The sequence below is a fragment of the Oncorhynchus mykiss genome, chromosome 29 (genome assembly GCF_057628025.1).
Source record: "Oncorhynchus mykiss isolate SJ-2025 chromosome 29, ASM5762802v1, whole genome shotgun sequence".
Taxonomy (NCBI): Eukaryota; Metazoa; Chordata; class Actinopteri; order Salmoniformes; family Salmonidae; genus Oncorhynchus; species Oncorhynchus mykiss.
Genome location: NC_143050.1, coordinates 28,740,122 through 28,812,210, shown reverse-complemented (window position 1 = coordinate 28,812,210; position 72,089 = coordinate 28,740,122). Strand labels below are relative to the sequence as shown.

Below are 72,089 nucleotides of genomic sequence, written 5' to 3'. Positions count from 1 at the left end.
CTTCTTAGAAAAGAAAGCGCAGGGACGGAGCTTCGGTGGCGTGCCCGAGCGCTGAGACAGCACGGCTCCAACCCCAGCCTCGGACGCATCCACCTCCACTATGAATGCTAACGAAGGGTCCGGATGCGCCAACACGGGAGCTTCAGTGAACAGCGCCTTCAACTGGTTGAAGGCTCCATCAGCCTCTGCCGACCACCGCAGACGCACCGGCCCCCCCTTCAGCAGTGAGGTAATGGGCGCCGCTACTTGGTCAAAACCCCGGATAAACCTCCGGTAGTAATTGGCAAACCCTAAAAACCGCTGCACCTCCTTTACCGTGGTCGGAGTCGGCCAATTACGCACGGCGTTAACGCGGTCACACTCCATCACCACCCCCGAGCTGGAAATGCGATAACCCAGGAAGGAAACGGCTTGTTTGGAGAACACACATTTCTCAGCCTTGACGTATAGGTCACGCTCCAGCAGTCGCCCAAGGACCTTGCGCACCTGGGAGACATGCGCGGCGCGTGTGGCAGAATAAATCAAGATGTCATCAATATAGACTACCACACCCTGCCCGTGCAAGTCCCTGAGAATCTCATCTACGAATGATTGGAAGACGGCTGGAGCATTCTTCAACCCATACGGCATGACGAGGTACTCATTGTGGCCTGATGTGGTACTAAACGCTGTTTTCCACTCGTCTCCTCCCCGAATATGCACCAGATTATACACGCTCCTGAGGTCCAGTTTTGTGAAGAAACGCGCTCCGTGGAATGATTCCACCGCCGTAGCGATGAGAAGTAGCAGATAACTAAATCCCAATAGCCAAATCGGCATATTCTGGGGGAATGCGCACGGTGGAAACCTGGTCTGGACTCTCCACCGTCGTGGCACCGATGGAAACTCCTATACACCTACCCGAACACTCGTCTGACCACCCCTGAAGAGCCCCCTGTTTCCAGGAAATGAGGGGATTGTGAATAGCCAGCCAGGGAACCCCCAACACCACTGGAAACCCAGGTGAATCAATAAGGTAGAAACTGATCTGCTCCCTATGATCCCCCTGCGTTACCATGTCCAGCGGAATCGTGGCCTCCCTGACCAGCCCTGACCCTAACGGTCGGCTATCTAAGGAGTGCACGGGGACAGGTGGGTTTATCTGCACTAACGGAATACCCAACTTACGGGCGAGTCCGCGATCCATAAAACCCAGCTGCTTCTGAATCGACTAGCGCCTTATGCTGAAGAGAGGGAAAAAACACAGGGAAAAAAATAAACAAAAACATGTGACCAACAGGGAGCTCTGGGTGAGTTTGGTGCCTACTCACCTGGGTTGGCCGAGAAGTGTTCCGCCTGCCAGCTCGACTCCCAGAGTGACTCCTCCAGCACCGGTCCGAAGTGTGTCCTCTCCGGCCACAATAGGCGCAGGAGAAGCCTCCTCCTCCGGTCTCCTTAGATGCAGCTCCTCCCAACTCCATCGGAGTTGGAGCGGGAGGGCTGGAAGGTGGAATTGACAGGACCCCTTCTGAACGCCCGCGGGCAGCTAGCAGGTTGTCCAGACGAATCGACATGTCTATCAGTTCATCCAGGGAGAGTGTTGTGTCCCGACAAGCTAGCTCCCGGCGGACGTCCTCCCGGAGACTGCAACGGTAATGGTCCATCAGGGCCCTGTCATTCCACCCAGCACCAGCAGCCAGGGTCCTGTCATTCCACCCAGCACCAGCAGCCAGGGCCCTGTCATTCCACCCAGCACCAGCAGCCAGGGTCCTGTCATTCCACCCAGCACCAGCAGCCAGGGTCCTGAACTCCAACGCGAAGTACTGCCCACTCCTCGTCTCCTGTCTGAGGTGGAACAGTCGCTCACCTGCCGTTTTGCCCTCTGGTGGGTGGTCGAACACAGCTCGAAAACGGCGGGTGAACTCCGGGTAGTGGTCCCGAGCCGAGTCTGGGCTGTTCCAGACAGCGTTGGCAAAGTCCAGGTCCCTACCCGTCAAACAGGAGACGAGGAGGCTCACACTCTCCTCACCCGAGGGAGTCGGACGCACAGTAGCCAGGTAGAGCTCGAGCTGGAGCAAAAATCCCTGGCACCCAGCCGCCGCTCCATCGTACTCCCTCGGGGGGGAGAGACGCAATGTGCTGGATCCAGAGGACGACATAGGTGGAGTAGGTAGCGTCGTCTGTGGGGGAGCTAGGGAAGACGTCGGTAGACCACTCCTCTCCCATCGCTCCATCCTCTCCATCATCTGGTCCATCGCTGAACCGATCCGATGGAGGACAGCTGTATGATGATGTACACGCTCTTCCATAGTTGGGAGAGGGGTGGTCGCTGCTCCTGCTGACTCCATAGGTGGTGCAGGCTTCTGTTACGCCTTCTATAAATGGTGCGGTGGAGGAGTCAAACGCAGAGAGCAGGTAATGTCGTACGTGAATCTATTTATTCCAACGACAGCAGAGACATGGACATGCCAACACTAGGGCGCATGAAACAACCCATCCAAAATACACAGGACTAAAACTGTCCGGAAAATAATGAGATAACACTTATACACCAACACCAAAATAACAGAGAACAAGCCCGCACAATACCCAGCGGGCCTAGTGCCCTTAAATAGCCTACAAACAACACTAACTCAAAACAGGTGTACCCAATTAAACCCAATAAACAGAAACAAAAGGAAAGGGAATCGATGGCAGCTAATAGGCCGGCGCCGAGCGCCGCCCGAACAAGAAGATGCACCATCTTCGGCGGGATTCGTGACAGATTGAAATGTATTTTCTTACAGTGCTGTGAATTCTGAAAGGGCATCAAAAATAGACTGTTTCCCCACTTGTACTGTAATATAACAGAAAACTAGATGTAAACATGCCTCTGTCTTAGTCATCATTCCTGTGGAAAACCTAAGGGATAGATTGAAATTGACATAATGGATACCTGGAGGAAAATGGGGGAGGGTCATGTTTTTTTAAGAGGGAAGGTTTCGTGTTTTTTTAATCTAGACCAGGGGAGGGTCATGTAATTGATGACATTTCTATGTTTCTCAGTGTTTTAGAATGAGTTGCTTATTAGGCTATATATCATGTGTGCCCAATGCCGCCCCTCATCTCTGATTCTCTGCTGGGGCTGACAATATAATTTGTGCCTATAGGCTATTTAGTGTGGTCTCAATCAAATGATCCATAGCCTATAGGCTATAGGCTATGAAGTGCATGCTTGGAGAAGCACAGAGAAAAGTTATATTTCTAAGATAGCTGCTGGGAAAGTGTAAATAAAACTAGGCTGCAATACACACTGCAATGGATATTCCAACCCTGAGCCCCGGCCTGCTCTGCACTTGCTGATCAAACCTATTTTGTGCGCTGCCTAACCAATGGCTGTGCTGTGTAGGCATATGATGGCAGTTCAGTTAGAGAGTCTAAGGCTTCTTCTTATTATTTTTTGATTAGGCCTAGTCCAAAGAAATCTTGCATGTGGACTAGCCTATAGCCTATGTTCTGTTCAGTTTGAGAAGGAGAGTGCGAAGATGAGGAGGACCAGAGGTCAACTTTGATATCTTGCTACTACTATAACTTATTTAATTTAAAACAAAATGTCTCTTACCCATGATGTAAGCCTACGTATCAGAGTTATTGACCTAACAAACAATAAGCCAGATTTGAGTAATTTACATTGTGCTGATGAAACTTGAAGCAGCAGCTGAGGCACAATCAATCAGAAATGGACAGCTCATGGTGCTGAAAGTCTAGGCATATTCCAGTAGGTATAATTAATTTAAACCGTCTTCATTTTAATTAGGATTTACTAACAACAGAGGGCTTTGTGTTGGAGCCTATTTCTTCCTATTTAAGAAATAATAGGTAGACCTACCTGTTTAACAGAAAAGGTTAGACTATAAGCTGTTGTATCCAAAGATTTGTTGGTCAATTCCTCCACCCACCATGCACTCTTTAAATAGCCTACCCGAGTGAACGTGAAGGGTTGTTAAATTACAATTAAAAGATTAGAATTGAGGGGGTATGAGAGAGAATGCCATGGGCCTAGTTTTTATTAAGGAAAATGGCAAAAGGCACAGGCCTACCTCTTGTTAGCTTAAGATTTTGAAGAAAATAAAAACAGAGCTGATTATATAGTGATTTATAACAGCGTTTTGGTCTGTTATGCATTATACTAGAAACAAGCTAAAATACCCGGGAAAGACGTGACTCCGATACAATTGGGGATATATTTTTTTATTTTCTTTGACATTCAGAATCTGAGCTACAACCTTCTATAGGAGACAAACAATTGACTTTGCTTGGAAAGTAATCTAATTCTGTCACTATCCATTGATTAAGCTATTCACTTTCTGTACAACAGATGTTTAAACCCAGGCATCTTTTAGGGAAAGAGGGGAGCCTTTATCTAGCCTACTATCTATCCAAAATATTTATTTTAGTTTATTAGGTGCACCATGAAAATGGTTCGCTCCCACAGACAGGGAGTCACTTGGCTTGCTATATAAAGCAGGCATTGTGTAACATAGATGCAGAGTTAGGAGAAGTTTAACTTCTTCGATATAGGGGGCGCTCTTTTAATTTTTGGATAAAAAAACGTTCCCGTTTTAAACAAGATATTTTGTCACGAAAAGATGCTCGACAATGCATATAATTGACAGACAATGCATATAATTGATGAGCCTACACTTTCTGTCGTTTCCCCAAGGTGTCTGCAGCATTGTGACGTATTTGTAGGCATACTGTACCTAACACAATATCTGCCAATTAATTTTCAGCAATATTGCCCGTCTGTCTGTGTGGTGCACACTTTGTCTATCACACATGTTTAGCCAGTTAATGTGATAACAATCTTGTGGGTTGACAGAAATAATTTCCCCAAAACCTTCTCAATTAAATGTTAACTGCAAAGCTTACCTGGCAGAAGTACATGAGTAAGTATATTGTTTGTATCTATTATTTGTCATTTGCAAACTGTGCCATGAAAGGAGCAGCAGCAGTACAGAACCATCCTAAACTGGCACATTAGAAGGCACATTCCTCACTGGCTAGATGCGCAATTAATGGGGAATTACACTCAAATCAAAATTTGTAAGTTTTCTTCCTGACCTAAAAAGTTGTCTTCTGATGTGGTTTAAGTATTGACATGGGCTCAGAACATCCAATTTTGTTGTTTCACTATGAACAATTGTAATTTTGAGAGAGAAAAAACAATAAAATGTATTGGGAAAATATAAAACAAAATTTTGGGGAACAAATCACAGATTTTTTATGGCCCCCCTCAGTTGTTTATTAACCATTAGTTTACCAGGTATAGTTTACCAGGTATAGTTTACCAGGTATAGTTTACCAGGTATAGTTTACCAGGTATAGTTTACCAGGTATAGTTTACCAGGTATATTGCCAGAAAAAAATGGTGCACTGCTTTCTCTTGTACACTAAGGACCCAGGGAAGAGTTGCAGATGAGAAGAGAAGAATGTGTAGCTAGCGAAAAGTTTCATTTGTTTAAAGTAAATGTCCTGGAAAGGTTGGAGACCCCTGGTCTAGGGTTTACTTGTTGATGAGAGGTCGAATGCGGATGGCAAGAACCAGGGCGGGCCACAAACAGACAAATAACGGCGCAGTACAACAGTGGTGAGCAGAACGGCATCTCGGAACGCACAACTCGTCGGTTCTGGTCACGGATGGGCTATTGCAGCAGACGACCACTCCTATCAGCTAAAAACAAGAAGAAACAATTGAGGATTAGAAAACCATTGCCTTGTCCGACAAATCCCGGTTCCTGTAGCGTCCTGCTGATGACAGAGTCAGGATAAGCAACACGAGCAGAAAGCATGATCACCCATGGAGCAAATCTTGGTCCTGGGGATGTGGAGGAACAGGCTATCGCTTGATAAGAGGTTGCAGGTTGGGATATGAGATATGAGCTGGTCTTTGAGGTATGGAGGGGCATTGCCATGGATGCACTGGAATGTCAGCAGGAGGGTTTTGAATTCGATTCGGGAAGCCAGTGGAGAGATGATGAAAGTGTTTACTCACTTTCATCAGGATCCTGGCAGCGCTGATCTGAATGTACTGGAGCTTCTGGAGACTCCTGCCAGGGATCAGGAGACAAAATAAATGGACGAGTTTCTCTGCATCAGACTGGGACAAGGGGACATTTCCAACAATACCGCAGAACTCTGATATGCCTTGTTATTCTTACACATGCCTAATTCCTCTCTGACACATTTGAAGCAAAGAAATATTCACTTTTACTCGCCTGAGTAAAGCTTAGATTGTTGAGGCGGTTTTGACAGCGTATAGAGAAAGCGATGGCAGACAGAAAGCGTATGCTGTGTGTACATGGCTTAAACCCAGCTGAGGGATCTTGTAGAACTAGACTTGGCCTATATTCCAGGCAAAACTACCATTGTGTGTCTACTCAGTGTGAACACCTTGGTTTCTTCATTTTTTCCTTTCCTCCTCTCCTCCTTTTTAGAAACTGTTTTTATAAACGGCAACGTTAGTGGTCTGTGTGAAGAACCGTTACTATCTCTTGTTGGACCCCCAGGAAGACTAGCTGTCATCATGGCGTCAGCTAATGGGGATCCAAATTAAATTAAATAATCCCACTTTGGCACAGTAGTTCCCTCAGTAGCAACTCTCCCTTATTTTCACATCTAGTTGGCTGTGTCCATCACTGCTCCTGGCAAGCACTGGGAGTTGTGCCAGTGAGTGGCAGTGTGTGAGTAATGGTAAGTCATCCATCAAACCCTATAGCATCTGTCTGCTAGCCACGAAACCCTACTGATCCCCAGTCTGAACCCCAGCTCATATGAAAACTCCTCTGCCACTTCTAGGCAAGTGTCACCAAACTGTAAAGCCAAGCTAATTACCCGAACAATAAAATAATTTACCCTAATTAACAAAGAACATGCCTATAAAAGGAAGGAATGTCAAACATCGGGAGGTCACTCGAATCCTTGCACATAGAGGAAGGAATGTCAAACACCGGGAGGTCACTCGAATCCTTGCACATAGAGGAAGGAATGTCAAACACCGGGAGGTCACTCGAATCCTTGCACATAGAGGAAGGAATGTCAAACACCGGGAGGTCACTCGAATCCTTGCACATAGAGGAAGGAATGTCAAACACCGGGAGGTCACTCGAATCCTTGCACATAGAGGAAGGAATGTCAAACACCGGGAGGTCACTCGAATCCTTGCACATAGAGGAAGGAATGTCAAACACCGGGAGGTCACTCGAATCCTTGCACATAGAGGAAGGAATGTCAAACACTGGGAGGTCACTCGAATCCTTGCACATAGAGGAAGGAATGTCAAACACCGGGAGGTCACTCGAATCCTTGCACATAGAGGAAGGAATGTCAAACACCGGGAGGTCGCTCGAATCCTTGCACATAGAGGAAGGAATGTCAAACACCGGGAGGTCACTCGAATCCTTGCACATAGAGGAAGGAATGTCAAACACCGGGAGGTCACTCGAATCCTTGCACATAGAGGAAGGAATGTCAAACACCGGGAGGTCACTCGAATCCTTGCACATAGAGGAAGGAATGTCAAACACCGGGAGGTCGCTCAAATCCTTGCACATAGAGGAAGGAATGTCAAACACCGGGAGGTCACTCGAATCCTTGCACATAGAGGAAGGAATGCAAAGTGTGTGTGTGTATCTGTGTGTGTATCTGTGTGTGTATCTGTGTGTGCGCGCGTGCGACCCCGGCATATTATCATTGCGAGTGATATAGACATAATATTTACCCCGTAACAAGACATTATAATCTGTCGTCTAATTACACTTACGGTCTAGTCTTCCTGTGTGGCTCAGTTGGTAGAGCATGGCGCTTGCAATGTCAGAGTTGTGTGTTTGATTCCCACGCGGGAGCAATATAAAAAGGTACCCGAAATGTAGTGCTGTAAGCTGCTCTAGATAAGAGCCTTCTGTTTGTCTCTTTTCTCACACAGACACAAACACTGCAGACAGGCTCCCGTACTCAAACTCTGTCTGACGCATGCCACTGACTGTCCCATTTACCTTTGTACTAATTCTGTACAATTCGTACCTTATACGAAGAGCAGAGACTGTGGCTGTTACTTCAGTGAACGAGTGTGTCGTCGAGCTGTCCTGTCCTCTCTGAGAGCTGGCTCCTGGGACGTGTGTGTGACTGTGTAGTGGGTCAGGTGGCTCCTCGGAGCCCGAGGCTGCTGGGAACACCTGCTGCTGTAGCCAGGAGGACTCTACTATCCCACATGCCCCGGCTTGTGTAAAGCATATTGTTTGTTGTTCTTGTTATGTTATTATCTCACAATTCAACGCAAAAGTAGAATCAGTCCGGAACAGCAACTCCTCAGGACCTATCGCATTGTAGGATGACTTTGACAATGTAATACATGTGATGTTATTACAGATATCTCTCCTGTTCAAGTGAGAACTTCCTGTGATAAAAAACTTTTGCACACCTGAAGTAATGCCTTGTCACAGGTATGCACCATACTAGTATCCATTTTACACACAGACTGAAATCCCACTAATTTACCATGGCTGCCTCATTTGGCCTACTCTGTTGTATCTGAAAGGTGTAAGTGGTAAAAAACAACAACATGGGAATCCCCACCTAAAGGCCTAGTCATGATTCCTGCATTTGTACAGACCCTGTAACCAAAATACAGGTATCAGGTCTGTGTGAATTGTTTTCTGCTTGTTTGCAGGTAAATTCATTAACACTATTATTGTTCAACACCTCCCTAATTTGAAATGCAAACAGCCCCCGTGGTTTAACAAGACCCCCCTGCCACCACCCCTCCCAATTCGCCAGTCACCCACTGATATGTATAAAAGGGGTATAATGTACCTTCAAGAAAGTGGTAAATAAGGGGCTGTTTGAAAGGGGCTCATACAAAGATTGCCTTGTATTTTTTTACAGGTAATATACCACATATTCTGTCTGAAATGGGTATAGGAGAATCATCCATTTTTCTTCAAAGTGAGAAACTGGCAGCAATGCTCATTGATCAGACATAGAGGCCAGTCTTCGCTTGGTCAATAATCTTTCTTGTCCAGACCTACATGTTGTCCGTCTGGATTATAGATTTAGAACTTGTCAATCTGAGAGCCAGATTCTCCGTTTCCTCTGGCTCCATCTCTCTCTCCTCAGAAACCCCTTTCAGCTCGAGGCCATCTCTGCCATAGAGAGACGAGAGAGAGGGACGAATACGCTCAACTCCACTCCATCTTATTTATAGAGTTTTGAGTAGAGTTACAGATGGCCTATATAAACTGAATAGGGCTTCATTTCAGTAATAGGGCCTAAAATTGGCCACTGAGCCATTGTGAGGTCTATTATCTGACGTCCAGTAAGTTGTCCCTAGCCAAGTTCCGTACAGTGCGGCGGTATGATTTCTCATGATGATTTTAAAAGAGGCTTTCTCATCATGAGGATTTCCTATCACTCGGCAAAGTCTTTGGACAAGATGATACCGTCTTTTGGGTGCTAATACCTCATCTCATTCCTGGACCATTCTTTTTCCTGTGTCAGTCAGCGAGAAACCCATCTGCTCAAACCATCAGCTAAACGACGAGGACAGAAAGTTTGAATTAAAGCAGATATTAAAAGCTTTCCCGGTGAGATCAAATGAAGTCGCTGCGTGAGGTGTGACAGTGATGCGAAGGAGAAAAACAGGATCAGGAATTAGAACACGTCAAATGTAAATCATACCACTCCGCTAATTATGTTTCACAAACAAAGTTTGAATTTGATCATCAAATCCCATTTTGCCCTCAGGGCACACTGTGTGTGGATCCCTCAGGCGACGTACTTCAGTCAGAACATCCAGCTCCTAACCAATGAGAACATGCTCCTATGTGCATGCTTGTTGCCTACTTTCCACAATTCTCTCCTTCATCTATGCAGGATGCAGATCTCTAGTCTTAAGCAGCTGACCTTACATTGCTGGGTGTGTAGCCCCAACAAGGCTATAATATCATGATGTCCCACAGTTATCTGCCAGACTAAACACACAGTACGCTTCCTGTTGTTGACATTTCTCAAGGTGGCAGGTTTTCCTTGCGACTGAGTTAATGAACGTGATGCGCTCATACCTCCCGCTAATGCATCTGCTGGGTGAGACTCACCACAGATGGAGAAACAGACAGAAAACAGCTTCTAGGCTTACATTTCAAAGGAAGATGATCCAGCTATACCTCCTCTCATCTATTTAACCCCCCGCCTATATTTCTCTCTCCCTGTCTGTCTGCGAGGTGGTTCATATTTAATGACACATTCATAGTAATCCAATCTAACACAGATCATGTAAAATGAGGCATGTACCACACACTCCCAGGGGTGGAAACATATCCTTCGTATTAATCACCGGTGCTTCATTGTCAGAAGTTGATCCACAGAACAGCCAGACATAAATCTCTCTGCCTAATCCCATTAAAGAGAACAAGGCTGTGGATTTAACCATCTTAATCATCTCAACATGAGAGTTTATGGAAATGGAAGGTGATTAAACTTCACCTGATTCTCTTTCAAGGTAACCCCCCCCCCCCCGCGACGCAATACTGGGCTATTCCGAGGTTATTCCTGTACGCACTGTACAGACATTCCTGAGCGAGGATAACGCTCATTCATGGTTTACTAAAAGTAAATTATATTCTGTCTGTCTTTCAGTTAGCATACCACACCACAGTGCTGGTTGAGAATAGCAGTGTGTGTGGTCCCCTCAGGACTATGACGTAGAGTGGCGGTGGGTTTAGGTGTCACTGAATAAGGAGAGGAAGGAAGGTCAAAGAATGCAAGCAGAATCACAGGTCGTCTGCCTTGAATGAGACCCAGCTCTTTTTCTCCACCAATCCTGTAAAGAGTGGCTCATCTGTGTCTTGTTGTTGAAGATAAAACACATGACTGTTATAGTGATTCTCTCTTGAATGAGAACTCTGTTCTTGACCTTTAGTTGTTGTTTGGTTCCCAGGGTCTCTGTGAGGTTGTAACATAAATGTCTGATAAGGCCTCTAAAGCTCTCCCTTACATTGTAATTGCACTGCTGTTTGGCAAAGGGCTTCGGTGTCAAAATCACTGTCTGCTCCCATGAGAGAGAGAGAGGGAGAGAGAGAGAGAGAGAGAGAGAGAGAGAGAGAGAGAGAGAGAGAGAGAGAGAGAGACACAGGGAGAGAGACAGGGAGAGAGCGAGAGAGAGAGAGAGAGAGAGAGGGAGAGGGAGAGGGAGAGGGAGAGAGAGAGAACAATTACAACACAGTCAACACAACTATATTGCTTATTGGGAAACACAAGCACTAACACAAAGCAAAATGCAGTGCTATCTGGCCCTAAATCGACAGCACACTGTGGCTAAATATTTGACCATGGTTACTGATCCTGCAGAGGAAAGGCTGTTCAACCACTGCACAACAGCAGAACCTGAGACGGAGCTGCATTTCCTGACAAAATGTTTAAAAATATATATAAAACAATTAGAGAGTGTCATTTCCCCAAATTTGAAACTCTTATTCAAGGTTTCAAAGGTCTCTCTGATGAGAGTAGGCTACCCGTCCTGTTGCGGGAGGACGCAGAGAGCTGTGGGTTGGCAGCGCACTACATTGCTGAAAGAGGTGAGAGCGAGTGAGAGAGCGAAAGAGGTGAGAGAGCGTGAGAGAAAGAAAGAGGTGAGAGAGAGTGAGAGAAAGAGGACAGAGAGAGTGAGAGAGAGAAAGAGAGGGAGAGAGGAAAGAGAGGTCAGAGAAAGAGAGGAAAGAGAGAGGAAGGACCGAGAAAGAGAGAGAGAGAGGGATAGACACACAGAGAGAAAACAAGGATAATGAGAGAGAAGCCTAGCAGCTTTTGGCAGAGATCCTAAGAAATCACTCAACACATTGCAGGTTCAAGTATGATTGTTTGAAGTTGTGTAGTTTTTCTATTTGGGATTTAACTTCAGATAATAGAATGACAGCTGTTCAGCAGTAAGGAGTGTAAATAAACAACTTTGGATGCCTAACACGTACTGCTTATTGACAGTTATCTTCCATTTTTGTCAAAGAGCAGTAGCTTGTCTCTATTTAATTTTCCATCCATTATTTGACCTTTATTTAACTAGACAAGTCAGTTAAGAACAAATTCTTATTTACAATGACATCCTACTGGGGAACAGTGGGTTAACTGCCTTGTTCAGGGGCAGAACAACAGACTTTTACCTTGTCAGCTCGGGGATTCGATCCAGCAACCTTTCTGTTACTGGCCCAACACGCTAACCAGGAGGCCATCTGCTGCCCCATTAGACAAAGCAGTTCAATTTACGTAAAAAAGAAAAGACATTACAAATTTGAGAGACAATGACAAACAACTTTTATTAAATCATTTTTTTGTTGTAGTTAGTCATAGCTGCTCCAACACGTGTATTTACAAATAATGGCCTTCGTATGAAATACATTTGCAGAAAAATCTGGTAAAGCGAGTTAGACCAGGAAGAGAGGGAAGAGTTACAACAGTCTGGGGAGGTGAGGACAATAGGTCTGGGACAAGAGGACAGGGACAGAGGCCAGGGGAAAGTGGACATGTACAAAGGCCAGGGGACAGTGGACATGGACAGAGGCCAGGGACAGGGGACATGGACAGAGTACAGAAGACAGGGACAGAGGACAGGGGACAGATACATACAGTAGGACAGGGTACATAGGAGGGCACAGTGACATTAGGTTCAGGCTAAATGGCTACAGTAACAGGTACCAAATTCAGGTGAAGAGCTCCTCTAATCAGACTCACTGTTCACCCTGTAACAAAACTGCATCTAATACTCTACATCAACGGTTGAATAGAAAATTACAGTTAACTGATTTAGGACATTGTGATATGCACAGAGAACCAGCACTCAACAAGCTTTACAAAAAAATGGACATTCCATCTCCTGAATTCAGGTACAACAACATGGTGCTACTGACTACTGAAGCTTCATCTGAAACCATTGGAGAGACCACAGACAAACTAAGCAGGTACAAGAACTCAAAACATCAGGCACCTAAACCACATTCCAGATGAAAATACTACTAAGTAAAGGTCTGGTCAAAAGGGGAGAGCGATAGGAGTGTGGTCTGGTTCTTGGAATGGGCATGGATGGATATAGTGCACTTCCAATAGCAGAGACCTTAACTTCAACCTCCACACACACACACACGCACGCACGCACACACACACACACACACACACACACACACACACACTGCACAGCTGATATTTGAGACGCTTACACATAATGCTAACTGCACGGTGGATTCAGAATTGACAGATATAGACTGTAACATTGATCATGTTTCTCATACAAAAAGACATTTAGAAATGAAATCAACCGTTTTTTTTAAATATCAAACATTTACATTTTTCTCACTAACAACATTAACAATGTCTCCCTTAAATCTGGTTGCCCTTCAAAGAAGTGTGAGAATCACTGCTCTAACACTGTACGTTCTATTAGACTATGGCTGGATACACAGTACCCATAAGACAAGGTGATCCGTATTTCCCAATGTTGCCCGAAGTGAATGTCGGTGACAATGAATTTGTACTTTTCCTATCTACAGATTTGGTCAAACTAAATGTATTTCTCACTGATAGTCCATTCAACCCTTTACAAAGGAGGTGAGTGAGTGTCAGTACACTAAATAGACTGTGTATAAGTAAGTGAAGGGACTGAGGAAAATATTTACTGAGTGTTCCTGGGTTTGAGAAGCCGAATTCTATTGATCTCAGCTGGGGCCTCTCTCTCACCTCATCACTCACTCCGGTCCTCTGGGCTGAACAGGACACCTCTCTCGCCCCTGCTAGTGAACCTATCCTGAGGCTGAACAGGACACCTCTCTCGTCCCTGCTAGTGAACCTATCCAAAGACTGAACAGGACACCTCTCTCGCCCCTGCTAGTGAACCTATCCTGAGACTGAACAGGACACCTCTCTCGCCCCTGCTAGTGAACCTATCCTGAGACTGAACAGGACACCTCTCTCACCTCTGCTAGTGAACCTATCCTGAGACTGAACAGGACACCTCTCTCACCCCTGCTAGTGAACCTATCCTGAGACTGAACAGGACACCTCTCTCGCCCCTGCTAGTAAACCTATCCAGAGACTGAACAGGACACCTCTCTCACCCCTGCTAGTGAACCTATCCTGAGACTGAACAGGACACCTCTCTCACCTCTGCTAGTGAACCTATCCTGAGACTGAACAGGACACCTCTCTCACCCCTGCTAGTGAACCTATCCTGAGACTGAACAGGACACCTCTCTCGCCCCTGCTAGTAAACCTATCCAGAGACTGAACAGGACACCTCTCTCACCCCTGCTAGTGAACCTATCCTGAGACTGAACAGGACACCTCTCTCGCCCCTGCTAGTAAACCTATCCAGAGACTGAACAGGACACCTCTCTCGCCCCTGCTAGTGAACCTATCCAGAGACTGAACAGGACACCTCTCTCGCCCCTGCTAGTGAACCTATCCTGAGGCTGAACATGACACCTCTCTCGCCCCTGCTAGTGAACCTATCCAGAGACTGAACAGGACACCTCTCTCGCCCCTGCTAGTGAACCTATCCAGAGACTGAACAGGACACCTCTCTCGCCCCTGCTAGTGAACCTATCCAGAGACTGAACAGGACACCTCTCTCGCCCCTGCTAGTGAACCTATCCAGAGACTGAACAGGACACCTCTCTCGCCCCTGGTAGTGAACCTATCCTGAGGCTGAACAGGACACCTCTCTCGCCCCTGCTAGTGAACCTATCCAGAGACTGAACAGGACAACTCTCTCGCCCCTGCTAGTGAACCTATCCAGAGACTGAACAGGACACCTCTCTCGCCCCTGATGTGAACCTATCCTGAGGCTGAACAGGACACCTCTCTCGCCCCTGCTAGTGAACCTATCCAGAGACTGAACAGGACACCTCTCTCGCCCCTGCTAGTGAACCTATCCAGAGACTGAACAGGATACGTCTCTCGCCCCTGCTAGGGAACCTATCCAGAGACTGAACAGGACACCTCTCTCGCCCCTGCTAGTGAACCTATCCTGAGACTGAACAGGACACCTCTCTCGCCCCTGCTAGTGAACCTATCCAGAGACTGAACAGGATACGTCTCTCGCCCCTGCTAGGGAACCTATCCAGAGACTGAACAGGACACCTCTCTCGCCCCTGCTAGTGAACCTATCCTGAGACTGAACAGGACACCTCTCTCGCCCCTGCTAGTGAACCTATCCTGAGACTGAACAGGACACCTCTCTCGCCCCTGCTAGTGAACCTATCCTGAGACTGAACAGGACACCTCTCTCCCTCTCTCTCCTGGTGGTCTTTTCTTTTTCCATTCCAGAAATAACCAACGCATGGCCACCCAGCATGTGGTCTGCAAGGACGCTGCTCCACACGACATCAAAGACACGGCTAAATCATACCAGAGCTGCAGCTGCTATAGAGGAACCTTATGTCCACAATGTTACCACAACCTTCCTGCAAAGTTAGGAGAACTGCGGGGACGTGTGGGCGGATCATCACTGCATGGTCGCTAACCTATCAATATCAATATCAATGCAAGTGTGTGCTGTTTGCCTGGAAGAACCCAAGAATACTACTAAAAACATAATTGAAACTAATCGTGTTAGCTACAGAATGGGGTCATCCCTGTACCTTGTGTTTATAAACGTAAATGTAGTTTGGTAAAGGTTATGACAATGTTTCCAAATGAAGTAGTGGATTGTAATATGGGCTGACTTGTTAGCACGCATATCGTTTGTGTTTACTGTTACAGAGAAGATCACAGTTATAACTCACATTCCTACACCCTGATACAACAAGCGACTCTCTGTCCTCTTCCCTGAACTCAGCTGGATAAAAACAATCCAATTCAATTACATTTTGAGTCCAAGCCCAGATATTTAATGTGTACGAGTAATGAAATACCTGTCTTAAACAAAAAGAGAGACTGATGCTTTTTAGTGGTGGGATGTTTTGGGCTTCTCTCTGCTGTAGTTACAGTGACAGAACCAGGACAGTAATCAGAAAAGGGACAGAGCACGAGGACTCAAGAATAAATAGGAAAATACATTTGCCTGACAAAATACCATATCAGCTCCCACGCTCCTCGCAAATATACACCCGTGTTGGCTGCTAAACTTGAATTATGTGATTTATTTCAAAAATACATTAATCAATCACTAATTCCCCTAAAAGGACAGAAAGTACTAAACATGGGGGCTTATTTTTTCCGGTTAATCTCAAACATCCTCTCCCAGTCTCTGAGTCATTGAATCCAACCCCCATCACCTGAGAGGAACTTCTAAAGGACTCTTCAAAGGAAAGAAAACAACAGACAACCCTCCGCTTGGCAACAGGATTTCTCCAAGCTACAACCATGGCTTTGGATCCTTGTTTCACCGTTGATTGGCCAGCATGCCTTGTCCTCATTTTATTGGCCAGTATACCTTGGCCTCATTGCCATTGGCTGATCTGATCAGTCACGAGCCTTCTTCAAACGATCAATTGTCATTTGCCACAAGACTTCATCATATTCTCAATCAAAGTCATTTGGGGGTTTGGAAAATGTTTTTGTTCCGTAGTTTAATCTTGCAAAATGTTTGGTGTGGCAACAGAGGGGGGGGAGAGAGAGAGAGAGAGAGAGAGAGAGAGAGAGAGAGAGAGAGAGAGAGAGAGAGAGAGAGAGAGAGAATGTGTGTGTGTTAGTGTGTGAGAGGGTGTGGGGAGAGCAAATTCAACGGCATACCATGGCCTTCAAATATCAAAATTCACAGGAAAGTAAAATGACAAAAAGGCTTTTGGCATCTTAACTCCCCAAAGCAATGTTTATAAAAAGGACTTCCACTTATAAGTCTCTCCTCTCCCTTGCACTGAGAGAGACTGTCTGTTAAAAAGTGCTCCTTGGGGGTTGTGGGGGGCCTGTGGTCCAGTCAGGGCGGTCCACTCCGCTCTGTCTAAAACCCTCAGGCTGGGCGCTATGAAGACAAGATGGCCGCCAGGAGAAGCAGGGAGGAGGTCACCAGCAGGCCGGCGGTCTGAACCCGGCCCACGGAGTTGACGTCACCTCGGGATGGCTCAGCTGACTCGTGGCTGGTGTCATCTAGATGAAGGGTGGAAAAGATGGAGAGAGGAAAGAGAAGGAGATAAGAATCATTGGAGAAGAGACATCATTCACATGCAAGACTGAAACATGAATGTGTGAAATTAAGTAGTGGCTTTGTCATTCCATAAATTGTCTTTGTGACTGACATATTGGACCATTGGAAGAATGGGAAAATAAGAGCCTCTTCGGGATTCTGTATCAGGAAATACAATTTGTCATTCCTGGATAAACGCACGCACAGGCAGGCAGGCAGGCACACACCCAAAGACACACACACACACTTTATAGAGTCAAACAAACCTCTTGGTTCTAGGGAATTGTCCACTCTCTCATTGACGTCAAAGACCCGATCGTGAACACTGACAGTTTTCACACAATTGTCTGCAACAAAAGGAGTTGGGATGTGAACATTCATAGCGAGCCCAAGATTGATATCAGACTTTCAGATAATGCAATAAAAGTTGTCCACAGATTGAAAGAATAGAGAATGGCATGTTCTTTCAGAAATACATTTACTTGCTGGTCTGACGAACACCTTCAGTCGTAGGCAACTTCTCCTTCCATTGTCAGCAATGGTGGATGCTGTGAAAACATTTCAGATATGTTAAGAACAATGCCTACGTACTTCAACGTTAACAGCAAAGACCTGAGAGCTATTCTGTACAGACATACACTACTGGTCAAAAGTTTTAGAACACCGACTCATTCAAGGGTTTTTCTTTATTTTTACTATTTTCTACATTGTATAATAATAGTGAAGACCTCAAAACTATGAAATAACACATATGGAATCATGTAGTAACCAAAAAAGTGTTAAACATCAAAATATATTTTATATTTGATATTCTTCAAATAGCCACCCATTGCCTTGATGACAGCTTTGCACACTCTTGGCATTCTCTCAACCAGCTTCATGATGTAGTCACCTGGAATGCAATTGAATTAACAGGTGAGCCTTGTTAAAAGTTCAAATGGAATTTATTTCCTTCTTATTGCGTTTGAGCCAATCAGTTGTGTTGTGACAAGGTAGCCCTATTTGGTAAAAGGCCAAGTCCATATTAGGGCAACAGCTCAAATAAGCAAAGAAACCACCACTAAAGGACACCAATAATAAGATGAAACTTGTTTGGGCCAAGAAACATGAGCAATGGACATCTTTGTGAGACGTGGTGTGGGTGAACGGATGATCTCCGCATGTGTGGTTCCCACCATAAGGCATGGGGGAGGTGTTATGGTGTGGGGGTGCTTTTCTGGTGACACTGTCTATAATTGACTTAGAATTCAAGGCACACTTAACCAGCATGGCTACCACAGCATTCTGCAGCGATACTCCATCCCATCTAGTTTGCGCTTAGTGGGACTATCATTTGTTTTCAACAGGACAATGACTCAACATACCTCCAGGCTGTGTAAGGGCTATTTTACCAATAAGGAGAGTGATGGATTGCTGCATCAGATGACCTGGCCACCACAATCCCCCGACCTCAAACCAATTGAGATGGTTTGGGATGAGTTTGACAGCAGAGTGAAGGAAAAACAGTCAACAAGTGCTCAGCAGATGTGGGAACTCCTTCAAGACTGTTGGAAAAGCATTATAGGTGAAGCTGGTTGAGAGAATTTCAAGAGCGTGCAAAACTGTCATCAATGCAAAGGGTGGCTATTTGAAGAATCTCAAATATAAAATATATTTTGATTTGTTTAACACTTTTTTGGTTACTAAATGATTCCGTTGTGTTATTTCATAGTTTTGATGTCTTCACTATTATTCTAGGTTCTCAAAGGATGCAACTTGTGATGAATGTAGCATATTGTATGCCACTTTTACGAATTAGCAATGTTGATCAACACCTGAAACACATTTCAATTGGCTACTGAGTGAGGGCAACATCTGCGACTTAGACTTCCATTAGCTTTAAACAACACAAACACCTGCCCCCTTCAATTTTGATTGGCTTTCAAGAGACATCCACACCGGCTACTCAAACGTCTATTGGCTGAAAGAACTGTCTGCACCTGCTACTCAAACTTCTATTGGCTCCAAATGTTGTCCACATCTGCAACACAGAATTTGATTGGCTCAGAGTAACATCACCATCTGCTATGAATGATTTGATTGGCTGCAGAGGCCGTCAACACCTGCCACTTGGTTCTATTAGCAGTAAAGTAGCACAACCCTGCAACACAGACGTCTACTCTGGATAACTGAAATATGACAGCTGCTTCACTAAATCCCTATGGTGGCAGGTCACTTCAACTCAGGCCGCTTCACCTTCTGACCTGTCAACAACTAGACAATGTCACCTAGGACGTAGTCACCAAAGTGACAAACTAGACTGTGGGTGTTTAACAAGCAATAGTTCTGAAGTCCCTATCTCACTTCTATTCTGAAAGTAGGTTGTGACTGAGATCTTGTTCTTGTTGCTAGTTCGACAGACCCTGACCGTGACTATATTCATCCCCTCTATAGAATGCCTCTCTTATTCTCCCACCCAGCAACCCCCAACTCTATGGGCCCCTATGTTCTGACCCCGTCATTTCCTGGCCTGCCTGGGGTCTCAAGCTGCTCTTAATCTAGACATAAACCCCCACCCCTCAGGGCACCATCATGCTGTTTGTGTGTGGGTGTGTGTGTATGTGCATGTGTGTGTGTGTGTGTGTGTGTGTTTGAGATAGAGAGAGAGCAATACAGTTTGTCTATAGAGTGTCCTATAGCCTATCATCTATCTTGATACACTCTTCTTCCCCGTGAATGATACTGGCAGTCAATTCCTGATAAAAACGAGCCATGTCAGTATTTCCATGACTGAAGACTGAGGTTACGATTTTAAAGCACTTAGCGTGGCTATGAAATATGATAAAAATTGTCTTTAGAACTTGATGTGGAGAGTTATATTGGCAATGTGGCGTCAATCATGGCTCTTCTGTCTGTGTCAGCGAGTATCGTGTAACTTACCTCACACCCCTACAGTGGCAGGCACTCAGGCCAGACTGTACTAGCTCCCTCTATATTCCCAGTCAGTCAATCAGACAGACAGAGACAGAGCCTGGACTCCACAATACCCCACACAGCCGTGAGCTGCTTTTCTACGACCCCGTCTCACGCGCTGCGACACTAGATCCCAGGTTAGTCATGCCATGCGGCCCAGTGGAGGAGATTAGCATCCTCTCGTGAACACACACCATCCCATAAACGTCTCACACGTCCACGCACACTATACACATGCAGACACTCCCGAACACACACACACACACACCACCAGACACACACACACAGACACACACACCACCACACACACACACACACATGACCAGACACAAGCTAGGGGCTCATATGCCGTGTAACTTAAGTCTGGGGTATAGACCGGAGATGAATTGGAGATCTGATATAAATACGATGGGATCAGATGATTCCCTTGTGATCAGTTTGTATCTGTCGGAACAAAGCAAAACCCAAGACAGTGGAACAAACACACTGTTGAACAGGGTTTATCTCATTATCTATGCAGATCTTCAGACTGTGTACGGAGTAGGACCTGGGCTTTTGAAGCTTTACAGCATACAGTCAGCCCCAGTCACACAGAGAGAGACAGACTCTCCACTGTCTCCCCAGATAATTGGATTTCTATCCCCTGAGATTTGGATCACACTTCCCCATTGGCTATTTTAGAAAAACATGCAGCTGCAGCCTGGGAGAAGCCCGGGTTCACATCCAGCCATCAGGACATGCTGAACTTTGACCCCCCCCCCCCCCCCCCCCCCCCTCAGGACGCCCCTTCTGATCCCCCTGATAGCTTCCTGCAGACATCTGTCTGCCAGACGGACGGACAGACCCAGGGCCAACCGCAGGTGTCAGCCATTTGATTTAACCCACCCCATGTCCCACCACACCCGTTCCTTTCCTCTCGTCGCCTGGGGGGTTAACTATCCACGGGGGGGACAAAGGGTTGTCTGTCTGTCCTCTGCGCTGAGTCGTTGTCACCGGCACATGTCAACCCCCAAACACTTGACTTACTTGCTCTAAGTTCTCAGCTCTATTGTCCAGTAGTGTTACAACATGTGCTAGTATCATCTGACAATGTAACTCTTTAGTCATACTTGACAGATCAGACACATGCAATGTGATACTGAAACTGATATCACATGGTTTATTGTGAGATATCCAGCTTTTCTGGAACTACATAGAGGGACATGATGTTGGAGCAGGTTAGTGTACACCTCGGTATGTTCCCCGGGGTGTGATTACGTACACGCCTTAATGTTATTTCATCCTCCTCGCAGGCGACGTGTTCTTGGTGAAAAACAGCCTCTTTTCTGAGTGAATCTTTAACTGTTGAATAATAATTCTGAGGCAAGGAAGGAAATGCCTTCAGGCCATGTGGCCAGTCTCTCTTTCTCATTCTCTCTCCCCCAGTTTCACTGTAAAAGCCAGTATGGAAATATATACTTGATGGCTATTTTGACTCCATCTTGGCTCTCCTATTAGCACATTAAACAGAGCCTGAGAGACATCCTAACGTAAAGTCCATAACCTGCCCCACACCATCCTTTATTTAATCTACCCAATCCAGTAGAATAACATCCTAGGAGATTGGGCAGGTCATCATATCATGTGCCTTTAAGGACTGCCGATTCGTCAGGCAGATTTCTCCTAAATCACATGACGGGGGTCTGAGGCGTGCAGCTGAGGCCGAGGCTGAGGCTACTGAGGAGTAGGCCTAAGTGAAGCCATCTCTGTAAGAGGAATCAGAAATACTGTAGCCTAGCAGGCCGCCCGGTGCTATCTCTTATTTAGTCTCAGATCTCTGCCTTGTAGGGCTCCGATTCGAATTGTAAAAACATGGCTTCAGATGCTTGTGTTCCAGGGGCCTTCTCAAGAGCAGCAGAAAGTTGAGCCTGGCGAGTTTGTAACAAAGTCTCTTCATATGGAGACCATGGGAATGGAGATGTTTTCCCTCCGGGCAAATGTTGGGTTTTGAACCTCTTTGCCAGGACTAACAAAACAAAGTTCTACTTTGCTATTGTTTTTCCCCCCCGCAGTCAGTTCCATGCTTCAACTCAAAATGTTTGGCCTCACATCACACCCTTGAATCGTCTAAGTATGTTGTGTTTTTCGATAGTAGCCTGAGCCCACAACATAATAACTCTTCACTGATATCATAAATGCCCATGCCATGCAGGAGGACTGTGGCAGCTCTCTCTCTGCCTTTAAGCAAAGCATTCCTGTATTCCTGTACTGTGGTACCAACTGTGTTTTTCTATGATATGTAAATGAGTGGTATTCAGGCATACATGGCCCGGATAACTCAATTTGTTGGGGCATGGCGCTTGCACCAGCAGAGTTGTGGGTTTGATTCCCGTACTTTATACTGAATGCTTTTGTTAACTTTAAGCTTATTTGACTATAAGCATGTGCTAAATTACCATAAAGATTACCATTACTCACAGATGTAGTAGTACTCTCTGCCAGGGCGGAACTCGAAGCCCAGAGAGAAGGGGGTGAAGAGCTGAAACTTCTCGGAGAACTTCAGGGGTCCGTTTGGGGAGTGGGGCCTGTTACACTCCCAGCGTTTGAAGCCCTTGGCCGTGTGGTCACAGGAGCTGTAGCCGTCGTAGTTGACCATGTAGAGGACGTAGTGCTCTGTCCGCTCCTCTGGGACAGAGTCCAGGTAGTGGGGACAGAAGACGTCCAGGTAGTCGTTTATACACACGTCGATGTGGTAGTCACCTCGGTAGAACCTGGGAAGGAAAGCAGAAGGGTTATGGAGAAGGAGTCTTCAAGACTACACGGTCTAATAGTATTGATACTATCCCACATTTCCATGACTCTACCGGTCTTGATGTCATCACTGATCTAACACTGTTGGATAGGTAAAGTATACGCAAGAGCTTCATTATGTAGCTCTCACCTAGTGTGTCATGTCAGGTCGGTGATGACTTCGAAAAGGGGAATAACATAAGATACACTAAATGTTTGTGAACTAAAGCCCTAAACTAAAGAAAATGCAACCAGATGTGCTGTGAAAGACAGAGACACTTCAGACTGCCAGGTATGCCAGGTATTCATTCCTGTGGAGTGATGGGAAACACAAATTCCCGTAGGCTCCATATACGGTTGCATTTCTGATGCTTTTAGTGGACACTGATTGGGATAGGATGGCCGGCACGTCTCAAGAGTCGCTAATGGCCTGAGCTCGGTATCACTGACATACTGCGGATGTCTTCAATACTCCACCTCTGTTCATTGACACATTGGGGCCGGGGAGAACAGGCTGGAGACCACGTCTGTGCATGCTGAGCACTGATGATCCCATACGGGTGAACTCACTCTGGCTCTGTGGGAGGTTTCTCAAGTAAGGACTGAGACTCACAGGCCAAGGAGCAGATGTTACACCCACCTAACAACCTTTCCAGGGGGGAAAGGACCACTCAGAACTGATTCAGGGTCAGGTGAGAGAGGAGCCTGCGTTGGACAGCAGTGCAGCTGTTCTCACTGACACGTACATTTCCAGGCTTTAAGAGATGTGTGTGTGTGTGTGTGTGGGTGTGTGTGTGTGTGTGTGTGTGGGTGTGTGTGTGTGTGTGTGTGTGTGTGTGTGTGTGTGCATTCCATGTGTGTCCTATATTATGTGTGAGAGTGTGTCAATGTGTGTGATTCTCATCATTTTTCTCTCAAGTTAGAGTCTGGGCAAACACAAAACCAAAGCCTTGTTTTCTCTCTAGTTATAGCCTGGTCAAACATGAAACCAAAGCCTTGTTTTCTCTCCACTTTTCTCATGCTCCAGCTGAGTGCTGTGGCTCCAGGCAGACACAGCAGGGCTTCAATCAGCCTCAGTTTCAGAGGCTTTCACTGATACCATAACTGACAGAGGGCAACCAAACCACAGAAATCCACCAGTGAGTATCACTTCCTCAGCCAGAGGCACTGTGGGATAGCCAGCATGGTCTGTCCATCTCCTTAAGCTTTTAATGCTACCTTTCAAGTCAACCTGTGTGTACATGTAGATGCTCTCACCTAACTGTCACTCAAATCTGGCCTGAGACCTGCCATAAAGATTAACACGGATTAGAGAAGAGAGTTCGGCTCGATTTTCGTCTGACCGAGAGGTGAGGGGTGGTCACTTTTCTGAACATGACGATCGGAAGATTTACGTCAGATGAGCTAACAGGGACAGCAGAGAGGATTACTCTGGCCCTCCTAGAGAGTATGCTCACCACAGATACACTGAGAGAGCCTTCCTTGTGAGTGATAGTGCCCAATATCGATCCACACTGAGCCATATTCTTGAACCATAATGCCGAGACATATGTCTCAGTCTGAAACTCATTAGCACCACGGGTGTGAGTTTTCAATCTTTTTGTGAATGTCTTCAGGCTAGAGTAATGCTTCACAACGCACAGACAGAGCTCAACTGGGACATCGGCGTCCTTTTGGGAGTTTGCACAAAAACAATGACGAATGAGGATACGTTCAAAGTCTCTTACAACGAACATAAATGTAGCAGACAAGGAAGTAAATAACGCAGGCTTTAAAACTGACGACAACGTGATTAAGAAATCAACACCTTCATTTTGTTAATTCAGTTGTTCAATGTAACGCGATGAGCCAATAGAGTTTAAAAAAACAAGACACCCAAATCCTAGCACTGTCGTGTTTGGGATTAATTACGCTTGATTGGCTGAATTACTCACAGCCACTTAGACAGGCTCATGTCTGATTCAGGGGCAAGTACTCTTAACAAAGCACACTCATAACGATAATCCTTCTTTTTACCCCTCTAATCCGATCTTTGCTCCTCTTTCTCCTGCTCTCTTTCGCTCAGGTGACCAAGCACGGGTAATGAATGGTTTGCACCCTGGTTCAGAGGAGGAGAGGAGGAGGGAGAGAGAGAGAAAGCCTTCCTGGTGTTTTCTATAATACACGATTACAGTGAGGTCAGAGCAAGGTCAGATTCCAATGGTTTTATAACAATGGGAGAAAAGAGGAGACACTTTCCCTGCCCAGACCACATGAAACTGCTGACCTGTCCCGAACCACATAATGGGACTATAACAACTGTCTAAATACAAACTAAATGGTCATGGGAGCAAACATTTCAAGGTTCAACTGCACTGTCTCTCACATAATTACATTGTTTTCCATTGAAAACCTATGAGTCAACAATCATAGCTTAAAGCAATGTGTATTACAGACCACAGTCTCTGTGCTTGGGTTTTAAAATATTTCCTTGATATCTATTCTCCTGACATTTGTTGTGTGTTCTACACACTCGCACAAGCACACACCCCACACGGTATGTAGTTCATATCCTTGACCTCTAGGGGGAGCTCTTTAGGTAGGTCATTTCACTACTGTGGCCCCACAGGGTATAGGCTAATACATCTGGTCATTTGACCCTGGGCTCTGATGTCAGCATATGGAGTCTATCTTTCCCTCTGCCTGGTGTTCCCCCTCTCCCTCAGGGCAGGAGGACCTGACCCCCATCCACCCGGCCGATCATTCATAGCACTGGGAAACTGTGCCACCAACCCCACCACCAGCCATGGTTCAGACATCATTACCTCCACTGATCAGTGATCACACACATCTGTGCAGACACACACACACACACACACACACACACACACACACACACACACACACACACACACACACACACACACACAAAGAGGGAGTTCTGTCTGCCAGGGTTCAGAGGCAGACTGGGTGTTGACAGCAAAAATGGATGAGAAAAGAGAAACTATTTAAAAAAAATACACTTCTCTCTTTTCTTTGTGGTCAATTTCCCTGGGAACAAAAGGATTTGTCTGAGCTTGTCAGACAAGGGCGAGAGTAACTGAATTTTAGATTGTAAACCCATTGCTGTTTGTGGGAGGTAGGTCCTACATGGCAGGAATATTACAATGAGAGCAACAGAGAGAGAATATAGACAGAATATAGAGTAGGAGAGTGAGAACTAGAGTGCTAAGGAGAGAAACAAAAACAGAAAGAGAAGTTTACAGTAATACTAAGCTGTTTTCCCTGAATGACATCAGAAGTTAAGTCACAGTACAGGACAGGTTAATGAATGATGATGCTATTCTGGTGGTCAAAGGGTCAAATAGGCAGCATGGAGTGAGTGTCACTCAACACACACATACACAACAGGCACTCACACACACACACACACACACACACACACACACACACACACACACACACACACAACAGGCACTCACACACACACACACACACACACAAAGACACAGCAGGGCTCCATCACTCACTCAGTGCTTAACCCCAGGGGCTGACAGCTCATACCATAAACCCCTGGTCTCGAGGCAGACCCTCACACAGGTTGCCATCATACTGACTTATGACAGAGCTGTTCTCTATCTCTTTTACATGCACAGGGTGCTCAAATTCAAGGATACACACACACACACAGAGAGATCTCAGGGTGTTCTCCGCCTAGCTCAGAAGCCACTTAACTGGAGAACCCCAAGCCTTGTTAAAATAACCCTACTAAATATGGCACACTCAGCACCTTGGACTGAACAGGTGTAACATATAGCCCTAGATCATAGAAACAGACGCCTAGATCTACAGAAAACAGAAACATCAATGATGGAGCATGAGCTTGGATCCCAAATAGATTGCCTGTCTAGATGGCTAGATGCTCCCTATCACTATCAGACATTCCACTCAGGAGGATATCAATCTGACACATAAGAGCCTGGCCAGGGGTGAGAGGTCACTGACAGACCATTATTCATCTAGGGCCTCAGTATTTGGCCAATGTCTGAGCCCGGTGACGGGGATGACTCCAGGGTCGTCCATCTTAGGAGCTGCTGTGTAGGTGGCGGGGCTGCTAAGGGACGGAAGGGGAAGTTTAAAATGGTGGATCCATGAGGCTTGGCGCAAACAGAGTGGCCCAGCCCTCTCATTAAACACACACACACACACACACACAAATGAATACATACATACACAGACACAAAGTAATGGTATAAGCATCTGTGAGTTATACAGGAAGTGTCTACCTCAGTCCGTGTTTGACTAACATGACCCTGATCCCCCTCACCGGGCTGGAGTTTTGACATTTGACCCGTCACTCCGGGGGCGATTTGAACCCCCCGTGCCGCCCTATCACTTTACTGCACCCCAGGGAACTCCAACCCGCCCTGCCCTGGACCCAAACCAACCCTGTATAGTGGTGAGAGAAGAAAAACACAACGTCTGGACTCAATCACCCACCCATGACAAGGCTCCACAGCGTTCACACACACCACCAGTCATCCACTAGTGAGGTCTTACCCATATCACCGTGGGGTAACATTGATTAAGTTGAGTAATAGTGTTCTGTTGGAAGATGGTAAAAAAACAAAATGACGCTGTTGGATATTTGTTGTGTTCAAGGTTGGGAAAAGTCAGAAAGGCGAAAGACGAGGAGAACAGAAAAGAGAGCAAGGCGAAAAAGAGGGCGAAAAGGAGGGATGAGAAAAGGGGGAAGAAGGAGCAAAGTGGGAATAGGAGAGGGAAGGAAAGAGGGATGTGCTCAGGTCAGATGTAACATGGGTAACGTAGAAGCAGAGAGGGGTCGGTAGATGCCTGTTAGAGTGTAAGAGGGGGTGGTCCGGCCGCCACTGAGGGGGAACCATTCTGTTCTGTCAACAAACAGCAGCAGGCCCAGAAAAAACAGCACATGTAAAATCATGTAAGGGCTAAACATAGAGCGCCCCTCAGAGTGCCAGGCATGCCAGCGCCAAGTCACAACACCTGCCCCCCTCAATCGCACCCCTCTAGGCCCCATAACCCACCTTTCTTCACCCTACCACTCCAGGAGGACATCATCTCATCCAGGAGGACATCATCTCAAACTCGGCCATTGTGACTTTTCAAAGGGCAAGTTTTATATCCAAATTGAACATTTATATAAAACGGCAACCCACAGCTAATATTCACACCATGGTCCCATTAAAGAGTTTCATAGCCAAACGCTCACGCACAGAAAGTTTAGCGATGCAGCTCATATTGTTCTGATATCAAGACCAAAGGACAGCAGTAACAAAAGCCGGTCCTGAATCACAGGCCAAGATCCAGCAGACAAAAGCAGCCCACCCCCAAAGTCATGGATGGGCCAGCCCAGACAAAAGCAGCCCACCCCCGATGTCATGGATGGACCAGCCCAGACATTCCCTTTACCAGCTGGTCACATGCCCCTACAGCACCTGCTCAGGCCTCGCTGAAGCCAACACTGACTCATCCTCCTCCTCTCTGTCCTTCAAAACGGATTCCAGATCAGCTCTCCCAATCCCAGCCCTAACACTAACCATTAAAAGAAAAGAAACAAATCTGATCCTGGGCCAGCTGTCTAAGGGGTAATACAAGCCACATGTCACTGGCTGTTTATATATTTGTCCAGGGATGTACAGTGTCTTTCTGGTGATAGAGTAGGTAATAACAGAGCAAGAGAGGTTCTTTTGATAGATCACCTCATGACAGGCCAGTTTCCATCCCAAAGAACATTGAGTCAGACACTTCTCTGTCTGAGGTACGACGCCAAAGGAATAGAGACGTAGAGTAAGACAGATGCTCTGTCTCCCTCAGACCATCCATCCACTCAGTGTTGGATCAGTGTACGTGTGTTATTAAGCCTGACCCAGCAGTTTGGATCTCATCTCAGTATCGTCATGGACGGCAGAGCTGAGCACATGTTCAGGTTAAAGAGCCTTCATTTCATCTGGGCATGGTTCCGTCTATATCCATCCCATCCACACAAAAGGCTGTGTGAAAATGTGCAGGCTATGTGTGCTATGTACTGCTGCCAGTGCAGAAGGAGGGCTGTGTGCTGAATCATTATCACTGGGTTTTAGTGAACCGACTGTAGTGATTAGCCCCAGACACTGAACCATGGGCCACCTCATTTACCACACCACTTGATGTGATTGTTATTGGAGTGGAGATACTACCCTGCTGTGCAAACGCCACCTATCCTCTCCTCTCACTTCTGCACAGTCACTAAGTGTCCTCGCCTCAGAGAGAGAGGGAGGGAAAACGAGAGAGAGAGAGATAGGCGAGTTAGTGATAAAGCGTGAGGCAGAGAGAGATAGAGGAAGGAGAAAGGAGAGAAGAACAAGTGTGCGAGAGGGAGAGAGACAAGAGAGAAAAAGAGAGACACGAGGAAAGAGAGGTGTGCAGTTCCAGCAGGCCTGGAGCACAGTGGTGTGTACATAAATACACCCCCCTTGTGAATGACAGGCATGCTAGTCCCTCACCTACCCCATGTGGAGAGAGGAGCAGGGAGGCTGCAGCCATCTTAACCCTTACTGTCAGCTCACTTTACAGCCCTACAGAACAGAACACTCTGCTGCAGGCGCTCACTGTCATGGCTATTGGCTAACCTCTACACCATCTTAAAACCCTAACTGCCAAGTAACCATAGTGATCCTGAAACAGTAAATGCATTAAGCCTGTATGTCATCATCTCTACACATAAATATTTGTGCCTTCTATATGTTCTGCATGTTCTATATGTTCTTCATGTTCTATATGTTCTATATATTCTATATGTTCTTCATGTTCTGCATGTTCTATAGATTCTGCATATTCTATATGTCCTGCATGTTCTATATGTTCTGCATGTTCTATATGTTCTGCATGTTCATCATGTTCTATATGTGTTGCATGTTCTATATGTTCTATATGTTCTGCATGTTCTATATGTTCTTCATGTTCTATATGTTCTGCATGTTCTATATGTTCTTCATGTTCTATATGTTCTTCATGTTCTATATGTTCTGCATGTTCTGCATGTTCTATATGTTCCTCATGTTCTGCATGTTCTATATGTTCTGCATGTTCTATATGTCCTGCATGTTCTATATGTTCTGCATATTCTATATGTTCTGCATATTCTATATGTGCTGCATGTTCTATATGTGCTGCATGTTCTATATGTTCTTAATGTTCTATATGTTCCACATGTTCTATATGTTCCGCATGTTCTATATGTTCTGCATGTTCTACATGTTCTGCATGTTCTACATGTTATGCATGTTCTATATGTTCTGCATGTTCTATATGTCCTGCATGTTCTATATGTTCTGCATATTCTATATGTTCTGCATATTCTATATGTGCTGCATGTTCTATATGTGCTGCATGTTCTATATGTTCTGCATATTCTATATGTTCTGCATGTTCTATATGTTCTGCATATTCTATATGTTCTGCATATTCTATATGTTCCTCATGTTCTGCATGTTCTATATGTTCTTCATGTTATATACGTTCTGCATATTCTATATGTTCCTCATGTTCTACATGTTCTGCATGTTCTATATTTTCTGCATATTCTATACGTTCCTCATGTTCTATATGTTCTACATGTTCTACTTGTACCCCATGTTCTGCATGTTCTATATGTTCTACATGTTCTATATGTTCCATGTGTTCTGCATGTTGTATATGTTCCTCGTGTTCTATATGTTCTGCATGTTCTATATGTTCCACATGTTCTATATGTTCTGCATGTTCTATATGTTCTGCATGTTCTACATGTTCTGCATGTTCTACATGTTCTGCATGTTCTACATGTTATGCATGTTCTATATGTTCTGCATGTTCTATATGTTCTGTATGTTCTGCATGTTCTATATGTTCTATGTGTTCTGCATGTTCTATATGTTCTATATGTCCTATATGTTCTGCAAGTCCTATATGTTCTATATGTTCCGCATGTTCTATATGTTCTGCATGTTCTGCATGTTCTATATGTTCCATATGTTCTATATGTTCTGCATGTGCTATATGTTCTATATTTTCTATGTGTCCTGCATGTTCTATATGTTCTGCATATTCTATATGTTCTGCATGTTCTATATGTTCTGCATGTTCTATATGTGCTGCATGTTCTATATGTTCTGCATATTCTATATGTTCTGCATGTTCTATATGTTCCTCATGTTCTATATGTTCTGCATGTTCTATATGTTTGTCATGTTATATACGTTCTGCATATTCTATATGTTTCTCATGTTCTGCATGTTCTATATGTTCTGCATGTTCTACATGTTCTACTTGTACCCCATGTTCTGCATGTTCTGTATGTTCTACATGTTCTATATGTTCTGCATGTTGTATATGTTCCTCATGTTCTATATGTTCTGCATGTTCTATATGTTCTGCATGTTCTATATGTTCCTCATGTTCTATATGTTCTGCATGTTCTATATGTTCCACATGTTCTATATGTTCCACATGTTCTATATGTTCTGCATGTTCTATATGTTCTATATGTTCTGCATGTTCTATATGTTCTATATGTTCTGCATGTTCTATATGTTCTGCATGTTCTATATGTTCTGCATGGTCTATATGTTCTATATGTTCTGCATGTTCTATATGTTCTGCATGGTCTATATGTTCTGCATGTTCTGCATATTCTATATGTTCTACATGTTATATTAGTTATATTTGTTCTGCATGTTCCATGTGTTCTTCATGTTCTATATGTTCTTCATGTTCTATATGTTCTGCATATTCTATATGTTCTATTTGTTCTGCATGTTCTATATGTTCCTCATGTTCTATATGTTCTATAAGTTCGATAAGTTCTATTTGTTCTGCATGTTCCATTTGTTCTTCATGTTCTATATGTTCTAAATGTTCTATATGTTCTGCATATTCTATATGTTCTGCATGTTCTATATGTTCTGCATATTCTATATGTTCTATTTGTTCTTCATGTTCTATATGTTCATGTTCTATATATTCTTCATGTTCTATATGTTCTATACAGTGCCTTGCGAAAGTATTCGGCCCCCTTGAACTTTGCGACCTTTTGCCACATTTCAGGCTTCAAACATAAAGATTTAAACTGTATTTTTTTGTGAAGAATCAACAACAAGTGGGACACAATCATGAAGTGGAACAACATTTACTGGATATTTCAAACTTTTTTAACAAATCAAAAACTGAAAAATTGGGCGTGCAAAATTATTCAGCCCCTTTACTTTCAGTGCAGCAAACTCTCTCCAGAAGTTCAGTGAGGATCTCTGAATGATCCAATGTTGACCTAAATGACTAATGATGATAAATACAATCCACCTGTGTGTAATCAAGTCTCCGTATAAATGCACCTGCACTGTGATAGTCTCAGAGGTCCGTTAAAAGCGCAGAGAGCATCATGAAGAACAAGGAACACACCAGGCAGGTCCGAGATACTGTTGTGAAGAAGTTTAAAGCCGGATTTGGATACAAAAAGATTTCCCAAGCTTTAAGCATCCCAAGGAGCACTGTGCAAGCGATAATATTGAAATGGAAGGAGTATCAGACCACTGCAAATCTACCAAGACCTGGCCGTCCCTCTAAACTTTCAGCTCATACAAGGAGAAGACTGATCAGAGATGCAGCCAAGAGGCCCATGATCACTCTGGATGAACTGCAGAGATCTACAGCTGAGGTGGTAGACTCTGTCCATAGGACAACAATCAGTCGTATATTGCACAAATCTGGCCTTTATGGAAGAGTGGCAAGAAGAAAGCCATTTCTTAAAGATATCCATAAAAAGTGTTGTTTAAAGTTTGCCACAAGCCACCTGGGAGACACACCAAACATGTGGAAGAAGGTGCTCTGGTCAGATGAAACCAAAATTGAACTTTTTGGCAACAATGCAAAACGTTATGTTTGGCGTAAAAGCAACACAGCTGAACACACCATCCCCACTGTCAAACATGGTGGTGGCAGCATCATGGTTTGGGCCTGCTTTTCTTCAGCAGGGACAGGGAAGATGGTTAAAATTGATGGGAAGATGGATGGAGCCAAATACAGGACCATTCTGGAAGAAAACCTGATGGAGTCTGCAAAAGACCTGAGACTGGGACGGAGATTTGTCTTCCAACAAGACAATGATCCAAAACATAAAGCAAAATCTACAATGGAATGGTTCAAAAATAAACATATCCAGGTGTTAGAATGGCCAAGTCAAATCCAGACCTGAATCCAATCGAGAATCTGTGGAAAGAACTGAAAACTGCTGTTCACAAATGCTCTCCATCCAACCTCACTGAGCTCGAGCTGTTTTGCAAGGAGGAATGGGGAAAATGTTCAGTCTCTCGATGTGCAAAACTGATAGAGACATACCCCAAGCGACTTACAGCTGTAATCGCAGCAAAAGGTGGCGCTACAAAGTATTAACTAAAGGGGGCTGAATAATTTTGCACGCCCAATTTTTCAGTTTTTGATTTGTTAAAAAATGTAGAAATATCCAGTAAATGTCGTTCCACTTCATGATTGTGTCCCACGTGTTGTTGATTCTTCACGAAAAAATACAGTTTTATATCTTTATGTTTGAAGCCTGAAATGTGGCAAAAGGTCGCAAAGTTCAAGGGGGCCGAATACTTTCGCAAGGCACTGTATATTATATATGTTCTTCATGCTCTATATGTTCTTCACATAATGGAATATAGACTAACACAGGTAAAATCATGGAACCCACTGGACAAAATAGTTGGACCAAAAAGTCAAATTTTGGTTGAGGTAAATTTGACTGAAAATAAAACAAGCTTTTAAACTCTAGCATCGATTTGTTGTTTGAAAATAGACATGTTTCATCCAGGAGAGAAGGGCCTTGGAGTGTCTCTTGGATTGTTCTGTGAGTCAGAGAGGGCGAAGGAGTATATTTTAGGTTTGCGTGTTTCCGTGTAAAGCTGTCACTTTATTAGCAGAGACATCTATCCTTCCTTTCAGGAGCACAAGGTAGTCGTCAATGCGTTAAAAACTGTAGCAGAACGCTTCAGAACAAGGGTCTCAAAGACCAACGTACAGTATCCATGACCACCAATGAAATAGAGTGTGTTCACATGCGTGTGTGTGTGGAAGGGGGAGTGGGTAGGGTTTAAAAACACTGTGAACCCACGTCAGTCAACATACACATTAAAAACACATGGCTGAACACACACGGCACCCATTGCACACACAGGAACACACAGTGCACACACAGGAACACACAGTGCACACTTAAAGTGTTCAACACGTCGTAGATAGTGTGTTCATCCTTATAACAACACCCAAGTATGTTATACTGATGCATAGGGCGTGTCAAAGGGTGGCTACTGTGTCATCTATAATGATTGTTTCAAAAGAGGAAGATCAATCAATAGACCCCAATATCTCATTTGAAGGCCAATGAGTTTTTCCTGATCATGTGACCTGACCATGAAGATCTCTGGCTCAAAGCTATAGCAGTTTTGTACATTTGATACCCCAGAAGAAGAACGGACTCTACAGCCACAGGTCAAGAGGTCATCATTAATGTCTAATCCAGCCTAACCCTGTTAGTAACCCTAACCCAGCATAATCCTCCCTCACAAAGCTCCTCTCTCTCAGACAGCAGTGAGTGATGATCTGCCAGGTAGAATAGACTCTGCTGGTCCACTCTATACACAGGAGGGATTACTCACCAGCAGGCCAATTTCGGCCCGCGGCCGCCAGTTGGGGACCCCTGAGGTATGGTTATAGTTTTACAACGCCAGCAGACCATACCCTGGGACTGTGTCAGGGCTGTCACAGGTAGACTGATGATGTTGCCTTTTCTCACCACCGGTAAAGACACTAATCCCCATAATTCCCTCAGTGATCCCACCCAGGTCAGGAGTGATACCACACACACACACACAACAATGAGGAATAGAGAATTTGTCATACAGAGTAAATGATGAGGGACCAGTCTGCTGAACGCAAACAAGCAGTACTGCAAACCAAACAATCAGTCAGTACAATTCCATTTAAACACCACACTCAGAAAGAGACGAACACACACACAACCACACACAAAGTGGAGTCTGCACTGCATTCCTCTGTGCCTGCTGGCTCTTGTCCCTCCACACTTGTCACAAGGCAATTCTGGCCCTCGAGCGTGTTGGAGTTGTGTGAAGAGCCTCTCACAGGCCTGTTAGCATGCGGGGGGCGTCGGCTGAGAACTCTTGCCTTGAGGACACACAGGAGGGGACCCTATAGCAGCCTCAGCCCCTCCCAGTACACTCACACGCATATACAGGTAACTGCCAAAATGAAGGAAACACTTGAGTAAATCAGGGATACCAAGTACATTGATAGCAGGTGCTTCCACACAGGTGTGGTTTTCTGAGTTAATTAAGCAATTAACATCCCATCATGCTTAGAGTCATGTATACAAATGTACGTGTGTGTGTGTGTGTCAGGCAGCAGATCTCAACCCAATTGATTCTGGAGCTGTACCTGAGACAGTGTTTTCCATCACTATCAACATAACACCCAATTATTGAATTTCTCATGGAAGAATGGTTTCACATCCCTCTAACAGTTTCAGACATTTGCAGAATCTATGCAAAGGCGCATTGAAGCTGTTTGGCGGCACGTGGCCCAAAACCCTATGAAAATATTTTATGCTGGTGTTTCCTTTATTTTGGCAGTTACCTATACACACTGGTTGGACACACACACCCTGCAGGCAAAGACAGTCGGACTCTTTAGCTATATACAAAGTTCTGTGAATCCTACACCAAATGAATTCCGATTTGGGCCCATCTGGCAGTGTGTATACAGCATACAGGCCTCTGGTGCATCTTCCTACATACCTGTGTCTTCCTGTCCAGGGCCGAAGCTGTCAGAATTAAGACAGATGGTTGGATGGGGGGACAGAGACGGACGCAGGCACTGAAACTGAGACGGCATGTTTGGTTTGGGGCTTAATTGGAAGAATAACAGTGCCCTTTCCAACTCCTAACATATCTGGAGTAAGGCTCTCCACTCAGGCAGGCAGGCAGAACGTGAAGAGAGTGCAAATGACCACAGTAGTGGGATTTTACCTTATCCCTCCTCACCCCTTTCTCACCTTCTAAAACACATGAACATCTGCCTCTGTGTCTCTTCTCTGTCTCTTCTCTCTTGTAACATTGCCTCAACTGTTCTTCCTTCTCTTTTTATTATCCCTTTCTTCTACCTACATCCATTTCCCTGTCTCACTCAGTCTGTTCCTTACATCTACATTCCTCTCAATTCCTTCTACCTACATCAATTTCCCTGTCTCACTCAGTCTGTTCCTTACATCTACATTCCTCTCAATTCCTTTTGCCTCCATCCTTCTTTTTGCTCTCTTTGTCTCTGTCAGTCTCTGAAGCCATTATGTGTCTCATTGATTGAGGCAGTCCTTATTGAATCCTGTGTGTGTGTGTGTGTGTGTGTGTGTGTGTGTGTGTGTGTGTGTGTGTGTGTGTGTGTGTGTGTGTGCGTGCGCGTGTGTGTGCCTGTGTGTCTGTGTGTGTGTGTCTGCGTGTGTGTGTCTGCGTGCGTGTGTCTGCGTGTGTGTGTCTGCGTGTGCGTGTAGGGATTCTATGGATGGGCTTGTTTTCTCAGCAGAGCTTGGTACAAATAGAGGAGGAATGGAGAGGGGTTTAGGGGATTCCAGGAGCAAAGAGAGACCCTGGTGAAGGGTTACAAAACAGCTGTGTCCACTCTGCCCAATATCACTCTGGAAGAGAGGGAGACCACGAGGGAGTGGACAAAGGGAGAGACAGATAGGGAGGTAGAGGTTGGGGAAGCAACGTTGACAGACGTTGCAAAATGAAGAGATCTTACCCAAAACAACTAATCATCCCAAAAACGTGACAAGGGACTTGATTCAAATATGCGATTGCAGTGGCAAAGAGATAGAAAACAAGAAAAAAAGAGCAAGCGAGACTGATCCTATATAAGCCTTTGCACAATCACGTCTCTCTATTATGCGTGGGAATACTATGAGTAGGAATAATAAATTAAAATCACTTGGAGCTGATTTCCTCTTGTTTTTGCAGTCTTTTATGTCCAACGCTAATGTTTTTTTGCCCCCCAAATAAATCCACCGTAAGCCAAATGTGTTCAGCGGGCCACCAGTCTGTGAGCCCCAACTGTACAGTATATCCACTGTATCCTGAGCTATGCTGATGAATATTTGTGTCCAAGTTGCGTCTGTAATTTAGACATTGAGTGGTGTTTCCTCCCAGATTTCTCTTTATGAAGGGGATGGATGTCCCTGTAAATGAGAGCCTTGTTTGGAGTAAACATGCAGCTGTCTGTTTACATTTAGCAGACACTCTTATCCCGAGCGTCTTGCAGCTAGAGCATTCACCTTGTGGGACAACCACATATCACAGTCATAGTGAGTACATTTTTCCTCAATAAAGTACAGTAGCTGTCAGCAAAGTCAGAGCTAGCTGGGAAAAAGTAACGAGCAAGTGTTAGTTCACGAAAGCCCCCCCCCCCCCCCCCCCCCCCCCCACCGCCATCATCTCCCTCTCCTATTTCTCTCTCTCTCTCTCTCTCTCTCTCCTGCAGGATCTGACACCGGAGATGAAAAGCAGAGACACCGTTAGGCTGGCACCACATCTCATTAACACACTGGTAAAACGCTGCCACATCCACACGCATGCCCGAAAGGTACGTACACGCGCACTGCCACACCCACAGCCACTGCAATCCAAGAGTAACTGTAAACCCAAGCAGAGACCAGAGACACCATGACTATACTGTAACTGACTGACAGTTTACCAAAGTCAGGACGGGGTTGCTGGTCAGTGTTACCGTAGGAATGAGGATTAGATATGTGTGTGTTGTCATAACACAGAGTAGATTAGACCAGGAGGCTGTGGATACTCTGCCCAGGTCCCCCCCCAGGGATGGAAGACAGAGGAAAGAGAAAGAACAAAGCTTCACTGTAACAGATCCAGGTGTGAATATTTCCCAAACAAACTCGTGGGCTCCCGCCCGCGGTGCCGGGGCTACATTATGGGGAGGTGTCGGGCTGTGGTGAGATAACTGGGGTGAGATAACTATGGTGAGTGGATGGTGTTGACAGTTTACAGTATACTCGGGGATGATATTACATTCAATGAGATCTTAAACGCCCTCAAGTGGTTTCTGAAACACACAGGGCGTCACTGTTTGGGCTCAGGTTGCCATGACACTGCAGATGGACACTGTTAAGGGCACACATGGTGTGGTCAGAGGACAGAGGAATAAAGGTTTAAAGGAATGGAGAGATGGATAAACGAGTGAGAGCAATGGAGTTGACGGCGTCCTAATCAAAACCAAGTCTATTGGTCACACAGTTTAACGTTATAAAGCGGCCGAGCAAAAAACTTTCTATTACTAGTTCACAAATAATCAAAACCTGAATTCAAGAAATGTCCGAACAAATCCAATTAACAACTCAAATAACACTGTATCAGTAAAAACCTGCCCAGGGACTGTGGTTGAAAATGTGCCAACAGGCTAAATCTGGCACTTTTACTGAAACATCGATTCATGTGCTGTAAAAAAATACAAATAAACTCAAACTCAATCCAAATGCAATCTTTGCATATATACACCAAAAAGATATACTAAGAATGATATGTACAGCAGTAGATACACTGAACAAAAAAATATAAACGCAACAATTTCAAAGATTTTAGTTACAGATACAGTTCATATAAGGAAATCAGTCAATTGCAATATTTTATATTGGGCCCTAATTCAAATAGGCCCTAATCTATGGACTTCACATGACTGTGAATACAGATATGCATCTGTTGGTCACAGATACCTTTAAAAAAAGTAAGGGCGTGGAAACCATTCAGTATCTGGTGTGACCACCACTTGCCTTGTGCAGTGCAACACATCTCCTTTGAATTGAGTTGATGAGGCTGTTTATTGTGGCCTGTGGAATGTTGTCCCACTTCTCTTCAATGGCTGTGCGAAGTTGCTGGATATTGGCGGGTACACGCTGTCATACACGTCGATCCAGAGCATCCCACACATGCTCAATGGGTGACATGTCTGGTGACATGACTGGTGAGTAATGCAGGCCTTGGAAGAACTGGGACATTTTCAGCTTCCGGGAATTGTGTACAGATCCTTGCGACATGGGGCGATGGCGGTGGATGAATGGCACGACAATGGACCTCAATGCAGAACTGCAGTCAGGTCAAGATCCTGGTGAGGACATGGTTACACATAGTCTGCGGTTGTGAGGCTGGTTGGACGTACTGCAGAATTCTCCAAAGCAGGGCCTCCGGGGTGATGCAGTGGTTAAGTGTGCTGTACTGCAGCGCCAGCTGTGCCATCAGAGACTCTGGGCTCGCGCCCAGGCTCTGTCGTAACCGACCGCGACCTGGGAGGTCCGTGGGGCGACGCACAATTGGCCTAGCGTCGTCCGGGTTAGGGAGGGCTTGGCCGGTAGGGATGACCTTGTCTCATCGCGCACCAGCGACTCCTGTGGCGGGCCGGGCGCAGTGCGCGCTAACCAAGGTTGCCAGGTGCATGGTGTTTCCTCCGACACATTGGTGTGGCTGGCTTCCGGGTTGGATGCGCGCTGTGTTAAGAAGCAGTGCGGCTTGGTTGGGTTGTGTATCGGAGGACGCATGACTTTCAACCTTCGTCTCTCCCGAGCCCGTATGGGAGTTGTAGCGATGAGACAAGATAGTAGCTACTAAAACAATTGGATACCATGAAATTGGGGAGAAAAAGGGGTAAAATTTAAAAAATAATAATAATATCCAAAGCAACATTGGAGGCGGCTTATGATAGAGAAATGAACATTATATTCTCTGGCAACAGCTCTGTTAAACATTCTTGCAGTATGCAAATCAATTGCACGCTACTTTAAAACTTGAGACATCTTTAGCATTGTGTTGTGTGAGTGGTCTTTAATTGTCCCCAGAACAAGGTGCACCTGTGTAATGATCATGCTGTTTAATCAGTTTCTTGATATGCCACACTTTTCAGGTGGATGAACTATCTTGGCAAAGGATAAATTCTCACTAACAGGGATGTAAACAAATTTGTGGCCAACATTTTTGAGAGATAAGCTTTTTGTACGTAGGGAACATTTCTGGGTCACTTTATATCAGCTCATGAAACATGGGACCAACACTTTACATGTTGCGTTTACATTTTTGTTCATTGTATATTAAAGTGAGCTATGCTATTCCATATGTTCCAGCCATTCTGTCACCCATGTCATTATATCCCACAAAATAAAGTATTCTCTCTCTCTCTTTCCTCTCTCTTCTCTGTCTCTTAGTGGTTCCGGTAGCATACCCTGAGCTGTCAAGGCCAAGTCTAGAGAACAGATCAGAAACAAATGTTGTCTGGCACTCATGAGGAAGGGAAATATGCCTTATCTTAGCTTTAGTGGGGGCTTTAGGAACGCACCTCAACTCACACGCTTCCCCAGCCCTTAGCCCAGTTCCATCAGCCCCGAGCCCTGAGGAAGAGCAGCTCCCAACCGCTTTATCTGAGGAATGTGGGAATGTGGTCTGTGGAGGCTTGGAATAGAGGGATAGGAGAGAGCGACAGGGCTTACTGGGAGAGAGGGATCAGGGGTGGATGGAAGATCTCTATATGTTGACAGCCCCCTTCTCCAAATGGACACCTTCCCCTGAGCGGGAATACCCGGGTGGATTAGAGGCCTGGTTAAGAGCCAGGCCAGAGCCCTCACCCCCCACTCTCCCTACACACAGCCCTGCCTCCACCTCTTCATGTGCCCGAGACAGAGGGCAGCTGTTTTAAGAAGAACAAATGCTATCATAACCCTCAGCTTGGAAAACCAACTATTAACAGAGAGAGCGGAGGGAGAAAAAGAGGGAGCGAGCCTCTATAGTGGTTTACGTGTGTGTGAGCAGTGAACACTCCCTTCCCTCTCTCTCTCTCTCTCTCCCCCTCTCTCTGCTCTCATTCCATTTCAGTCGATCTCTGCCTCTCATCCCTCGTAATCCGTTATCCAAACAGTGAAGTGTAAGTATTGACACACAGCCACATCGTCTGTCTCTGCCCTGTCTGCCGGGGATTCACTTCCTAAACAATGGCCCAGAGATAGAAGGGACGGACTAGCCCGACACACACTTCCCGCACACCCACACACACACTTGCAGTTTGCAAACACTCACGCACTCACACATTCACATGTGGACACACACAGATGGGCCCTTCCCCGCATACATGGACACTTACTCCCATACACACACACAGGTGTACTCAAAGCAATCCTAAAGATACTATCTCTCATAGCTTATAAAGCAGCAGGACTGTATGCTATTGTACAGGCTTGGCCGTATTTCTCCTTAAGGATTCCGTTCCAATGGAATAAACAGGCCCTGTAGTGACGAATGGCTCCCGAGAGGGCTACTTTTCCTTCACTGTCTCTCTCTCTCTCTCTCTCTCTCTTTCTCTGTATCTCTATATTTCTCTCTCTCTCCCTATCCTTTGTCCATTCCTCTAATAACTGGGCCGCTTGCCGGCACACGGACCCCGGCCCATCCATAACCAACCATCTGTCAGATCGAAACCATCATGTGTTTGCGTGTGTGTGTGGGTCCACGTGCGCATGTGTGTGTGTGTGCAGTGTGTACGTGTATGCCTGCGTGCGTGTGTATTTCAGAGTATATAAACCATGTGTGAGAATGGGAGTGTGTGTCAGGAGGCTTCACACCACACCTGCCACACACACACACACCAGTGCCCAGCCTGTTAGCTCCTCTCAACACATCGTATTCATGTATGAGCCAGCGTGGCGTTGCTAATCCATACCGTTAAGGGTCAGCTATCGGCTATGGAGCTGCTGCTGTACTAACAACAGGATCCTCCACATGTGTGAATGGGAGCGGAATGCATCACAGATGTTAGCCTTATGCATAGCCTACTGTACTTAGCCATGGAGGCCTAAACCTGTGAAACTGGCGATGTACAGTTGGTCTGTATTAGATGGGCAAAATGATAGAAGAGTCACATGCATGCTAAAAAGAAATGCAATTTCAGTTGTGAAGGGCCACACTGTGTGCACGCTTTTACACCAGCCCAGATTTATAGTAACACTAATTGTTTTCAAGATTGAAGACCATGTCTAATCACAATTAGCTGAATCAGGTGATTTAGTGCTGGGATAAAACAAAAGCCTGCATACACTGCAGCTCTTAAGGACCGGAATAGCACCACTTAAAAATACATGAAGACAATGGGAGCTATAACTCTTCTCTGACTGTTTGAGTGTTGAGTTATGGCAGGAGGTCCATTAGCTAAATGGAGAATATGCACATAGCAGTAGCCCTAAATGACCAGTAGCCCTAACCCAGACCCTGACCCCACAGCACTCTGAACAATCGATTCCACACATCCCATAATAACCCCAGAAGGTCAGGCCACAGTAAATCTCAGGGTGATTAAACTGAGGTGACACCGAGGAATGTGCTAGCAATGACATGATGTCACACACTGTGAGGCATTCCAAGGACTTCTGGTGACAAAATGTGATTAGTAGAGTAGAGTGGTCAATGACTCACATGGGCCATTGTTCTCGGTGTCGATTGAAGACAGTGGACTGCTGTGGACTGTCTCATTCATTTAAGGTAGTTAAGTTTGACAGTGGAGAAAATGTTGCTAAACGGGTCACATGTTAAAACATGCCCTCACATGTTAGAGACTGGTGGGGAACGTACATGCACAGAATAGCACACACCTCTGTTTGATAAGCCAGTGCCCTGACCAAGAATATGGTCCTAAGTTTTTCCTGACCACAGGAACTGAATGAGAAAAACTCAGTGCCCTAGAACTCTCGGTCAGAGCACTAGAATACCAAAGACAGAAGTCTAATATTCAGTGGTCTAACTGCCTCACAACATGACCCACCACCAGAACTATCTTAGAACCCACAGGTCAATGCCGGGACCAATCAAGCCACTGCTCTGGCCACAGTGTATTGAAGCCCAGCTGTTATCAATATCAGCTGTCTGGCTGGCTTCCCACACACTGCCAGGTATCGTGTGTTCTCAAAGAGCGTCACCCTATGATGTATTGAGCTGTTTGGGAGTGTTGCCTCTGATCTAAGGTAACAAAAGAGGCACATGAGCCGCCCAGCTTGTGTGTGTGTGTGTGTGTGTGTGTGTGTGTGTGTGTGTGTGTGTGTGTGTGTGTGTGTGTGTGTGTGTGTGTGTGTGTGTGTGTGTGTGTGTGTGTGTGTGTAGGAGGCAAAGTTACTCCCTATGATAAGGTCAGGCCCTCTCATCTCTGTGTGCTGATAAAGGGAATACACACACCTTCACACACACTGTCTACGCAGCCATACCAGGCATCAAAGCAATGATAAGACACCTCATATTGTTTTGTCCAAGATCACAATAAAATAAATTGTGTCTTGAAACGGGAAAGGCATTTCAAATCAGCTCATTACATGAGGAGACAATCTGGTGTTATCCAGCCCAAACTGAGGTAAACACAATTCTGAAGGAACAAAGCACGGTATCTGTCAAAGTTGATCTGTTAACCTTTTACTGCAGTGGGCTAAATCAGGGTCACACAGAGTGTTTCTTGGTGGTCTTAAACAAATCTACTTTGAAACCAAAGTATACACCTCACACACATGGTTATGGGCTTTAAAAAAAGAAGACGCCTGTACCATGTCAGATATAGAGTTAAAATGTATTACATTTTGAGTTTGCATCCCAATATTACACTTTATATACATCACAGAAGACTGAAATATAACAAAACCGTTAAACATAGAAACACCAGATTTTTCAGTGTTTAAAATAAAAAGATGTTTATCGTTTATGGAATTATGAAAACTATTAATAACGTTCCACCCATGAGGCCACTAGAGGGGGATTTGGTCATTTGACTGCAGGAATGGGACCCTGGTCTGGGCTTGTACTAACTAAGGCCTTGAGTACCTTTGGATTGTGTAACATTTTCCTATTATTATTTTCAAAAGAATTCAAGCTCTGTCAAATTGGTTGTTGATCATTGCTAGACAACCATAGACTTCAAAGTATATTTAATCCAAACTGTAACTCGGCCACTCAGGAACATTCTCTGTCTTCTTGGTAAGCAACTCCAGTGTAGATTTGGCCTTGTGTTTTTATTGTCCTGTTGAAGGTGAATTCATCTCCCAGTGTATGGTGGAGAGCAGACTGAACCAGGTTTTACTCTAGGATTTTGCATGTGCTTAGCTCTATTTCGTTATTTTTTTATCCTGAAAAACTCCCCAGTCTTTAACGATTACAAGCACACCCATAACATGATGCAGCCACCACTATGCTATGAAAATATGGAGAGTGATACTCAGTAATGTGTTGTATTGGATTTGCCTCAAACATAACACTGTGTGTTCAGGAAAAAAAGTGAATTGCTCTGCCACATTCTTTGCAGTATTACTTTTGTCCCTTGTTGCAAACAGGATGCATGTTTTGGAATATTTGTATTCTGTACAGGCTTACTTCTTTTCACTCTGTCAGTTAGGTTAGTATTGTGGAGTAACTACAATGTTGTTGATCCATCCTCAGTTTTCTCCTATCACAGCCATTAAACTCTGTAACTGTTTTAAAGTCACCATTGGCCTCAAGGTGAAATCCTTGAACGGTTCCCTTCCTCTCCAGCAACTGAGTTAGGAATGACGCCTGTATCTTTGATTGGGTGTATTGATACACCATCCAAGGTTTTATTAATAACTTCACCATGCTCAAAGGAATGATCAATGTCTGCTTACCAATCTATGCGAGGCATTGGAAAACCTCTCTGGTCTTTATGGTTGAATCTGTGTTTGAAATTCACTGCTTGACTGAGGGACCTTACAGATAATTGTATGTATGGGGTACAGAGATTAGGTAGTCATTCAGAAATCATGTTAAACACTATTATTGCACCCAGAGTGAGTCCATGCAACTTATTATGTGACTTGTTTTGCACATTTTTACTCCTGAACTTATTTAGGCTTTCCATAACAAAGAGGTTGAATACTTATTGACTCAAGACATTTCAGCTTTTCATTTGAATTCATTTGTTAAAAATATAGAAACATAATTCCACTTCAACATTATGGAGTATTGTGTGTAGGCCAGTGACAAAACATCTACATTTAATCCATTTTTAATCAGCCTGTAACACAACAAAATGTGGAAAAAGTCAAAGGGTGTGAAAACTTTCTGAAGACTCTGTATATATGGTTTTACAGTACCTCTGACGAGGAGGAGTAGTAGGAAGGATTGGAGGACCAATGCGCGGCGTGGTAAGTGTTCATTATATTTATTATAACTCAGAACACTGAAGAATAAAACAACAAAGAGAACGAAATGAAACAGTTCTGGCTGCTGCAGACACAAAACAGAAAATAATCACCCACAACTCAAAGGTGAAACCAGGTTACCTAAGTATGGTTCTCAATCAGGGACAAGGATTGACAGCTGCCTCTGATTGAGAACCATACCAGGCCAAACACAGAAATCCCAAATTATAGAAATAATAACATAGACTGCCCACCACAACTCACGCCCTGACCATACTAAAACAAAGACAAAACAAAGGAACTAAGGTCAGAACGTGACACCCCAACCTCCTTCATTCTGAGATTCAACAATAAACCTGGCACCAGGCCAGTTCTTAAGGGCATAAAGCAACAACATTAGTGAATCTAACACCTAAGGATTCCCTGGCACACACAGGGGCAGTGCCACCCGATCCTGGAGCCACCGGCCCACCAGACTGTAAATCAGGAGGGCTGTGAGACGCTGATCTGGCCGTGAGAAGAAGACGAGACAGACAGGAACGCTGATCTCGGTCTCTGATAGCACAACTACACAGAGCCCCCAACTCTTCCCAGTTCTCGCACGACTCACAAAAGGCCGGGCGCAAAGAGACCAGCAGGGAGATCACACCAGGACCGACATGGTGGTGTACACACTAATTATCTCCACACCATGCTTGCAGGGGCACAATGGGCTTTTCATAGCCACCTCGTACACTACACAGGAGACGCTGGTATCAGGGTCGGGACCGCTGCCATGTATCTGATACCCCCTTTGATCTAATGTGAGTGGTACTCTGCCCCTTAAATACTACACTACATAGAGAGGGGGGAAGAGAGAGGTGGCTGGACTTGTTTGAGGAGATGACTGTCACAGTGTGAAAGGCTGATGCTGGGTTTTGTTTGGGGGTTGACAGGCGTGTTATGAACAAGCGTTGCTGGTTTTGTTCGGCGAGTGACATTCTCTCAAAGAGAAGGGCCAGAGAGGCCTTTGTTGTCCATGTCCAATGACGTGAATGACGTTCAGGACCTGGCCCACTGCCAAAGGGGAGTGGTCAGCAGATCACGGCCTGATGACGTCACTGCTGACCTACAAATCTGACACTGATACACTCTGGCAAACATTTCCAAATGATGCTCTACTAGTATGGCAAACATACACTCACTAACACACACACGCACACATATACACACACACACAGAGATACTCATGCTCATCTGTGTATACAAGACTGTGTGTGTTGAGTGACACCCTCCCAGCTGTATTTCTGTATCTGTTAACCAGACGAGGCTGATGGTTGTGATAAGCTCATACTGTTCCATCACACACCCAGGTGGCTGGGATTACACATCAGACTTAGATCATCTTAGATCAGAAACTCACACAGTGAACAGCTTGGATGGAGAGACACGTTGATAAAGGATGGGGTCTGGATTTGGAAAGCTCAGACTCTTTCCACTGTGGATGATTCGGGTAGCTAATAATGAATGTGTTTGTTTCCGCAGACAAAATCGAGATGAAAAGATCTTGGGAACAAGAAAGAAAGAGACATATACGCGTAGATAGAAATATGGGGTGAGTTCCTATCCTCCTCTCCTCTCCTCTCCTCTTCTCATCTCCCTCCTGAGGTAACGTCAGTCCACTAGGGGTGCAGAAAACATTCAGAGGGGCCCTGCTCAGCCTCGGAGCTCCGCTGATTTAAAACACCTCATCCATCTGGCCTTACACCCCCCCCCCCCCCCCACAAAAAAATAGCCAACTGTTTATTTTATTTACTGCTCATGGAAAATAGCTGTCTGTGAGCCTCCAGCACTAGGTACCCTGGGTTATCAGTGCGCCAGCATTAAGGAAAAGCACATGTTTGGCCTGACATGAGAAAGGCCTGTCAATAGGAATGGAGAGACTGACTGGGGGAGAGAAAGAGACACAGAGCGAGAGAGTGGAGACTGGTTTCACTGGTCCCAATCCAGCCAACTGCCGACAGGCATGCCTCTTTTCAAATGGCTGCTTCGCTGAATTTGACCAGTCTGCAAATATTTCAAGGTAAACGCAAAACACATTTTATACGTTTTTTATTGGGTGTATAGAATACTGGGTGATAATAAAGAGAAGTTTGGCTCAAGGAGATGGTTTTATGTTAGCTACTGATCTAAGGTCAGTTTTCCATCAGTTTCACTCTCTTAAAGGACCATTAAGGAAGACTGAGGACAACAGAGAGAGAAAGCTGAGAAAAGGCATCCATCTCCCCCACCTCTACAAAGCCAAGCACAAGAGATACACACCACAGAGGGCTAATGAAAGTGTGTGTGTGTCTGTGTGTCTGTGTGTCCGTGTGTGTGTGTGTGTGTGTGTGTGTGTGTGTGTGTGTGTGTGTGTGTGTGAAATCCTATCAATGTCACAAAGGTCACGCTCCCTCAAGATAACCCGGGGAGATTGCTGTGGGCTCCTGTGGGATTTTTTTCCCTCTCTCTTTTTGTGATTAGGTGTCACGATAATTTCCTTGGTGTAAAGACGAAGCCTTTCATGTTGCGGGTTTCTCAGGGTTTACTGGGCCATGTCGCAGGCCATTCAAACCCATACAAAGCAGGGTCGCAAAGCAAACTACACACTGTTCATTCTTTATACATTTGCACAAAGACAAATCCATATTTGCCTAAGGAGGTGTTCTGCATCCTGATAGGGTTTTTGACCTGTTTTGGTTGTCAATGGGTGGCTGTTTGTGTTATTTCAAAGGGAAGCAAAAGAAACTGGGCTAGTAAAAACAGCATCATGTGGCATTTACTGAGCACCATGACTAGGATGAGCTTATGTTGAGGACCCACACACACACGCAGACACACACCAACAAACACACACAGCGGCTTTTCAGTGACAACTGTTTACAGCTGATATGTTAATGGTTTGTGTAATGCCATTCCGGCTCTTCCATCCCCCAGTGCAAGAACTGGCCTTTTAAAATCCCTTGCTCATCAGGAAACTAATTTACACGTTGGGCTCAGATTTGGCAAGCAGCTAAAAACTTGAATGACATTCCATAATTAAAGTGAACCTTTCCAATTACACACCCCCCGCTGAAGATATTTACACCTCATCTGCCTGTGTGCGTGTGTTACTGGAGCTCTGCACAAATGTCATCTGTGAGCATCGGTCCTAGTTCTGAGATGGACAAACTAACAGAGCAGGATGACGGGATTTCAGAGAGAAGAAAGGAGTGAGTGATGGGGATTGGGTTGAGATGGAGAGAAGGAGTGAAATATTGAACTAGAAAGATGAAAGGAGGAATAAGGAGGATTAAGAGAGAGAGAAAGCAGGACTGGACGAGAGAGAGAGAGAGAGAGAGAGAGCGAGAAAGCAGGACTGAACGAGAGAGAGAGAGAGAGAGAGAGAGAGAGAGAGAGAGGCGAGGATGGAGAATCTACGGAATGAGGGTGAGAGGAAGATAGGGCAGGACAGTAGTGATAAAAGGAGAAAGTGAGGAAAAAGGAGAGTGAGAGTGGTTTTCCTTCCGTGTGTGAAACAGTTGGGACTGGCTGGAAGTCACACGGGGCTGGGGTGGAGCGGTTGTGGCTTTGCTACGTGCCTTTCTGGCCTCCGATCCCAATCATTCATACTCCCCAGCTAGGCCACAAGCCCACAGGGAGCGACCCTGCCCTGCCCTCACAGTGGTTCAGACTTCCTGTGGGTTCCTTCCTGCCGAGAAATGCACTCCTGCTGCCGCTCCTAAAACGAAGGAATGTCCCAGCTAAATAAACAGATATGACTTAGAAATCCAAATAAATGCTGTGATGTTTTACAGTGTAAACGTACATACATTGGAGTGGGGATTGTAGCCCCTTGGTGATGTGCTGAAACATACAGGCCGTGCCACTGAGAAAAGGTGTCAGACCCCGTTAGAGGCCTTTGGCTGGACGCAGCTCAAGTACAACTTGGACAAAAGCACTGCTTGTCTCCCCTCATTAAGTGATTTAAGTCCCGTGTTCCCAGGTTCCTTTCATCGGCCGCCAAAGTGAACACACTTTTCTTTTTTTTACAAGAATGCCGGGCCGCGGAGATGAATAGAGCGAGGGGGAAAGCTGGAAGTTAGGGCCAGGGAACTGGGTCAAAAGCTGAGTGGCTACGCTAGCCATGCCTATTAGCGTCCCCAGTACGGAGGGCCATATGTGAATGAACAGTAAGGGCCTACACTGGGAAAACAGCCCCTCACTGGGAAAAGGAGCAGCCACTTAATCCATTAACAGTTCTCTCCCCAAAGAACCAGCTTTTCCCATGGAGTTTTAGTTCTGTAAAGTGCTGCTATTTTCACATTTCTTGCTAACGAGACATAGCTGTCATGGGGGAAGGGGGGACTACTGCTCAGTGCTCTGACCAGCCCCAGGGGTGTGATGCTTTAGCAGACTGGTGTCATAATTACATCTGATAGCCTATTGGATATCACACAGTTTGCATATTTACTCTTAAAACACCGTCACAGTGCGTTGGGATGTGAGTGACGCCCCTGGGCTTGGTGGGAGGATGGAATGTGGCCAGAGAGAGAGTGTTAGCGTTCGCTGGCTGGGATGAGCTCGCTGGCAAACACACACTGTTTCAATTTGTACCTGAAAGACAGCAGGCTCTTCTGGGCCATTATGTCATCTGTTTGTGAGCTCTCTAATTGGAGAGCTGTGGAAGGAAGGCTAGACATGCTGCTGCAGTACAGTCCTCTGCTGTACAGGGGGTACGAGCAGTTCTCATAATGAGCTGGGTTAATCTGAGATCAGTTTGTAGAGGAAAGGGATGTATTCAGAGTCTCAGTTTGTGACACATAATTCGCAGAGGGATGATAAATGATACAGTGTGAAAAGCAGCACATGCACATAGTCAGTTCTCTAAGTTTCCATAGCCAAGTCTCTCCAGCAGGGGCCCTGGCTATCGTCTGTAATCCTGGGGAGAATCTCAATTGCATACTTCTCGCGTCCTCTCTCCTCACCTCCTTCTCAAAACCCATTGGAGGAGGTTAGAGGGGCGGGACCTCTGTCTGTCTCATCCAATTGGTTTTGAGAAGCAGGTGAGGAGAGAGGACTTGAGGAGTATGCAACAGAGATTCTCCCCTAGTGGGAAAGACAAGCTCAGGGAGGGTTCCACAGTTCATCAGCCCAGTGGGTGTGGCTACACCCCAGCAGCCAACCTCAACCCCCTGACATTACACCACAGCCATGAGGTCAGAGGGAAGCTCTTTTCTCCTCTTCACAAATAAGTGATTTTTCTATCTCCCCGTGAGAACAGCAGCAGATAATGAACCTTTGGTGCTGGGGATAACACGTTCGCTTTCACACGCGTCAACTCCATTCTGAACCGTAACAAAAGGCTGCAGGAAGACATTGGTAGGGAGGGACCGCGAGTCGGGGTACACTAAAGCGCATTTCTCCATCTAAGATGTGAGGGATGTGGGGAGATAATGTGGCTACTGCAGATCTGAGAATTGTGTTACATGTGGGGCAATACAAACAGATGAGGACACTGTTAACATTTAAACTGCACTTTATTCACGGCTATCGAAGTTCATTAATCACAAACTCTGGTCAAAACGCTTATTTACAGGGGGATAAAGTAATTCATGGCATGATGTGCTTGTCAGTTGTGTGTGTGTGTGTGTGTGTGTTTTAAGACCTCTGTCTCCACACAGCCTGCAGACTCATTTCCACACCAGATTAGATGAGAGTGTCTGTCTGGGCCAGAGTGTGGTTTCAAATTAAAATCATGCAGTGCCACACAATCATCTGAAGAGCATCTGTAACAGCCATGAGCACTGAGCACAATACGAGGCCCACAAACAGTGAACATCACACCCTGCTGCTTACTGTGGTACCGCACATCAAGCTGTACACACAGCCCGGATACTGATAAAAAAAACAAGCATCTGCTATATGCAGTCATATCCAATCACACATTCACATCCATTAACAGACGCAGAGGAAAGAGTACGGTATACAACTTGGGAAAACGCCTACTAAAGATCCATACGATACGATGCATAGTATCAGTCCTGTGGAGTCACGCCAAGAGGGGAGGAAATGACATCAGAGGTAAACTTTAGCCGTTCCAGTATGGGGGAGTCAGCTGGGTCGGAGGTGGAGGGTTGAGGGGTGGGGGAAGGAGAGGAGTGAAAGGCTGTGAAGTCCCTCTCCTCATATCTGATATCAGCCCAGGACTGGGAGTCAGCATATGTGACAGACGTCTGGACACCAGGGCAGGGAGGGAGGGAGAGGAGGGTGAGGGGTTAGAGAGGGAGAGACAGAAAAAGGAAAGCAGATAGAGAGATGTGGAGAGACAGGGATACAGATAAATCATTCTCAAGAAAAGGGGTAAGAGAGAAAGAAAGTGAGGAACAGAGAGAGAGAGAGACGGGTGGTTATAACCTTCTCACATTTACTTCAGATGTCTTGGGCTAAAGGAAGGCGCCTGTGTGTGTGTGTGTGTGTGTGTGTGTGTGTGTGTGTGTGTGTGTGTGTGTGTGTGTGTGTGCGCGTGCGTGCGTGGTTACTATGTGGCATGGACACTATGTTGTGGATACTGTTTTAAAATGATTGCTCTGTGCTTTTCAGTGGCTATATGCCCCAAAATAAACTAGCACTGCCACACAGCATAAATCCAACAGTGCATTAATGGCCTCCCTTTAGGCATGGGTACAGATGGAATACGATTTCCACATGGTGTATCTGCCACACTTTTGGTTATCAGTGCTGATCTCCCAATGAAAACGCAGCTGCTCTATGCCTCATTGGTTGCCACAGGTTCTGGCTTAATTCTTATTGGTGAGTTTCTGACTGATCACACCTCGCTTCCATTGTCTTTGGGCTTCGATTTGCATAATTCCTATCCCTTACACTAGCCTAGAGGATTTGTAATTCGAAATACTCTGGGATTTAAATAACAGGAACAAAGCTACCAAATGGAGGAGATCATTAGACCAGCACAGGCAAGCACTGTGAGCCACACTGCCAGCTGAAACTGAACGGCAAAATGATTAACACAATGATATAGATCTATTAAATGAAGCCTTGAGTTTACCTAAAAGTTTTATCAGAATTATCAGTTATTTCAATGTTTTCCAGAAACAATTGGGGCAAAATCCAGTTGCACATGGTCAATTTTTAACCAATAGAAAAGGAGAATTGTAACCAGCAATATTAGCTCAGCCCACCATATTTCCTATCATGTTGCTGGGCAAAATTTCCAATGAGCCTGCCTCCGTCATACTATGGTAGCTTGGTTGGTGGTTGTTAAACGTGTGTGATGTGTTAGCCGGTGTACTTCTTTGGCCCCCTGTGTATCGTGTGACTGACCTCACTAACAGAACTTCTGCATTGCCCAAAGTAGCAGTCACAAGACTTCAGAACCTAACAGACCAGAGGCTTTTTTTCAATCAATTCTCTTTTTCCCCCGTCTTTAATCATTCGATATGCTCCAATAGGCGAAACAGAGGAGTAGTGACAGATTTGGAAGCCGTCACGAAACACCCATGGTTGGATCAAAGGTCCATCCAAGCACTGAAATGCCAGCTTCCTAAATAAAACTGCACTTTTCTCTTAGACTGAGAGATAAATAACCATTATATCTAGAAAGCACCATTCACCTGACTGTGTTATTTACTCATTCCACAAAATATGGTTAGGGCCTCCTTTACATAACTTATTAACTTATCAAATAACTAACTCAGCACGAGGATCAAAATGAAAATACTTGATTGTATTTCAAACAATTCAAATGTAATTATTTTGTATTTTCCAGTTGTTGATCGATGTCAGAAGTTCATTGTACATGTGATTTGATCTATACCCACCACAAGACTCTTATGAAAATGTTTCGTTTTTTAGTTTAAAAAAAATAATAATTCTCATCTATCTAAAAAATAGTTGGCGATATTTTATTTATTTGCTTAAAAGTTGTCTTTATATCTTTCTAAATCCGTTGTCTTATAATAAAATATTGTCTTCAATTTTGGAGTAATGTAATTGTTGAAATATAGCTAGCACAGTCCAATATATATATATTTTTTGCTTCACTTTAGTGAATGCCTTGATTTCGTTTTTGCTCTTAAACATAGGCTACAAACAAATGCCCTAGCGAGTGAAAACACCGATATTGCAGAAGCATATTATATGTGACAATTTACAACTGTTTTCGTCACCATGTGAGGATGAACATATCAAAACAATCCATTCTGGTAAATATTACTAGTAGTGCCTCTCTGTATGAGCACTACCTGGCTGGTTCCATGTCTGGCCCTAAAACATCTCTGCCCAGAAGTGCACTTAAAGGGCCTGGGCTTTGGTCATTAAGATCATAAAGTCCTGCTCATAAATATGTTTTACTTGTTCCTTGAGTGTGCTCACTGCTTAGGAAGTCTTTACAGCAGAGCGGTAATATTATTTTCTCCAGACAGACCTGCCCATTGACTTATTATGGAATACTGTAACTGGCCAAATCATAGCATGGCTCAAGAGTTTATAACTGAAATCTAAAAAATATTTTCTCCTCTAATAAGCTGCTATAATATACAATCCTTTGAGAATCTTGATTCTTACAAACATATAGTAATAAATATACAGTACATTGCTTGGTCTGATAGATGGATTCCATGAAATAGATGTTAGGTTTTAATTAGTACAACTAAAATATCATCACTTTATTAGATGACTGTTGGCCGTATTCAAATGACATAACGATGGAAAATAAATTGCTATCTATTTCTAACAACTAAAGGTTTTCTTTAAAAAAATGTAAAAGACGTTAATTTATCCATTGAAAATTAAGGCATTTTCGTTGATATATTTGAGTGCTAGGCTGACTTACATTGAAACATTTCTACATTCTTTTTTTATTTAACTTAAAAATAAAAATAAATCTAATATAGTTGTAATTGTCTCACATCTATCCAGTACATCTGGTCCCTCTTGTCTGTCCCATAGTACTATAATACTATTGGGAATGATACTGAGTTTCAAGCTCTGATCGCAGCATCGTAACCAGGAACACAGGTATTTCAAATGGGTTTCAGGGGAAGTCCTGCAGCTTTTATTGCATTTTTTTGTTGAGAAAGGTAGTCGACTGCTTCAAAGTGGGACAGGACAGGTTATCTGTGACCTGGCCTCTTTGTTTAGTAGACAACGGAGGGTTTTTTGGCCATTAGTGTCTCTTTTGTAGTGACTTGTCTAGGTGTGATATACACCCTGTCACTAGAGATCCAGCACTAGAGATCCAGATCCTGCACAGCCAATCTCTGCTACATCTAATGCATGATAAAGGAACAAAGACAATGCCTTGTGACGCAATGTACCCATAAACACCACAATCCAGGCTCATTCACATGACCAGTAAAATGCCAAATGACTTCAATTATAATCAATGTCATGTAAAAGTGTAATGCTACTCATTCTCTATTTCAGTTGAATTTAATATGAGAAAAGGCTAATAAAACCTATGACAAACTTAGCACATCATCTGCAGACTACAGACTGCTAACTGCGGTCGGTTGTCTGATTCACGGGGAACGTAGTATTCTGCTTCAGCGAAGACGTCTTATTGGTGGGAAGATGTTGAGCTGTGATTGGCTGGGAGGGTGACATTCTGTGTCGAGCTCCACGCACCAGAGGATGGGGACCTGTTACTCCAGATGTCCTCTCATCGTCCCCTCCAATGTTTGCAGTCGCACGCACGCGATCCCTCGCTCCGCCTGGCTGCACCCTCTCATCGCATTACTTCTGCTATTCTAACTCCGCCATCAATTATGCACTAGAATAACTGAGGGACCTGGCGGAGCCAAGACATAAAGGGAGATCATCAGCCCGGGCCCTGCGAGCATCTGCCTGCTTGTTCCCACTGTGTTGCCGTGAGGAGTGATACGGGTGCCAGGCCGCCGGCTCAGCTAGGGTACCGGCAACCAAGGCACAGATACAGCTATGCTAAGCTAGGCTAGGGCACAAACGCAACATGGCTATGACACAAACACAGCCAAGCCATGACTATGTTGCTTCTACCATTGTTTTCAGTCTAAACTAACGTTGTACATGCTTTTGGAGAAATGCATTAAAATCACAATCAAAACAACTTTGGTTAATCATATCTAAAGCTGTTCGTTGTCTCCTAAGGATCTTCATGTTTAATTAAACAAGGGGCGGAGCCTGTTCAGCAAGGCTCCCAGGATTCTCAACCCGACTTTATTTCTTGAAAACAAAATGGAGTCGAATTTGGAGGGAAATGGCGGTCTCTGCTTCCCTCCCCGTCACAAGACACAGCTGGGAGTCAGGCAAAGAGGAGAGAGAGACACCTATGAAGACAGAACAAATCCTAGCAGTCTGAGATTTCAATCAACAGTGCTAAACTTGGGGTGATGATAAACTCATATGATTTCATCGAAGTCTCTTAACATCAAAGAAACATGGGGTGAGTGAGAAAACATGTATGTATTATGGAGTGAGACAAAATGTCGACCCCTGCATTAAAGTCATGGTGGTCCTGACCTGGATTTCTGCTGGTTGCGTGTGAAGGTTTGCTGTCCAGGCTCTACTGTGAGATCGCAAACAGCTTTTTAATATTTCATGGGTTCCAAAGCACTGAGCATGCTCAAAGACAACAGGAGGACATACTCTCTGTCTCCATGGGCCAGAAAGCCACACTAAAGGTCCTGCAAAGTCACATCAAGTTAACGAAAAGAACATTGTTCTTCCCAGATATCTAAATGTGACTTTTTTTTTAATTTACTCCGAAATTACATTATCAATGCCCTTTACCTAATCTGTCCACGGGTGCCTGAAATGCCACAACTATGCCAAAGATCATTGCATACACTAAGCTAACCCAATATATAAGACTTTTCTTAACATGCTATGAAAAATAATGAGCTTTCATCAGATAAAACAAAATTTCATCAGACAAAAGTAATATTTACTTCACTTGAACCAAATGAATTAGAGAGGAGGAGCACAGTACATTCAACCATTAAAAAATGTAGGCCAATTTCGTTTTCAGAGTGTATCAGTAATTCAATCTGATCTAATCAGCAAATACAATGGGGTGAAAAAATAATACTACACACTTCATCTACCCTGTTTGTCTGTAAGTCTGATGCAATCACAGAAGAAATTCTGTAGAAGCAAAATGTCTTAATCCCCCACCAAAAAAACAAGACCTTGAAAGTTAGTCACCAATGAAATGAGGAAACTTTGCCTCTTGGAGAGGGATATTTGCTTTTTCTTTCATTTCAAAAGCCACATTGACCCAAATAAAGTTCCCGAAGCATTACACGGATGCTTGGCTGTAATCACATTTGTTTTATATCGTGCATACTTTCCGGACAATTTGGATTCATTTGGAATAGTATATACCAAGGTCTGTAAAACACAGCTCCCTGTGCCAATGTGCCTGGTGGGAGCCACAAGCATGCCAGGTCTGTGTGCCATAGACCAGAGAGTAGCACTGGTGGAATTCCAGTTAGCAACACTAAAACAGCCAAACTGTCACAACCACACCCTTCTGGAGCTATCTCAGACTGAGCACTACGAACAGCAATCATGACTAATTACTAAAGACAGAGGACGAGCCAATCCTCTGTAAATAACCAGGCTTTAGGCCAGGGGTGTCAAACATACGGCCCGCGGGCCAGATCGAGCCCACGAGGTAGTAGAAAATGTAGGCCCATTAGAAGTGATAATGGATCTACATACATACAGTTCCATACAGTTATTGCCAGCTCGCTAATAATCACCCGAATGAACGACAGTCAGGGAGCATCAAAAGTTCCAAAAACGATGAATAGAGGACTATTTTTGACATATATTTTTGACGGTGGTGAAGTATAACACATTGAAGACCGAACGCAGCCCTGGGCGAAATGAGTTTGACACCCTTGCTCTAGCCCTCCAGCTGCAGAGAGCTCAGCTATGGTCGACAGAGGGAAAAGAGATCCTTCCGGTTCTCGTTCTGACTCTCTCTCTCTCCCCATCTCTCCCCTGATTTGCACTGAGACAATTTGTTCTCTCCATTTACTTGATCCATTTAAAGTCTGCAGTGCAAAATGCGTCCTTGATTTCCTTTCCTCGGGGAGAACGTTCTGCAATAGGAGGCGTGCAGTAGATAAGGCAATGCTACTGCAGCTCACCGTAGGAGAAACTGTTCAGACCCTACACTTTCCTGGCGGATTCTGTTTGTTGGGCCCATTTTCATTACCTTGGCCTTGGCCTACTGTGCATAGTCCTCTTTCATTGTGGGCTTGTTCTGCTAAAGCGTACTGTAAAAGGAAGCTCGGATAGCCACTCACCACTCTACTGCACAGAGGCCGTCAATACAGAAGCCCCCGCACACCACTACACTGTCTGTCAGGAGGCTTTAGGGACTCTTTAGGGCCTTCAAGCGGCAGTTCCAGAGGCTTTACTGCAGTCATTAGGGGCTGTACCTGATTAATGTGAATGGTCAGGCAGGCCCTGGCTTTCTGGGGGAAGAACAGAGCGGGGTGAAGGGTCCCACAGGAAGTGTTTTGTGTCTCCACACAAAGGGAGGCTGACCTCTTAAGCCCCTTAGAGCCTCTCTGCTTAATACCCTCACTGGTGCCTACAAAGACACAGTGGACGCCATTTCACCACTCACATTTAAACAGCACACAAAAAGCCCCGCCGAGACTTAAACCTTAAGAAACAGCAGAAAAATGAACCTTGGGAGCGCTGAAGTGAGACTTGGAGATTAGGGGCTGGAGGGTTGGCTCTAATCCACTGACTGGCCCGCGCATATTAAATGGCGGATGCCGACTTGCCGAGCTATACCACCGATCGGAAAATTGACTGAAAACAAGTTTACGGAAGTTGCTGAGAATGTGATCTGCACAAAGTTTAACAGAAAGAGCATGGCAAAGACTTTCTATCCAAAAAGGGATTAATTGTGTGGCGCTCTGAATATTGAATATTCCTGTAAGGTAACAGAGAAATCCCTACTTACACACAGTTAACACAATAAATGTTCACCAGCAAGACACCCACTTAAAACACCCTCCTCTTTTTCGTCCCTGTTAGTCAAGCAGTGGCAGCCTTGTTAGTTTGAAGAGACTGACAGGGCCAAGGCACCTTTCTCTGTGTGCAGGGTAACAGAGCAGTGGGACAGACTGCTTTCTCCACAGGACTATTTTCCCCTTCAGAGAGGGCCAGGACAAATAACCTCACTCTCTGACGCCAAGAGTTCCCTGAGAAGATGGCTGCAACATGCAGCTCCATCCACAGGCTAAGTAAGGGCAGGTGTGGAAATACAGGTTTTGACCTCATGCCCATGGCATGGCCACTATTTCCCCGGGTAACCCTGTGTCCCATCTCCGGAAGCTTCTCTTACCCCTGTGGACTGTGTCTCGCTCCCGTTGTGTGCCCCTTCCCCTTCGCCTCCTTACGTACTCGCCCTCACAAGAGCCTGCCACAACCACCTTTCTCTCTCCCACTCCCCTCTCCTCCAACTCTCCCTATATGCCTGTCTCGCTTTAAGAGCATGCATAGTTAGAAGACGGCTATGGGGCCGCTGAGTACGATAGGAACAATAGTGTCCTTTCACGCGGTCTGGGCTGGGGCTGAGAGAGGGTTGCGGTCCTGAGACCCAGTCAATATTTGGACGTGGCTGCTTTTTGTTTCCGTTTTGTATCCAAGCGGAACCCAGCAGCAGGGAGCCGGGAAAAGGCTGAGGGGGAAAACAAAGGTAAACACTCTGAAAAATGCAAACGGAGCAAACTCACAATGCCACTGGGAAACTATCACAACATCAACTTGTCACAAACTGGAAAGTGGTGTATTGTTTCTTAAGTGGAGATTAAAAATGTTGCCAGAATAGAGAAAGCAAGCAGCCAAGGTCATTTCGTAGAGAGAACTATCTGTGTCTGTAAGGGCAAGGATGTTATGAGGTGGAAAGAGAAGCCACTGAGTCATTTTCACATTTCTTAGGTGTCCTCACAAGGACTGCAGAACCAAATCAATGTATACCAAAGTAGTGGAACCGGAAGACAGACGAAAAAGTAGTTTGATTGTCTTCGATAAATATGTCACATCTGTTGTAGAAAGATTTGAGGGGCATTAACGAAGCTTAAACTGCAGTCCCTAGGGTGACAGTGCTCTTGTAGAATGCTGAAATCCCTCTCCCCAGCTGTCAGGTCGTTAGTCCCACCCAATGAGCCTCTTTGATGAGGAAGAGTATCAGTTTCCATGGCATCGGAGACACAAACAGCAGGAAGATTAGGGACTCAGGAATGATTCTCCACTGATTCCACCTATTAGCAACAAATAAACACCTTGCCACAGCAATGGTTGCATGTGGTCCCATATGGAGCCTGACGGTTTTAATTAAGCAACTATCACACTAAATACAGGCCGGTGGGGATTTCTCTAATGCTAACTCATCAATGGGCAATAATCTAATCGTTAACTTTACTTACAAATTGTGTTTTTAATTACACATGTATTAACACAGTATTACTGAAGAAAATGCATGACTAGCCCCTCCACCGTGTTTACACAACATTCACGCATGTATGTTAACCAACAGCCATCCAAAGATAGCCCTTCTCCTCCAATCTTTACAAGACATTTTATTTTGTGGCCGAGCAATTTCTTTAGCTAATTACTACCCATATAGCACATTCTTATAAGACGGGCACTTAAAAATGATGCTCTCTTAAAATGTGTCACTAACAAGTCAAACAAAACACTCGGACTTATTATAATATAGGGTTATTCCATTTGATTTCAATCCCTTTTTGACTGCACCTCTTTTGATTTGAACAAACCTTTCCATACACGTTTGCCCATAGTAGAAGTGGTCATCAAGTGACTTTTTGGACCTGAATGCCAAAACATTCAGGAGATAGAGGTGCTCAATGTTGACCCATTTTGCATTCCCCACCATACCATGAGACATCCATGTCTTCATCACTGGAAAAGATAAATGGTTGAGTTTGATAGCATTTAAATGCTCACAAAAACAGTTGTCAAACTATTCCATAATTTTGTGATTATATATATATTTTTGTAACTTTTTTAGCCTTTAACGTCAATTATCTGAAAACGCGGTCAACAACGATTTTTTTTCATTTTTGCACATGTAGTTTAGACCCTATTTTACATCATCTGAGGTATTTGTGTTGTGCCCGCCATCAGTGGTCTGAAGGGACTGGTCCATTCAATTAATTATATTTCTATGAATGGAATGACAAGAGTATGCTGAGTCTCAACTGATGGCGGGCACAATGCATGCACTTCAGATTATGCAAATGAGGTTTTAGGGTACAACATATGTGAAAATGTAAATAATCGGAGTTGACACGTTTTTAGATCATTGACGTTAAATGTAAAAAAAAAAAATAATAATAATTATTGATTTATATTTAATTCAATAAATTATTACATTGTTTGGCAACCCTGTTTGTAAACTGTTAAATGATATTAAACTGAACCTTCAATCTTTTCCAGTGATGTCTTGTGGCATGGTGGGGTATGCAAAATCTGTCAACTTTGAGAATCTGTATTTTAAAAAAGTCACTTTCTTAACACTTTCACCATGGGCAAGCACTGAAAGTTTCACTCAAATCAAAAGAGATGCGGTCAAAAGTGGATTGAAATCAAATGGAACGACCCTATATCCAGTAGCTCAGAAATGTTATGTCTCCTCAACAAGCACTTCATTTTTTTTTTAATGAAGGTGATTATAATGACTTGAGCGCCTCACTGTCACTGATTGAGTCATTTGCACCTCCGAGCATGACTGAATCCTTATCATAGTTACACTACTGTTCCACTGCTTTTGATTCCCACTGTTGGAGTGTATCAACAAAGTGCGTCAGAATGTTGAGAGGTTTTTCTTGAGAGATATTGGGAGGGAAATAGGAGCAACGTTTATTAAGCGCGCAACAAACATGACACCATCAACCTACATGAGTTTTAAACAATAGAAAATGTCTTCACCATTTACATTTTTCACGAGTCACTTCCCATTTCAATTTCAGAGTCCCTGTAGGGGATTTCATGAATGGCTGAGTATCGACTGCAGGACTGCAGGGCTGCTGCGTTGGGTGCCGTTTTTCTACTGTGGTCAGAAAAAAGCCTAATCTGGAAGTTGTGACTATACCCCAGCAGGCTTCGGGCTCTGATGGCTGAGTATAGTTACATTACCCAGCAGGGGCCATGGGCCCAAGGTCTAACACAGAGCATGGTTATATTAAACGGCAGGGCCAGTGGCCCCTGAGTCTTAGCATGGTGCATGGTTACATTATACAGTGGGTTGGGTTTGGATTAGGCCCCTGAATGAGAAAAGGAGAGTCAATTTAGAGTTAGTAATTTATTGACTTGAGGAGCCCTATTCTCCTCAGACAAAACCCAGGCAGGGTGCTGTTTCATGGCCGTCGCAGAGCCTCAGAGGAGAGGCAGGCTCTGCCCTGGGCTTAACCCTGACTACAGTCCCCTCTGTGCCGCCATGTGATGGTTAACCCAGGGCCTGCTTGATTACCACAGAGTGTGTGACCTCAGCATGTGTGTGTCTCTCACAGGAGCATGCACCACACTGGGCCTGGGCACTGCTGAAATACCCCTCTGTGTTCCCCTCATTGTCTGCCCCAGCATGTGGTTGGGTGGCAGGGTAGCCGGGACGGGGGGCATGGCTTTGGAGGAGCAGGACTTGGGAAGCTGGAAAGCTTTTTTTTTTTTTTTGGCAGGAGCTGTTGGAATGAGCTGATGCCACTATGGGAGTGCATCAAAGATGTTATCTGTTCCAGGAAAAGAGGTAGAGAGGCAGAGAGCCTTGCCTTTGATGCCACCATATTTGCGTTAATATCTCACCCGTTCTCTTTCTTCTCCTAACTAGCTCATTGCACACACTTTGCCTCAGGGTTACCACAAAAAGACACACAAGTACAGCATCATCTGTTGATTCCGTGCAAAGCAAAATCACCCCAACGGACCAGTTTCTTCTCCCTAAGCATAAATGTTGAGGAGTCATCCCGAAACTGTAAATGTCAGGAAAAACCTGATAAGGTACAAAGGTGATATGTTATGCATGACACGAAGTGGTACACTCATACTACAAACTATTTTCTGAGAATCAGGCCATCCAGTGTGAATAACAGTTAGTCACCTGGGGAGTCAACTCAAAGCTGTAGGCTACCTGAGAATAGTATTGCACAATTAGCATCTCTGTCAAATAGCAGTCACATCTGACCATTCCATTACAGTGGGTAATTACAGCCATTGCTTTACCCTTGTGACCACACTAATTGGCAACTTTGACCAATTACAATAAAACACAAATGGCAGGTGGAAACCTAACAGAATATTTATTGTATTTTATTGTACAACCATGAGGAAAGGCTTTTAACATGTTATAAGAAGGCACAAGTGTTGTTGGTTTTTGTTGTGCGTCATATGCAAACGCCTTATCATTTTTCCAAAGAAAACTGGCTGATAATATTGAATCTTATTCAAGGCAACATTTTAGATGTGTTGAACAGACACTTGGATACATTCGTAGCCAATTCTAACAGATATCAATAGCTACTGCTGCTACAGAATAATTGTCCTACGGCCGAATCAGTAAAAGTGAACGCGTTAAGAATCCGACTCACACATAGAATATTCTACATGATCAAATTAACACCCGATTTCCCTCATTCGAGAGATAAGCCACATCATTTTCCATTAGTTAAATTATAAGCCTACCTAAAATGAAAGCCTTTCGCGGCAACAGATCTGTGGACGCATCCAGCAGAACCAGGATAATATTAATAATCATTCTGGTGTATTTACAGTATAGGATATAACAAACTTATTGATGAGAGGTAGATAAGATATATGTCACGCAACATACACGTTCGTCTTTGTAAATGATTGCCGATGTGCATCAATAAAATGTATATTTAGGCTAATACACCCAGTGAATCATGGTCAGTATAGTAGGGCAGAATATTTCAAATTCACATTGTAACAAATATCATATGGTCTACGGGCCATCCACCTCCAACCAATGTCATCAATTAAGTTGATCCCGCATGAAGTTTGTGACCGTGGCCCATCCCTGACACACATTGCCGTTACGCACGAGACTCACCTGGGGTTGGTCCGGTTCCAGTAGACCGCATAGCGGTCGGACACCACCTTGGAGGCCGGCTCTTGGCCGTAGACACACGTCCATAACACCAGCGAAACGCATAGGATCATTTCCATCTGCGGCATGGCTCCCGAACTTGGACACGTCAAGGTCCCTCTCGATGCAGCGTCTGGCGCGGTAGAATTCTTCAAATGAACAGAGTGAAATTAGATTCACATCTGAAGGCTTTTAAATTATAATTGCCTTATGTCTTAGTTGACTGCTCGAGTATAACGCATTGATTGGATTATTTCACGAGGCAGTTATTGTGCTGAGGCTTGAATTGACATTTGTAAAAAAAAAAGTTGTTTTTTCATTCAGTAAAAAAAAAGCAATGCCAGTTTGTGGAATAAAAATTATTGCAATTGGTGGGTAAATGTCTTGATTATTAATTAGTTGAGGATCCGTTTAAAAGACAATATTTCAGTCATTGTTTTTGTCGTGTATTCATAGCAACAAGAGTATCCTCTTCGACCGCAGAAGATGTGGGATGTCACAGATATTATAAACATGAATTTTAGCTTTATAATAGTTTTCTCCTGTAGTCGGTCTACCACAGCCTACACAAATGAATAATTATTCTCTCGGATCAACTCTTCTTTGGGCACCAATAGTTTCTGTAACTATAGGCCTACGCAGCGTTGAATTGTTGATTTTCAAGTTAATAAGAGCGTGGTCCATGCATAAATATGCTCTGAAATGTTTCTATAACATTTGAATAATAATTAACTCCACAGAACCAGCCGGCTACAGACAGTGCCAAATCTTCCTTTACTAGCGCGGATGTGTGTCCGTGTCGTCGGCGCTGTCGCTGTATTGTCACGGCTGAAGAACCGCTGAAGAACTAGGAGCAGCTCTTTCCTTGAACCGGAGTCGTTCAAATGTGCCGTGGCAAAAAACGAGTTCATAAAATCCTTAGCATGGACACAAATACTTCTAAGTGTCGCTTGAAACGAGGCAAATATAAGCAGGAGCGGTGGAAAGTCGTGTAGTTCAGCATGAAGAAATCAACCCATGTCAGAGCAGCGCTCGCTCGGCCATGCATGATCCCCCACTGTGCCAGCGCGGGTACAGTTTCAGTCTCACGCACAGTCTCATTGGTTTGCATTTTGAATGATGGGCGTTTCGCTTACAAAAACAACATCCCTCCTCCTGAGGAGGTGTATCTGCTTCAGTGCTTCCTCAAGCGACAGATAATTTATTTCACAAAGTAGACATACTAGGCATGAGGGCCATGGACCCTAAACGAGATTATCAAGATCTGATACCAGCTCCGCAGGTCGGTTACAGGTTTACACCTTTCACCCAGGTTGATGCTGTCTTTACGCACACATAACGTATTTTGAAATGAACCATGTTTTTCATTATACAGCATTGTGGAAACTTATGCTGCAACTAACCACTGAGTCGTATTGCCCGCTACTGTATTTTCTATCATCCATTGAGATCAAATAGTTCATTTACTACACATTTAGCTCCTGTGTTCAATTCCATTTCGATATACCAGTGTGTAGAATGAACAGTTCAGTTAAACATGTGAATAAAGTGACATGTATGTGGCACTCTGCATTACTTCCTACTTTTTGTCAATGTATTCAACATTCAAACATCGGGCAAGGGCAATCGATTACTGTTCTACCCTGTCTTGCAGGGTTTGCTGACTTGTAGGCTTGGCTACAGAGACTGATGCGCAGTATCGGTTTTTGCTCATACCATGCTTAACGCAGTAACCTTCCAATGTTTCTTGGCGCCCCACAGTGGAGAACAGGATAATCGCTTATTGGAAGGCAGGAAGGTAGGCTTTAAAATAAAGTAATTCGATTCAATATCAGGTAATGTGTTATGTTTTCTATATTTGTAATCAATGTGATTATTTTAGGATTAACATCATAGGCATGTAGTAGGGCCAATTGTTAAGGTATTTATTGTGTATTTTACAATGGGTAGATCTAATCCTGAATGCTGATTGGGTAAAACCACATTCCTGCCAGTGTCAATTTAAGCAATAAGGCATGAGGGGGTGTGGTATACGCTTCGCAGAGTGCCTGGACACAGCCCTTAGCCGTGGTATATTGGCCATATACAACAAACCCCTGAGATGCATTATTGCTATTATAAACTGGTTACCAACGTAATTAGAGCAGTAAAAATGAATGCTTTCTCATACCCGTGGTATACGGTCTGATATACCACTGCTGTCAACCAATCAGCATTCAGGGCTCGACCCACCCAATTTATAATCCACAAATTAACACCGGCTAAATCTATGACGTTAAAATGCCTATTTACTCTGTTCCATCTGACTGCGCAATCCACTGTCTCATCAGCACAGCACAGTAAGTTATGAACTTGATGTCCACTAGAAAAGCATCTAGACATTATCTCAGATTTCTTTTTGACCAACATTTAGTTTTCAACAGCAGAGATTTGTATAAACCTTGCTGTCTGTCTCTCTTACATTTGCAACATTGTTTCAATATTCAAATTAGATCTCCAGCTGTCCCATAGTAATGAGGGTGCCGGGAATGGGACCGAGACAGTCAGGCAGCGTTTCTCAGCCAGTCGAAATCGTGAATCAGCTGGCATAATTTTTATGGATATATACAAGTAAATGTCAATTTAAAAAAGGTAAAACGAAAGTGCAGCTAGTTTGCAGTTTTTCTAGATTCAGTTTGAAGTGATTGTGTTAGTTGTGTTGTTGGCTAGCTCCTTTGAACAACAGTGTCCTGACGAGAGAGCACACTTTCAATGGCAGGCAAATCGCGCCTAATTAGCTCATTGTCATGGATGTATACAAATAAATGTCACTAGAAAACAGCTTAAGCAAATGCAGCTACTGTTGTTATGCTGGCTGCACGTTTTGACCTGACTGTAAATTAGCCGTCGTTGGCTAGCTAGCTAGCAAGGGATGAGAACGTTGCCAGCCAGCATGTTAATGGGACATTTAGAACCAACGACTGGGTCGCTTCCACAGATACAGAACAAAAAGACTGTACAACTGGGTATCGTCTCCGGCAACCGAACCGATAGAACGAACGACCAGCTGGCTTGGGTAGCAACCCTAGATTTGTTAGCCTATACTTAAGTGATAATGCCCTCGAAGACGGTTTTTGGAGGATATATCCTCCAAACACTGGCTTTTTGGGCATTATTATTTAAGTATAGGCTAACATACCATCCAGCAGACAGAATGGCAGTACTAGACACAGGAGGGTCTGGTGCGTCAAAGATAATCCCTAGTATAACAGTACCATGGAGGAACCTCACCTTAAACCCTGGATATTCAACCAGAACATGAATCATTCAAGATCCAGAACATCTCAACATTCCTAACCCTAACATTTTCTCAAAACAGTCGCCAACTCATGAGTACCTTATTAAGTTCAACCATCCAGTGGTTTGGAATTGAACTTGGCTCTACGCATAGCGACACACTTTCCAAGGCTGAGATCCCGAAGACATATGTTGCTTAGTAATACAGTAAACACTATATTTTTGCAGAACAAATAGCCTGCGTTGCATACAAATACACATAGAAAAGGCAATTATATTGATGAAATATGAGAACCTAGCTTTGTATGTAGAAAATAAACCATTAGCATAATCACACAGGACAATTAGTGTAATATGTTCCTTTGGTTGTGTTTAACTCAGTCTCACACTGTGTTTGTTTGGGTGGCCAGTCTGGCTATGTGTGATGTGTGTGAGCTGGTCACCAACAGGCCCAGTCTCTCACCCAAGCAGACTAATCCATGAGCCTTAATCACCTCACCATCTCCCCAGCTAAAGCGCCTGTCCTACTTCATTCATGCACCATATACATCCATGTCACGAGAGACAATGGAGTCATTATGAATTAGGGTCAGTGGAGCCGCAGTGTGTGCCGGCGCGATACACAGCGCCGCATTCTAATGTGCCCTCTTTCTCATGGCCTTGCGCGGCTGCCTCTGTCACACACGTAAAGAAACATAATCTCTACCTGCCTCCACACATGAGCTACATATCACACACACATACAGAAGGAGAAGGAGGAGATTGGATCTGCCATGCACAAATGAACAAGAAATTGCCCGAAAAAGGCAGTGATGGGAAAATGGCTTGTTTTGACCTTTTCTTCCAATGGGTTATTCATATTTCTCATGACCCATTGGCATCAAACCAGCACTGTGTTTGTGTTATAACACACTCATAATGCCTCTAGAGTCCTCTTCCGTTAGCAAGGGATAATATGGCAGTAATCACATTGTAGCTGTGTGTGAAACCAGATTCCCCCTACACATCTGATAACCTCCACTGTAATGGTTATGGATTCACTGAGGGTCAACTACCTGTTCACAGTTTAGTGGGTATGGAAGGTGTAAGACATAGCATAGCGGTGCTTTATCTTGAGTTTGGTTTACTGCTGATTGTTCTGGCCTGGCTAACACCTGGAGAGTCATTAGAAAGGATGCCGATCTATGCTAGAAACTGAATGATGAATGGAAATGTCTTTCTCTTCCTTTCTTTCTCTCCCCCCTCCATCCTCTTTGACCGCATGTCATGCTAATGCTAACTACTCATAGAAAAGTAAATGTTTATCTCTCTCCCGGTGGAGCGGTTTATTTCTCTGTCTCTCCCCATCACTCCTCTGTCCAAAAGTCTACTGTGACCCATTCCAGCTGGCCACTTTGCTAATACAAGACTATAACAAAGCTATGGTGAAGGATAGCTCCTAATAAAAGAGAGATGCCGAAAAGTGGTAGAGAAACATACGTTCAGAACAAGAGAGAGAGAAAGAGATGGATAGAGAGATCAAATCAAATCAAATTGTCTTTGTCACATGCGCCACATACAACAGGTAACCTTACTATGAAATGCTTACTTACAAGCCCTTAACCAACAATGCAGTTCAAGAAATAGAGTTAAGAAAATATTTACTTTAAAATAAAGTAAAAAATGAAATAAAAAGTAACACAATCAAATAACAACAACGAGGCTTTATACAGGGGGTACCGGTACTGAGTCAAGGTGCGGGGGTACAGGTTAGTCAAGGTAATTTGTACTTGTAGGTAGGGTAAAGTGACTATGCGTAGATGATATACAGCGAGTAGCAGCAGGGTGAAAACAAAGTGTAAATAGTCTGGCTGGCCATTTGATTAATTGTTCAGCAGTCTTATGGCTTGAGGGTAGTAGATGTTAAGCAGCCTTTTAGACCTAGACTTCGCGCTTAGCAGAGAGAACAGTCTGTGACTTGGGTGACTGGAGCCTTGAAAAATGTTTTGGCCTTCCTCTGACACTGCTTAGTCCCTGATGGCGGGAAGTTTGGCCCCAGTGATATACTGGGCCATACGCACTACCATCTGTAGCGCCTTGCGGTCGGATGCCGAGGAGTTGCAATACCAGCCTGTGATGCTTTCGATGGTGCAGCTGTATAACTTTTTGAAGGTCTGGGGACCCATGCCAAATCTTTTCAGTCTCCTGAGGGGGAAAAGGTGTTGACGTGCCCTCTTCACGACTGTCTTGGTGTGTTTGGACCATGATAGTTTGTTGGTGATGTGGACATCAAGGAACTTCAAACTCTCGACCCGCTCCACTACAGCCCCGTCGATGTGAATGGGGGTGTAATCGGCCCTCCTTTTCCTGTAGTCCACGATCATCTCTTTTGTCTTGCTGACGTTGAGGGAGAGGTTGGTGTCCTGACATCACACTGCCAGGCCTCCCTATAGGCCGTCTCATTGTTGTCGGTGATCAGGCCGACCACTGTTGTGTCGTCAGCAAAGTTAATGATGGTGTTGGAGTTGTGCGTAGCGAAGCAGTCGTGGGTGAACAGGTGGTACAGGAAGAGGCTAATCACGCACAGTGGCATTGGATGAATCTCGGAACATATTCCAGTCTGTGCTAGCAAAACAGTCCTGTAGCGTAACATCCACGTCATCTGACCACTTCCGTATTGCGCGAGTCACTGGTACTTCCTGCTTTAGTTTTAGCTTGTAAGCAGGAATCAAAAGGATATAATTATGGCTAGATTTTCCAAATGGAGGGATAGCTTTGTATGTGTCTCTGTTGTGGAGGGAAGGTGGTCTAGAGTTTTTTTTCCCTCTGGTTGCGCATGTGACATGCTGGTAGAAATGAGGTAAAACTGATTTAAGTTTGCCTGCATTGAAGTCCCTGGCCACAAGGAGCGCCGCTTCTAGATGATCATTAACTTGTTTGCTTATGGCCTTATACAGCTCGTTGAGAACGGCCTTAGTGCCAGCATCAGCTTGTGGTGGCAAATAGACAGCTACGAAAAATATAGATGAAAACTCCCTTGGTGGATAGTATGGTCTACAGCTTAACATGAGGTACTCTATCTCAAGCAAGCAATACCTAGAGACTTCCTTAATATTAGACATCACGCACCAGCTGTTATTGACAAATAGACACACACCCCCACCCCTCGTCTTACCAGACAGCTGTTTTGTACTGCCGATGCACGGAAAACCCAGCCAACTGTATATTATCGGTGTCGTCGTTTAGCCACGACTCGGTGAAACATAAGATATTACAATTTTTAATGTCCCGTTGGTGGGATAGTCTCCAACGAAGATCATCCAGTTTGTTATCCAGTGATTGTTTGTTGGCCAATAGAACAGACGAAAGAGGTGGGTTGTCCACTTGCCGATGAATTCTCACAAGGCACCCCGATCTCTGCCCCCTGTATTTTTGTATTTTCTTCAAGCGAAGGACAGGGATTTGGGCCTGGTCTCGGAGAAGCAGTATATCCTTTGCGTCAGACTCATTAAAAAATATATATTTCTCTAGTTTGAGGTGAGTAATCGCTGTCCTGATATCCAGAAGCTCTTTTCGGTCATAAGAGACGGTAGCAGCAACATTGTGTACAAAATAAGTTACAAACAATGCGAAAAAACACACAAAAGAGCACAGTTGGTTAGGAGCCCATAAAACGGCAGACATCACCTCCAGCGCCATTATCCCTCAAGATAGAGATAGCGAGAGAGAAATAAAGAGAGAGAGATAGAGAGACCGAGAGAGTATAGGAGATGCAAGGAGGCAAGGTGATTTCGATTCAGCAAGCTGAAGTTCCGTCCTTGATCTGTTCTTGTCTTTTAATGTTCTGTATTATGTCATGTTTTGTGTGGCCCCCCGGAAGAGTATCTTCTGCTCTCATAATAGCTAATGTAGATCCTAATAAATACCAAATACCAACGCTGTAGGAACAGTATACATGACCATTGGAATACAAACATACCCCCCCCCCCCACACACACACACACACACACACACAGAAACACAAACACACACACACACAGTCAGAAACAAACACACAGAAACACACACACACACAGACAGACACACACACACACACAGACAGAAACACATACACACACACAGAAACACAAACACACACACACAGTCAGAAACACACACACAGAAACACACACACAGACAGAAACACACACATCCACACACAGGCTTGTTTATGGCCAGAATAATAACTTCCCTCCATGCATGTTTTCATAATTTATGTTTTCATAATTTATGTTTCCCTGGTCCAAAGAAAGTCATGTCTGTAACCCATGAAGGCTGCACTGTTTAAAGTCATTGTAAAGAAAGTGAGGACTGCTGACATTTGAATGCCAGCTATTTCAGCTGGGAAAGTTCTCACCAGATTTCTACATTTCCACGTACAGTATATTGCAGAGCAGTAGAACGAGGATCAGAGTCGCTGTCGTGACATGGGGAGAAAAGAGTCACAACTGTGGGTGTCCGCTGTTGGAGAATCAGAGTGGGTCAGAGCCAATCAGCCTCAGGCAGTCACATAGCAAAATCAATGGGGTGGCAGGTAGTCTAGTGGTTAAGAGTGTTGGGCCAATAACCAAAAGGTTATTGGTTCAAATCCCAGAACCGACTAGGTGAAAAATCTCTAGATGTGCCCTTGAGCAAGGCACTTAGGCCTAATTGCTTTGGATAAGAGTGTCTGCCAAATGCTTAAAATGTGAAAATGTCCAATCAGCTCATCCATCTGTTCATATTGCCCTCTCAGTCCACTGATAACATTGTTCTCTCATCAGTCACATAGTTTGTTATGTGAAATAAGCTTTGTTCAAGGACACAAGATAAGATAATCTTTGTTCTAAGATAAAGAAATAATCTAAAATTGTGCTCTATTGAGTGGTATTACATGGCCACCTTAAGCACTAGGAGGCTCTGCTGATCCATAGCCGTCTGGTTTGGTACAGTATGTCTGGCCTTTTGGTTGTTTTTGTGTCTGCTTCTTACGACTGAATAGAGATTGATCCCGTAACCAAACAAAGCACAAAATGGTCCAGCCTTAGAAGCAGCTTTTGTGTTTGTTAATCTTTTTAATAACTCATTAATTATGCATCATATACTCAAACACACATCTAAACCCCCTAAATGAAAAGGTCTGGAAATGAGTTTTGCCTCCTTTTATTCATTGGCCTTTGATCTGAAGAGTTTCAAGTTGAAGTAGGTACGTGTTCATAGCAGGACTAAAGGGAGTTGTCATGAATTGGATGTGCCAAATGAGAAAGCTCAAAGTGGTGTAAAATTGATCTGAGGCCACTAGTGTTGAAGGGACATACGTTCACGTCTCCCGTCCAATGAAAGGAGGGCGGCATGGGGGTCGTGATCCAGGCCTGACAGGGTCTAGGGGAGAACAGGAGGGAATACATGGAGGAAAATGAATGTCTGGCTTCACTTCCAACGGACACCTGATCCCCTGTGGGGATGGGCGATCGGCTGCGTGTGAAGGAAACAGGCACTTTTCAATAAAGATGAGAAGCCAAAAGGTGGCCTTTAAAACACGATCGGAAAAC

At 44.6% G+C, this 72,089-nt stretch overlaps 1 protein-coding gene across 2 annotated transcripts; it reads right to left on the bottom strand.

Moving 5' to 3' along the window:
- Nucleotides 1–12,294: 12,294 nt before the first annotated feature.
- LOC110509759 (ephrin-A5) lies at nt 12,295–64,351 on the bottom strand. 2 transcript variants are annotated; one of them, XM_021590843.3, is made up of 5 exons: nt 63,229–64,351; nt 22,529–22,821; nt 17,596–17,667; nt 17,386–17,466; nt 12,295–17,082 (listed from the first exon to the last, which is right to left on the bottom strand). In XM_021590843.3, the coding sequence occupies exons 1-5, from the start codon at nt 63,351–63,353 to the stop codon at nt 16,958–16,960; spliced, it is 696 nt and encodes a 231-aa protein (XP_021446518.1). In that variant the 5' UTR covers nt 63,354–64,351; the 3' UTR covers nt 12,295–16,957. The 2 variants fall into 2 exon arrangements, with proteins under 2 accessions (XP_021446518.1, XP_021446520.1); XM_021590845.3 differs by having other exon boundaries at nt 17,602–17,667.
- Nucleotides 64,352–72,089: the final 7,738 nt, after the last annotated feature.

Excerpts from the sequence above, each read along its gene's own strand:
- LOC110509759 (XM_021590843.3), bottom strand. The coding sequence starts at position 63,353 with ATGCCGCAGATGGAAATGATCCTATGCGTTTCGCTGGTGTTATGGACG. Across the intron at positions 17,668-22,528 it reads CAGAGAGTACTACTACATCT|CATCCACCATTGCTGACAAT; the intron begins GTGAGTAATGGT and ends ATGTTTTCACAG. Across the intron at positions 17,467-17,595 it reads CGTCAGACCAGCAAGTAAAT|ACAATTGTGTGAAAACTGTC; the intron begins GTATTTCTGAAA and ends CTTTTGTTGCAG.